This window comes from Myotis yumanensis, unplaced genomic scaffold (assembly GCF_028538775.1).
Source record: "Myotis yumanensis isolate MYYU_CA2020_CCGP unplaced genomic scaffold, mMyoYum1.0.hap1 SCAF_1, whole genome shotgun sequence".
NCBI lineage: Eukaryota > Metazoa > Chordata > Mammalia > Chiroptera > Vespertilionidae > Myotis > Myotis yumanensis.
Window position 1 is genome coordinate 27852300 of NW_027223752.1, and position 70101 is coordinate 27922400.

A 70101-nucleotide genomic window follows, 5' to 3' on the forward strand; every position below is an offset into this window, starting at 1 on the left:
CAGGAGGCCAGATGGATGACTGTGCCATTCCTAAAGAAAAGGACAGAGGAGCCAGAGCAGCGGTTTTTTGGGGGATGGTGGGGGAAGGCCATGAGTACTACTTTGGGTGTGTTGAATCTTGGATGTGTCCCTGGGAAGTCCTATGGGAGATCCATAGGCAAGAAGATTCATGGTCAGTAGCTCAGGAAAAGGTTACAAATGTGGATGTGTGAGTTGTCAGTATGCGAATGGTACTTGAAGCCATTGGAGTGGTGAAAATTTCTCCAGGAAGAACTTTAAAGTAAGAAGAGGAGAGAGGCCACAGATAAAATCCTAGGAACACCATCATTGAAAGGAGGAGGGCGGGGTTCGGAGGAACAGAAATAAAAGACAGTAGGACAAAATGTCCAGAGAATTAGAAGGAAAACAATGTCACAGAAACGAAGGGAAGAGAATCTTACAAAAAGGAGGTGTGTGTGTGGGGGGGGGGGGGGGGGGGGAGATGCAAAATTACAGAATATTCAAGAAATAATAAAGCCCGGAGAATGTCCACAGAATTTAGCAACAAGGAAGGCACTGGGACATTTTAGCGGAGTGGTGAGAGTGGAAGCTGTATTTAATGGAATGAAGGTGATGAGAGGTGAGGAAGTATGGACAGCAGGAACAGAAAACTCTTCGAAGAAGCTTGGCTGTGGAGGAGAAGTGAGGAGATGGGGGGGGGGTGGCTGGAGGGGGACAGGGGCTGAAGGAGGGTTTCATAATATAGGAGCAATTTGAGCAAGTTTAAATGTTGATGGAAAGAAGTCAGGGAAGAACAGGAGAGGGGTAAACAGAAGGAGCACAACCTCTGAGAAGGCAGGAAGGAGGGGACTCCCAGCCTGGTGGGGGTTTCAGTCACTGTGTTGGGAGGGAAGGAAGAAAAGTTGGCTGTGCCTGCTAGTCAGTGTGTTGGTGTGGCAACCGGGAGTAGAGGGACTTCACTTGGTGGGTCTACTTTTTCTCTAAAGTTGGTAGGGAGATGATCTTCAGAGAGCAAGAAGGGAGGCAATATGACAGCGAGTTTGTGGAAATGGGAGAGAAAACGAATTAAGAACACAGGATTGCTGGGGAGGGTTGAGGGCTGAAGTGAGGTTGGAGACCAGCCCACTAATAGCTGCAATCTGTTGGTAATTTTACACACCAGTGCCCAGCAGCCCAGATGTAAGAGCCAAGGAGAAGAATGGCTTTATTGAACCTGGGCAGGTGTAATCAAGGAATGGTGGGCAAGAAAATTGATAATGGGATGAGAGCTATTTAAAGGATGCCTGAGGGGGATTGAAAGGTGACTAAGGGGAAGCTTGAGGGCAGAACAGAGAACTCAAGGGTTTGGTGGAGTTAAAGAACAGTGTGCAGAAGTGAAACTGGGAAAGGCAGAAAGCCAAGGGGTGACCCATCAGAGGGGGTTTGTGAATTTATGATTTCAGAGGTGGAGCAGTACCCAGTAATGACACATCATGGGTGTCTAAAGTACACTGGGAATGAGGTCAGTGAGGAGGGGTGACAATGAGCTTCTAGGATTTGAGATGGCTCATCCGCATTAGTAATGGAGGGGGGACTGGAGGCAGGGAATACTGTGAGTCTAATAGTAGTGTCTATAATGAGAGAGGAGGAATGAGGTCAAGAAAAGACAAGGCTGAGGTAAACATTGATGAGTACTTGAGAAATCTCTAACGAACACATGACACATGAATCAGTGAGTAAGGGAGTGAATGAATGCATCAGCGTAGACCGATCTGATATATTCTGGGAATATCTAGACATAAATCCTGAGATGCCAGAGGAAACACTGGGCTCAGAGAAGGCAAGTTACTGGGAGTGTATGGGTCTCAAGTTATCATAGAGTTAAACATAGACAATTCTTTTCTACCTATCCTATTTAAGAGGCTGTTTGAGTCCTCTACACCTGCACAGGTTCAATATGATAATCACTTAGTGTAGCTACTTGAAATATGGCTAGTCTGAATTAAGATGTGCTGTTCACCTGAAACACACGTTAGATTTCAAAAACTTAGCACAAAGAACTTTTTAAAAAAACTACTTTTAATATGTTTTTACTAGAGGCCCAGTGCACAAAATTTGTGCACTCAGGGGTGGGGGTCCTGGGGAGAGGGTCCCTCAACCCAGCCTGCACCCTCTTGCAGTCTGGGAGCCCTTGGGGGAGGTCTGGCTGATGGCTTAGGCCCACTCCCTGCCAGCAGTCAGACATCCTTAGCGCTGCCACAGAGGCAGGAGAGGCTCCCACCACCACTGCTGCGCTCACCAGCCATGAGCCCAGCTTCTGGCTGAGCGGCGCTCCCCCTGTGGAAGCGCACTGACCACCAGGGGGCAGCTCCTGCATTGACTGTCTGCTCCCTGGTGGTCAGTGTGTGTCATAGTGACCAGTCTTTCTGCTGTTTGGTCGATTTGCATATTAGGGTTTTATTATATAGGATTGATTTCAGACAGAGGAAGGGAGAGGGAGAGATAGATAGAAACATCAATGATGAGAGAGAACCATTGATTGCTTGTCTCCTGCACATCTCCCCATTGGGGTTCAAGCCTGCAACCTGGGCATATGTCCTGACTGGGAATTGAAATGTGACCTCCTGGTTCCTATGTTGATTCTCAACCACTGAGCCACACCACTTGTGCCAAAAAAATATTTTCAGAACATAAAATATCTCATTTAAAAATGTTGATGACATGAGCTTCATGTTAATTTTTTTGGATATATGGGGTTACATATATTAAAATTAATGTCACCTACTTTTTTTTTTATGTGAGGCTACTAGAAAATTTTAAATTACATATCTGCTTCACATTATATTTCTCTTGGACAACACTACTCTAGGCCTTGGTCAGTAGACTCTGAAATTCCTAGGGAAGCATTATGCCACCTTGTGTAGTCAACCAATGGATTAATAAAGGCAGCTCTCTTATCAAATTTCCACACGTACCTGTTGGCAGAGTAAAATTTGAAAGCTCAAAGCTTAAATTTCTTATATAAAGGAAATTTGCCTCTGAAAGAACATTTTAAATTCCTCAAAGTATTGCAAAACCTTCCACTTGCCCCATTAGATAGGTCTGCACCCTTGAAACAACTCAGTGGTGGACACAGATGGTTATCATTGCTTCCACTGATATCACAGCGGGGTGAGGGGCTCATCGGTCTCTCTTAGAATATTTCTGACATCATGAGGCTGCAGATGGTGTAGGTTACACTTGTAATTTTCCTTTGATAGGGAAGCCTGTGTCTGCACTTCTCTAGGCCAAGTCTCCTTGGAATCTGTAGTCATGGCTTGCTTAGCAATGCCATATTGCAGTCTGAAGGGCCCTTATTTCTGCCAGGGATTATAGAACATGACCCTCCATTATCAGTAGCCAGAGGTGTTTTTGGCTTAAATTTAAAAAATATAATAGTAAACATTGAGAGCTTACCCTGGGCTGAGCACAGTGAGGTAACTAAGGCTCCAAGAGGTTAGGGTAACCTGAGAAGTTCCAAGGGTAGAAAGTGGCAGAGACAGGATCTGCGTGCAGATGGTCCAACTCCAAAGCTTGTGATCCTTACATCATCCTACTCTTCCCAACAGATCGGATTTTGGATCAGGAAACAAAAGGAGGCCAGCCGTTCTTCATTGGCCTCAGGAAAAGCCTTTGAAAGAACATGGCATCAATTAGCCTGACACCCTTTACCCATACCTGCAATGAATAGCCCAGCTGAGGCTAGATCAGCCGTTGGCAAACTACGGCCCTCGGGATCCGGCCCATTTGAAATGAATAAAACTAAAAAAAAAAAGACCTTACCCTTTTATGTAATGATGTTTACTTTGAATTTATATTAGTTCACACAAACACTCCATCCATGCTTTTGTTCCAGCCTTCCGGTCCAGTTTAAGAACCCATTGTGGCCCTCGAGTCAAAAAGTTTGCCCACCCCTGGGCTAGATCCTTCTGCAGAGGTACCCAAAATGTAACCAGAATAACTTGGTCAGTTTTTAAGAGCTCCACCTCAGACCTGAGTAGGACCTAGGAGTTTTTATTTTTAAGACATTTTCCAAGTGGATAAGGAAACCCTAATTTCACAAAATGATAAAAATAGTCTCTAGATAAATACTTTGATTTAGGGCCTGGTTTGGAACTTGGATTTCTGGGTAACTATTGGGGCAAAATGGCAGGAAGGTACAAGGAAGGGCTATTTAAGCCACATCAAAGGTGTGGGCCTGACTTTGGGGGACTCTTAGGTAACATTTGTACTAGTTTCTAAACCTTCAGATTGCTCCTGGGGCTTCTGCTTCATGGGAGGCCAGGGCAGGCGTGCTGTTGCCTGAAGGCACACTTCTCGGGAGCTAAGGGAAAACAGCCAGAAAGCCACAATACTGACTCTTTCCTGCTTCCTCCTTCTAGCCTTTCAGTGTTATGATGTATCCAGCTGGTCCTGGATCTGGTGACTCCCCAGAGGGCTTCCCAGAACAACCGAGGCTGCAGCCACAAATTGGAAACTGCACAGCTCAGGCACTGGGTACTGAAATTGGTAGTATGTATAGTCCTTCCTTCTTCAGTTGGTTGGGGCAGAAGTCGGAGGTTGCAGAATGGGGAAGAGAGACGCACAGAGGTCTTTGGGTAGCATAGACTTGCTAGGGGACCTGGCCTTCCTTTCATGACTTTGTTCAGTCAACAAAGACGTATTTAGCCCTACTATGTGCCTGACACTGTTGTACACACTAGAGAAATACCTCAATGAAAACCAGCCAACCAACCAACCAACCAGACTTGGTCCCTGCCTGCCCTTTGGAAGCCCCCCTCTCCCCCTTCCTTGACTCCCTTATCAATGGGACGCCCCCTTTTATCTAGATCAGGTATAAAGAGGATCCATTTGAAACAGGATGAGGAAGGAGACAAAGGTGTGGACTCGGCTTGTGACCTAGAATCTGAGCTGGAGAAGACGGTAGGGTCAGGAAAAAGAGAAACATGGAGAACTCGCTCTTTCCTCTCTCTGGGCTGAGAAGGGTGAGATTACAGAAACCAGGGCTGGGTGCGGCCTTCGGGAAGCCCAGCCCCTCCCTCGGTTTACAGATGAGAAAACTGAAGGGTGGAGAGGTTACAGGGTGGACCCCAAGTTAGGGGGCGGGAGTGGGAATAAAATCGTGTCCTCTGGGTAATACTAGGGAGCCTCCAGCGTGGCGCTCATCTGAAACTCCTGAGCTTCCCGGGCCTCCCGGAGCCAGGTCGCGTCCATTGCCATGGGAACAGGCCCCGCCCCGGCCTCCGCGTGTTCCACGGCCCCAATAAAGTTGTTGTTGAAGCTCAGCGGGACCACGTGAGCCGCCCGGGGCGGAGCTGGGGGCGGAGCCTGAGGCGGGGGCGGGGCCGAGCTGAGGCGACCGGCGGCTGCAGGAGGAGGGAGGCGGACGCCGCGGGGCGGCCGGCCATGATAGCGTCGTGCCTGTGCTACCTGCTGCTGCCGGCCGCGCGCCTCTGCCGCGCCCTCTCCCGCGCCCTCTCAGGTACTGGCCCCGCGTCCTTGCAGGCGGGAGCCGGGCCGGGCAGGCCCCGCGGGCCGAGGGGCTTGCGGCGAGTCGGGCCTCACGGCCACCTTCTCAGGCAGCGGCCAGGTGTGGGGCGGCCCTCCCCCCGGAGCCGGTCCCGGACTCCAGGCGGCGCAGGCCGGCCAGCGACCCTCGCGGGCGGCCCCTACTCACGCTGGTTGCGTTGGGCCTCAGTTAACCCGGAGGCGGGCCGGGGAAGGGCAGAACCACCCCTCCCGGGCCGCGGGGTGCAGGAGGTTCCGGGGCCCGCCGATCACTGCTCTGGGGGGTCCGAAAGGGTTGGCAACTCTGGGCCTGGGCGAATGCCCGAGTTCTCTGGGTGGGAGCCTGTCGGCCCTGGGTCAGCGGCTGGAGACCTGGACGCACCTGTGGTCCCAGGTTCAGGCCGCACTCACTTTCCGCAGCTCCTCTCAGCTCTGCTCCCCGCGGAGGCTCCGGGTGAAAGACGAGCTCAGAACCCAGAGCGGCATTTGCACCCGAGCTCTGGGCAGCGCGTAGGGAGGTAGTGAGATGGACGAAGGCCATGCCCCGCGGACACGCAGGAGGGAGTCTCACTTTCCACGACCCGCCCGCCCCTTTTCATTCCTGGACTTTAAATGCCCGCAGATTTCTCTGCCAGTTGGGGGGCGGGACAGGCTAGCAAGCATGTTCTTAGAAATAAGGGTCGGACTGTGCATCCTGTGCCTCCCCTTCCGCAGTGTGTGTGTGTGTGTGTGTGTGATTTATATTACGTAACACATGTGTATTTCGTATGAGATGTTTGTTTCTGTCTGCTTTTAGAATGCAAGCACCAGGAAGGAGGGTGGGCTCACACCTGTTTGGCTAGCTGTGTCCCTAGTGCCTCCTGCACTCCTCAGAATATACACTGAGTGGCCAGATTATTATGACCACCCCATCAGTATAATGAAGTGAATTAGTTATGCAAACAATAATAATAAAACCTTGAGAGGATTTGCTTAGGAAGTTTTCAATATTCAGTATTTTTGGAAGTGTCAATGAAGTACTGACAGGGTGGTCATAATAATCTGGCCACTCAGTGTAGTGGGCACACTAAATTCATTTAGGGATGTTCCCAGGTGTAGGCACTTCTGAGGAATGAGACTCTCCACAGAAGTAATTGTTTTCAGGGAGCCAGAGAATATTCCTTCAACCATGCTCTGTCATTCTAGCCCAGGGGTGGGCAAACTTTTTGACTAGAGGGCCACAATGGGTTCTTAAACTGGACCGGAGGAACAAAAGCATGGATGGAGTGTTTGTGTGAACTAATATAAATTCAAAGTAAACATCATTACATAAAAGGGTACGGTCTTTTTTTTTTTTTTTAGTTTTATTCATTTCAAACGGGCCGGATCCGGCCCTCGGGCTGTAGTTTGCCCACGGCTGTTCTAGACCAGTGGTTCTCAACCTTGGGCTGCACATTAGAATCACCTGGGAATCTTTTTAAAATCCTGATTTCTGGGCTCCATCCTCCAGAAATTCTGTTTCTTTGTTACTAATGTTGTGGCCCCACCCCATAACAAAGAAACAGAATTTCCGGAGGATGGGGCCCAGAAATCAGGATTTAAAAAAGATTCCCAGGTGATTCTAATGTGCAGCCAAGGTTGAGAACCACTGGTCGAGACACACGTTTGAAGGGATCTCAGAGGAGGGTCCACCCCTCCCACCCCCACTAAAGTAGTCCCAATGGGTTTAACTTTGTTATATGGTTTCTACATATTTTTTAAAATTTTTAAATAAAAGGATTCTGCTGCGGAAACACAAACCCCCACCATCAACAAAAAAAACTGCTAAATTTGGAAACTAGTAACAGCACACAGGTAAATCAAAGAACCCCGCCATCTGTTATGCATGGGGGATGTTTCAACAGACGGGGAATGATCAGGTCCCTGAGACTAAAGCCAGCAACTCAGCCCATGGGTTTGAAGCAGCATTTTCCAGTCTCAGCACTCTTGACATTTGGGCCTGGATCATTTGCTGTAGGGCTGTCCTCTGTGCTGTATGACGTTCAGCAGTATCCTTCGTCTCTAACCACTAGATGCCAGTAGCATCCCCACACCTGTGACAACCACAGTGTCTCCAGACAAGGCCAAAAGTCCCCCAAGAGCAAAATCATCACTGGTTGAAAACCACTGTTATATTCACATGGGCCATAAGATAGTGTCAACGTTTGAACCACTCTGATGTTTTTCTTGCCTTAAAAAAACAACAACACAGAGCTGATAAAACGAATCTAGTGATTGAGAGTCAGCATCATGCATGCCGCTTGTCCTGTGCCACACATAAGGGACTTAGTGTGTAAGGAGTGTTTGTTTGGATCAAAGTACTGAGCCTGGAGTTTGGGAGCCCTAATTTTAGAGTTTTTCCCACTTGCTTTCTTGCCTGTTGGCCGTCATTTGTGGCTGCTGTAGCAGAAAGGTGACAGCTGTCTCTTGCTGTCACTTGTTGGCACCTGATTTACAGCCTCTGTTGTGTTATGGAATGGGGAAGCTAATGAAGTTTGTGAAAATTTGTGAGTAGAATAACTAACTTTGACAAGAGACCAAGGGTCTTTGTTAAGTAAATTCTAGCCCTTCTGGTGTTGTTCAGTGGTTAGAGTGTTGGCCCATGTACCGAAGGGTCTCGGATTCAATTCCTGGTCAAGGGCACTACCTGGGTTTCAGGTTCTGAGTGGGGCATGTGTCTCTCATATCGAAGTTTCTCTCCCCTTCCCTTCCTCTTCCCCTCCCTCCCTCCCACTCGCTCTAAAAACAATGGAAAAAATGTCCTCCGGTGAGGATTCACAACAGTAAAAAAGAAGTAAATAGTATAGATTAAGTGGCTCTTAGAACCAGAGAGTTGATGTTTCATAGGAGTCTCAATCTCGAGATAAAGAGGTGTGTTTATATGTGACCATCTCTGTCCTAGATTATGTGGGTCAACCATTCTTTATTCCAGCGGTTCTCAACCTGTGGGTCGTGACCCCTGAAAATACATCCTGCATATCAGATATGCCTGCATATCAGATATTTACATTACGATTCATAACAGTAGCAAAATTACAGTTATGAAGTAGCAACAAAAATAGTTTTATAGCAACATGAGGAACTGTATTAAAGGGTCACGGCATTAGGAAGGTTGAGAACCACTGCGTTTGTTCCCACACTGAATGTTTATCAGATCCCTACCATATAGATTAGTCAGTACTTGCAAAGCACTTAGAATAGTGCCCGGCACATGGTAAGCACTTCGCTCTGATGATGATGAAGTTCCAGGCACTAAGATGGGTAGGCTCAGTGATGGAACAATGATGAGCAAAGTGAATATGATTCTTCTTTTTTTTAATATATATTTTATTGATTTTTTACAGAAAGGAAGGGAGAGGGATAGAGAGCTAGAAACATCGATGAGAGAGAAACATCGATCAGCTCCCTCCTGCACACTCCCCACTGGGCATGTGCCCGCAACCAAGGTACATGCCCTTGACCGGAATTGAACCCGGGACCCTTGAGTCTGCAGGCTGATGCTCTATCCACTGAGCCAAACCGGTTAGGGCTTTTTTGTGGAAATTTATTAAAGAACAAGTACAGACTCCCATGTGGGGAGGGGGAAAGAGTCCCCCAGAACGGACTCCCACTTCGTGGGGGTGGGGGGAGGGTCTCCGTGAATATGATTCTTACTTGTATGGGATTCACATTCTAGTTGGAAAAAGTGTGGGTGGAGTGATGCTGCCATCTTATAACGTGGTATTTTGGCTTTCTTCTTAGATGCTTTCTTCACGTGTCGAAAAAATGCCCTCCTGGCGAAGAGCTCGTCCCCCCAGGTAGAGGGTGACTTTGCCATGGCCCCTCAGGGCCTGGACCAGGAAGAGTGTGAGGGCCTGCTGCAGCAGTGGCGAGAAGAAGGGTCGAGCCAGGTGTTCTCGACCGTGAGCGAGGGTCCCCTAGTAGATAAGGGACTAGCCCAGAGCAGCTTGGCACTCCTGATGGATTATCCTGGAGAACAGGATGCTGCTTCCGAGGACAAGTGGTGCAGCAGGCAGCTGAGTGACCTGCAGGCAGCAGAGAACCTAGAGGAGCCTTCCCCCGCGGTCCTAGGAGAGGAATCACTGCCAGAGGGCGAGGGCCCAATGTGGGCAGCTGTCCCCATGCAGGCAGGCCCTCAGTATGCAGACTGCACCATTCTCCCAATGGGTGCACTGGCTGCAGAGGAGTGGGAAGAGGACCCCGCAGTGGTCGCCTGGAGCCTAGCGCCTGAGCCCATGCCCCAGGAAGAGGCTCCCATCTGGTCCTTTGAGGGCCTGGGGCAGTTGCAGCCTCCCTCCATAGAAATTCCTTACCATGGTGAGTCTGACAGCTGGCTGAGAGAGCCAGGGTAGCAGGTTGCCAGGTTGTCGTGGGTGTGGGCAGAGCCATTGCTAAAGAAGATTCTCGGTGGGGAGCTCTGTCAACTCTGCCACTGCATTCTTTTCTCTAAGACTCTTGCAGTGTCAGATCTAGGTGGGCCTTAGAAATCATCTCACGTAGGCCCCTGGTCACTCGGAGGAAATAACGCCGGTGCAGAGAAGTAGCGGGACATGCCTAGAGTTACATAGCTCGGTGATGGCAGAACACAGCAGATCCTAGTTCTGATTCTCCCTGCGACTGTTTCTCTGGAGGTGATCCAAGGGCTTCCTGGGAGGAGGCAGAGAGCCCTCGGGGCCTCCACTCTGTGCCTCAACAGAATGACGCCAGTTTTATCTGTGGCACATATTGGGCTTCCATTAAAATGTGAAGACTGAGTTCTGTGGCTCAGATAGGTTTGAAATCCACTCTGCAGCTCCATGCTTTAAGGGAGATGGGGGACAAGCGGTGTCTAGCCCTACAAACTTTTCCAGATTTAGAGGTTAGAAAACAACCAAGGCTGAGATGACTTGAGAAGAGTCTTTAACCTCAGGTGACCATTAAGCACATTCATCTGAGTGATTCCCCAGAGACCAATGGATTTGTCAAAAGTGTGAGCCTGTATTTATTGAGCATGCACTAGGTGCTAGGCATTATGCCAGGTACTGGGAATACAGTAGTGAACAGCCCAAGGTTGTCTCTGGCTTTATGGAGCTTACTGTCTAATGTGAGAATGTCCTTAGAGTTCTGCTCAGATGACCACAGAGGGGGATGGGTGACATGGAAGGTGAAAAAATTTGAGACACAGTATCACTGAGTCAAGGGTGGAGATGGTGGGGCCTGCGGGTAACATGTACTTGTCATGACCTCTTCTTCCCAACCCCTTTGCAGAAATCCTGTGGCGAGAATGGGAGGATTTCTCCACTCAGCTGGATGCGCAGGGCCTGGAGGCAGGGGATGGCCCGCAGTTCCAGTTCACTCTGATGTCCTATAACATCCTGGCCCAGGACCTGATGCAGCAGAGCTCCGAGCTCTATCTGCATTGCCACCCGGACATCCTCAATTGGAACTATCGCTTTGCAAATCTCATGCAGGAATTCCAGCACTGGGACCCTGATGTGAGTGAAGAGCCGGGCGGGCAGTGCCACTTGCATTTGTTTTGGGCCTGGGCTGTTTCCCAGTGCTCTTAGAAAATGAGTTATTCCCATGGTTGTTCACATGATTAGAGCCCTTCCTGGGGCTGGAGCTTGCCTGCCTGAAGTCAGTGAGTTTTGGCAGATACTGAGAAGACTTTCCCTGGGTGCACTTTCTGGCACCTTTGTGCAGGGAGGGAGACTTGAGGGAAAATGCAGTGTATGTGTCTGGTCTCCTCGGCTTCACGCTGGCCTGTTCTTGCTGGGGTTGGCTGTCAGCACTGTGGGAAGGTTCAGTGCCTGAGACCCACAGCAGCTTCCCACCTGGCCACTGCCTGCTCCTGGGGTGGGAGTCCTGTTCATCACTCTGGGCATTCTGGAGTGATTGGTTTCCTTGTACATTTCCCAGATCCTGTGTCTTCAGGAAGTCCAGGAAGATCATTACTGGGAGCAGCTGGAGCCCTCGCTGCGAATGATGGGTAATGCAGCTCCCTGGCATGTGTGCCAGTCTTAGTTCCTGCAGCCCTGTCTGCTCTCTCTGAAGACACCATGGTTTCCTTTGTCTCAGTAAACCTTCAGTCTCACCTGCGAGCTAGCTCCTCCTCTATGTGGGTGAAAAAGAAAGTAGAGTTCGAAGTTTTAAAGTAACTGTGACATGTTGCCCTTTAATTCTTGAAGTAACCAAACCTGTGAGGCCGAGTATTATCCCCAGTTTACAAAGAGGAAACTGAGTTTCTCAAAATTTCTGTGACTTGCTCAGGGTCACAAAACTACAAAGCTAGTAGGTTGTGGAGCTAGAACTCCAGCTTGTGTGACTTTATTTATTTTATTATTATTATTATTTGTTAATCCTCACCCAAGGATATTTTTTTCCATTTATTTTTAGTTTTTGACATGTTTTCATTCTTTTTTTTTTAAAAAAAATATTTTTTATTGATTTCAGAGAGGAAGGGAGAGGGAGAGAGAGATAGAAACATCAATGATGACAGAGAATCATTGATTGGCTGCCTCCTGCACTCCCCCTACTGGGGACCAAGCCCGAAACCCAAGCATGGGCCCTTGACTGGGATTGAACCTGGGACCCTTCAGTCCGTAGGCCAATGCTCTATCCACTGAGCCAAACCAGCTAGGGCTCCATTGATTTTTAGAGAGTGGAAGGGAGGGAGGAGTGGGATAGGGAGATAGAGATAGAAATAGAGATAGAGATAGAGATAGGGATAGAGATAGAAAGAAAGAAAGACAGAAAGAAAGAAAGAAAGAAAGCAAGGAAGAAAGAAAGAAAAGAAAGAAAGAAGAAAAAAGAAAGAAAGAGAAGGAAAGAAAGAAAAAGAGAGAAAGAAAGAAAGAGGAAGAGAGAGGGAGGGAGAGAGAGGAAGAAAGAGAGAAAGAGTGAGTGAGAGAGGGATAGGGAGAGAGAGAAACATCAATGTGAGAGAGACACATCAATTGGTTGTCTCCCACACATGCCCTGGGGATTGAGCCTGCAATCCAGGTACGTGCCCTTGACTGGGAATGGAACCCAAGACCCTTTGGTGCATAGGCCGACGCTCTCCACTGAGTCATGCTGGCCAGGGCCAACTTGTCTGACTTTAGATTCCATGCTGTCCCTGTCAACTTATATTGCTTCAACCCTTCTCTCCTCCTTTCCCGTTAGAGCCTCTCTCGTCTGGTTAAAACTGTCAGGGAACCTCTGCAGGGCCAGGGGATTGGCAAGGGCAAGGACTCCCATTATAGAGCAGCAGGAGCAATGCCTGTGCACACCCACCAGGGTTACTGCCACTGGTTGGAGGGACTCAGGGTTCAAGGACTCTGATCCATCTCCTTGGTGGGGTGTTCCTGCAGGCTTTACCTGTTTCTACAAGAGGAGGACCGGGTGTAAGACGGACGGCTGTGCTGTCTGCTACAAGCCCACGAGATTCCGTCTGCTTTGCGCCAGCCCTGTGGAGTACTTCCGGCCTGGCTTGGAGCTCCTCAATCGGGATAACGTGGGCTTAGTGTTGCTGCTGCAGCCACTGGTCCCAGAAGGCCTGGGGCAAGTCTCGGTGGCCCCATTATGTGTGGCTAATACCCACATCCTGTACAACCCACGCCGGGGTGATGTCAAGTTGGCCCAGATGGCCATTCTTTTGGCTGAAGTGGACAAGGTGGCTAGGTTGTCAGATGGCAGCCACTGCCCCATCATCTTGTGTGGGGACCTGAATTCCGTCCCTGAGTCACCTCTCTACAACTTCATCAGGGACGGAGAGCTGCAATACGATGGGATGCCGGCCTGGAAGGTGAAAGGGGCAGACCACTGCGGGTGGGAACGGCCTCGGGAGAGGCTCGGGTGTGGCACCAGCACTGCTTCTGTGGCAGGGACTTCAGTTGCCCCGGTTCTGGCTCCTTCCTGCTTTCTTGTACCCAAAGCCTGGAAGTTAGGAACTCTCGAGTGCCTTTGGCATATTGGAATCCTTTCAGTTTTTATCATTAATTTATTTTGAGTCTATAAGTAATACATAAGTACATCCTTGAAAGAATTAAAATGTCATAAAATCAGGCCAAAGCCCCTTTTATTACCTACAATCCCTGCCTCTCCCCTTAGAGTCAAATAATAGCTGAAGTTTGGTGGCATTTTTCCAGATCATTTTTATGCATTTATAGTGATATCGATGTTCCCGTGATAATATTATCCTAATTTACATTTATTAAGCAATTACTATGTGCCAGGTGCTATTTTAAGCTCTTTATATGCATTAATTTTCATAACTTCTGTCATTGCCTCCATTTTATAAATAAGGAAACTTAAGGCACAGAGAAATTAGTAATTTGCTTACTCTAGATTATGCAGGTCATTCATGGCGGAGCCAGGATTTGTAGCTGGGTGGTCTGGCCCCAGAGCTCTCACCCTACAGTACTATCTGTGATTGCTTCTAACAGCTGGTATATAATCTATCGTGTGTGTTTATAAACATGATATGTTACTGTATATTTTATAGCTTTTTTTTCACTTAATGCATATATGGATCTGTCTTATTCCTCTTAATGGCTGAATGTTGATAGCACAGATATCTCATAGTTTATTATAGTTTATTTAGCTGTGCTCATGGGCATTCAGCTTGTGCTAATTTTTTAGCTAATTTTTAATGTCACTTCATCTCCCTGTTCCTCTGTTTTGCTTCGACTGGTCCATCCAACTTATTAGCTTCTGGTAAGGCACAGTGGAGAAAGGACACAAAATGACTGAATTATTATTGAGCATTTTGGGCTTTTATTTTATTTTATTTTTTAAATTTTTTAAAAAAATATATTTTATTGATTTTTTACAGAGAGGAAAGGAGAGGGATAGTTAGAAACACCGATGAGAGAGAAACATTGATCAGCTGCCTCCTACACACCTCCCCCTGGGGAAGTGCCCGCAACCAAGGCACATGCCCCTGACCGGAATTGAACCTGGGACCTTTCAGTCCGCAGGCCAACACTCTATCCACTGAGCCAAACCGGTTAGGGTTGGGCTTTTATTTTAATGAGGTTACTCAGATGCCAGCGATGTCTTGGTTGCCATGTGTGAAAGGCATTATCCTGCCAGAAGGTTGCTGTGATCAAGGAGCTCAGGAAACAGGCGAAGAATTTACTAAGTGCCTCCTTGTGTGGCATGGTTAGGTGTGGTGATTCAGAGCCCTCACTTTGAATCCCCGCTCTCCCACCTTGGGAGAGGTTACTTAACTTCCGAAAGCCCCATTTGCCTGATCCAGACATTGGGGATGTAATGGGACCTACTCCAGAGGTGTTTGTTCGTTTGTTTGTTTGATGGGTTAAATAAAATAATGCATGTGAAGTGTTTTCCAGTGCCTACTTCCAAGGAAGCAGCCAGACTGTGGTAGTGATTATTATTATCAACTCTTAATCACGTGTGGTATCATTATCCCGTTTTATAGGATAGCATATTGAACCCAGGAGAGTTGGCTAACTTGCCCAAAGTCACACAGCCATTAAATTCCAGGCCTGTTTTACTTCAGGCGGCATATCGGAAATGAATGTCCTTGAAGGGCAGAGAGAGTGTGCCTATCACTGCTTCCCTCCTAGCACTTGGCTCGTGTCCTGCACGTAGTTGGCATTCACATATTTGTTGTTAAATGAAATAAAGGGAATTTTGCTACACCCGTTGGAGACACGCAAATGGCTGATGTTGCCGAGTGTTTCCCCTGCTACCTTCTGCCCGTCCCCAGGCTTTGACTGAGGATGGTGACGGAAGTAAAGCGCTTTGGTGCATGTATCACTTGGCTCAACCCTGTGGTTTCCCAATAATAGGCTTACGATGCTAGACCTTGATCCAGAAGATCCAAAGATCAGGATAAACCTTTTCCCCTTGCACAGTAAAGCCGCCGAAAGTTGATACTCTCTGTGGAGAATTGTGAAGATTTTTCTGAGGTGAAAGTTAGGGGATCACATGTTCATACAGTTCTATTCTCTTTCACTAACACAGCTCATTCTCTTAGCCCTCATTCCTATCTCATGGACATTTCAGTGTTTCTAGTAAAAAAAAAAGGTTTTAATTAGCTCCTTAGTTTTAACCTTTCCCTAAGACTTATGTTTTGCTTATGTTGTGTATGTAGCATATGAATGTGTGTGTGTATGTTTGTCTGCATGTCCCCCAAATGGGCTGTTTCCTTTTTCCATCTTGGTTTCCTCATTCCCACCTGCTATTTCCTTGTAGGTGTCTGGACAGGAAGACTTCTCCCATCAGCTTTACCAGAGGAAGCTGCAGGCCCCACTATGGCCCAGTGCCCTGGGCATCACTGATGGCTGTCAGTATGTCACCTCCTGTCATCCCAAGAGATCAGGTGAGCATGCACCATGTTCTTGGTGGCTGTGCCTTCATGCCCGTTTTGAGAGAGAGCAGGCACCTCCATGACGAGAAAGCCTAATCCCCTCAGTTCCCTTAGCAAGGTCTTTGTTTTTCTCACTGTCCTCATGGTCACCCAGTGATTCTACAACTTCAAGTCGTAGCTGTTGGAACATCTCCTTGTCTTCTGAGCCAGATTTCCCCTGTCCCGTTGCTAGGAGCTTCTTGATATAAAGGAGGGCTCAGCATGTGCCTCCTCTTCTTTTCTTTTACCATGTGGCTTTTCCTGGTTTACAGAGAGACGTAAATATAGCCGAGACTTCCTGCTACGTTTCCGCTTCTGCAGTATTGCCTGTCAGCGACCAGTAGGGCTGGTTCTTATGGAGGGAGTGACAGATACTAAGCCAGGTAATGGGAACTAAGTTGTTTTATTTTTAAAACCTCTTTACCCCTGATATTTGTCAATTATATGATTTCTCAGTCTTTCCTCGGCATAATTCTTAGAGGTCAGCTTCTGATTATAAGCATGCTTAGCAGGAAGGTCAGTGGAGTTTAGTGGCCAGACACATGCATTGATGTGCAGTGTCATGAGAACATGGACCAGGAATCAAGACCTGGGTTCTAACCAGCTCTGAGACCTTAAGGAAGCCACTTACCCTTTTTAGGCTAAAGTGCTACTAACTAGCACATAGACAGCATATATGGGAGAGAAGATTCACATGCTAGGGCTTTGAGAATCAAAAGGTGGCGGTAGCCTTGGCTGTAAATAAAAAGTTAGTCCTACTGAGAACTTCCAGACTGAACGTAGCAGAGCATACTTAACATTCTACTCTTCTCGACTCTGAAACCACTTTGAAGCAACAAGGAAAATGGAATAAAGAAACGTAAACTCCATCTTTAAGAAAAGATCTAAGGTATCTGAAACCATAAACCACACACAGTGGAGTGGCTGTGAGAAGCACTGGAGATCATGCAAGGGTGTTGGAGGAAGTGTGGAGAGACTTATCTGTGAGGCGTATGGATTCCAAAAGAACCAGCACAGTGCCTTCCTTCAAGGTGAGTAGCGTACCTGAGGCACCAGACCAAAATCCTTGTTTCGTCAATAAGGAAAGGATGCCCAGGCGGTGATAGGACATTATCTCAACCTGTTTTAGTCCTAAGAGGCAGTGGATGGAAGACTGATTAAAGAATCAAGCATATTTGCATCGAGCCGTCTAAATGGCGGGGGGTGGTATTCAGGGCTACATATCTTTTGCCTAGGGGGAAGCAAAGATTAAAAGGACTCATACACACCCTGTGTCATAAGGAAAATTCTTTTACTTGGGATGCATATTTAATTCTCTTATATAAACTTTGTATAAATAACTGGTAGTGAAACCTCAGCTAATTCAAAGCTGGGCTGCCCAGAAGAAACCAGCATGAGATCTGCACTAAAATACTAAAAGAAAAAAAGGTGGAAGGAACAGGAAAAATGAAAGGCAGATAAAGAATCCTTACTTCAAAGATAAAAATTCTTGCATGGAGCATATGGAAATTATAATTATTTTTCCATGAATAAAAATATGAAGCAATTGCCTTTATAAATTAGGAGCACAAAAATAAAACCATTGCCTTTTAGACATAAGTTCAGGCACATGGCAAGACATCAGAAGATGAAATGTAAGCTGCAGAGCTGAGGAAAGAAATGGAATAAAGGATTTAAAAATCACATAAAATGAAGACAAAATTGGATGCAGCATAAGAAAGAATAGATATTGCTGAAAACAAGATGAGACAGGCAAAGAGGAGTGGCGGGGGGTGGGGGAGCAAAATAACAAGAAAGTAAAAGGATAAAAAGGACTAGAGAGAAATGGCAGTAGTGAAAGATAAGGCAAGGCAACATATAATTGGAGTTAACAAAGAAGAAAACCAATATAATGGCACAAAAGGAATATTTAAAGGTGTGATTCAGGGAAGATTTTCCAAAGATGAAAAGATCTGAATCTTCAGATTGAGAGGATATGCCATGTCTCAGTAAAAAAAATGATATAGGAGAAGCAACACTAACTTCCTAGTGAAGTTACCAGAAGTCAAAGAAAAAAGAATCCTTTGGACAGTTGCACCAAAAAGATCGGGCTACTTCTAAGAATAAAAATAATGAGGTTGGCGTCTGATTTCTTAACACTAACATTCACCTCTAGAAGATGGGAGCAAAGCTTCAAGGAAAGAAGCTAAGGCTCATGAATTTTATACTCCCCCAAAAGCCTTTCTTGAAGAGATGCCAGAAGACTAACTATGACAACCAAGCAGTGACTGGAAAAAAACTAGTGAAAGGACTGGTGGTAAGCAATGAATTTATTTTTTTCTTGTTGGGATTTAATTTAAATTGGCATTTTGCACAGAGCAGCAAACATTTAAATGGCTCAGTTATTTTAATTGCAAAGGTAAATGTATTATTACAACTGTAGCAACATATAATAATGATGATGGCGTGTGTTGGAACTGGGATAGGGCTTGTATCAGTTGAGCTCAGGCAGGGAAGCAGGGGCTCAGTGTTTTAAGATTATAAAATCCTAAGGTTAAACAGTAGTAGGATCCCACATAGGCAATTTTATGTTAAGAATAGGCTATTTAAAAAAAAAAAATCCATGCTATACTTGAAGCATAACATAAATACTTCAGTTTTAACAAAATTAAAACCAAGAATCTTTTCAAATACATACTGACAATCACTTTGTAAGTAGAATCATTATATAGGGGGGAACTACCCAGTTCACTAACAATGCAAAATAATAGCAGTATTTTCAAAATTGAGATTAGCCCTGGCTGGTGTGTTCAGTGGTTAGAACATGGGTCTGCACACTGAGGGGTTGTGGGTTTGATTCCCAGTCAAGGGCAGGTACCTGGGTTGTGATTCCCTCCCCACTTCTGGTTGGGCATGTGCAGGAGGCAACTAATTGATGTATCTCTCTCACATTGATGTTTTTCTCCTCCCCCTCTTCCCTCCCTTTCACTCTCTCTAAAATTTAGTCTAAATGGAGAAATATCCTCAGGTGAGGATTAAAAAATGTTGAGATCAAATTTGGGTAAACACACCCATTCACCACATACTGTGAACATGCCCCCACCTAGGGCTGAACAGGCTTCTGCTGAATCTCTTTTAAAGACTCCAAATCTGAATAGCTACCACCATTTTTAGACCATGAATAGAAAGACTGAAGTGCAGTACAATGAGATCATAGTGTGTGATCTTTTTTTAGAGGATATGTTTAAATCAGCGGTCGCCAACTGGTGGTCCGTGAGGCCCAAAAGGTTGGTGACCGCTGGTTTAAATATCCTACTGAATAATGTTTCCAGTCCAATACCAGAGTCATCCAACCCACTGTGCACATCAAAACTTGTCAACTTGACTCTGACACTGACTTTAATGAGAAGCATCTGAGTTGCAAAAGGAACTGCAGTGCTAGGTAGTGATGCTGTAACTTACCCACAAGTTGACATTGCGTCGCGTCGCACTTCCAAAAGTGGCTCTGTTGGTTGAACGTCGTCAACCTGTGCCCTGAAGGGTCCGATTTCCGGTCAGGGCACATGCCTGGGTTGTGGGCTTCATCCCTGGTCAGGGTGCATGCAGGAGGCAGCTGATTCATATTTCTCACATCAATGTTTCTCTCTTCCTCTCTCTCTAAGATAAATAAAAACATATTTAAAACAAAAAAACATTGTGATTCCCTTTGTGAGGGAATAATTAATAAGAAGGGAATGTAAATTTTAAGTTCCCCTTTTATTTATTTTTTGAATTATTATTTATCTTCCCAATGTGGTTCATAAAGACGCTGAAAGGGGTTACTATGTTTTCTTTCTAATGAGTGCTTGCATTAAATTAACTCTGGAGCTTTGAACTTACATTGAACCCTTCAGGTCTTTTATCACTTAACCACAAACTATGTGCCCAATTAAGTGCATTATATGAAAAAACAATTATTAATAGGTGATATTCATAAACCACTATTTACAAACTGACCAGAGGGCCATAGAGCAAAAGCTGTCTGATCAGTTTCTAAGCAGGAAAGTTCTGAATCCAGCTTCTCCTCTAGCCCATGCATGGCACAGTTTTTTATCCCCTTCCCTGGTACTTGCAGAAGAACTTACTTGCTTGGCTTCCACTTGCTTGCTTGGTGCTGAATGGGCCCAGAAGATGTTGCAGCACAGGTAGAGGCTGGCCCATGTGCTAATGCTGCCTGTGCACAGTGCTGTCTGTACACAGTGCTGCATGGACAGAGCCTGGGGTTGAGGGAAACCATTTTGAATGTCCTGCTGGTCAGTGATTTTTCTGGCATATCATAATGGGAAAGGATGTGACTCAAAATGAAGATATTAGTGTTGTGAATATTTATGCTCCAAATAACATTACATCCACAATCACAACGTGAAACTTCAGGGTTTAACAAGGAATAATAGTCAGAAGATAACTAATGGAAAAGGTTTTAACTCATCTTTCTTACTCTGTAACAGACGAAGTAGATAAAAGATAACTAAAAATATAGAAGACTTAAGTAACATGTTATAAGGTAAATCTGATTGGTACATATCAAACTCTGCACACTGAAAGCAGAGCAAAGACATCTTTTTGAGTATCCATAGGAGATTCTTAAGAGTTAACCATATGCCCTGACTGGTTTGGCTCAGTGGATAGAGCGTTGGCCTGCGGACTGAAGGGTCCCAGGTTTGATTCCGGTCAAGGGCATGTACCTGGGTTGCGGGTGCATCCCCGGTGCGGGGTGTGCAGGAGGCTGCTGATCGATGTTTCTGTCTCATCGATGTTTCTGATTCTCTATCCCTCTCCCTTCCTCTGTAAAAAATCAATAAAATACATATAAAAAAAAAGAGTTAACCATATATTAGACCAGTGGTCGCCAACTGGTGGTCTGTGGACCACTGGTGGTCCATGAGGCCCGAAAGATTGGTGACTGCTGTATTAGACCACCTAAAAAACCTTAATCAATTTTAAACAGTAAAATAGTATTGTCAACTTCCTCTGATCACACATGCAATAAAAATAGAAATGAAAAAAAAATACTGCTTGAACATTTAAAAAATTTAAAAAAACTTTTAAGTCAAAAGTAAAATTTAAACTGAAACTGCAGAATATCTAAAAATAATAATAAAAATACCATATATTTTTAGGATTATAGCTGGAACCATTCAATGAAAAAAAACATAGAACAATATAGAATATTTAGAATCACAGAATTATATTAATAAAAAAGATGGAAGTAAGTACATTAAGCATCCAACTTAAGAAGTTAGAAAAAAGAACAAACTGAATGAAAGCAGAAGGAAAGAAGGTAAAAATGAAAATAATTTAGAAAACAGAAAAATAGAACTAGTAAACGCTAAGAGTTGATGGTTTGGGTGAAAAACAACTGTCAATTAGATAAGCCCATTTGCTGACCTATTTAAGGAGTAGGCAAAAGTGTCCAGATGCACAGGAATTAATCCTATATAATAAAAGCCTAATATGCTAAGTGTCCGGTGTTCATCATTCAACCAATCAAAGCATAATATGCTAATGGCATGCTAAGGCCACTCAACAGCTCCCTATGATGTGCACTGACCACCAGGGGGAAGACGCTCTGACCAGTAGATTAGCTTGCTGCTGGGGTCTGGCCAATAGGGACAGAGCGAGACTGGCTGGACACACCCTGGAGCCCTCCCACAGTCCCTCCCAAGCTGGCCAACCTCCAGCGTCCTTCCCCGGCCCCAATCACACACTGGTTGGGTCCCTCGACCTGGCCTGCACCCTCTCGCAATCTGGGACCCCTCGGGAGATGTCGGAGAGCTGGTTTTTGGCCTGATCCCGCAGGCCAGGCCGAGGGACCTCTAGTAGGATTATAAGGGGGTTCTTTGCTCAACTAAGTGCAAAGAAATTGAAAACTTAGCTGCAAATACTAATTTTTAGAAAGTAATTTACTAAAAAGAGATTGCAGGAGAGTGATAATCTAAATAAATTACCACAGAAGGAAAAAAGTTTAAAAAGTTTTCTGAGTTGCAGTCCCAGAAAAACATCAGGCTCAGATTGATAGGAGAATGTCATCAAACCTTTTAAAGAACTTATAATTCACTACTACTTAAATTGTTACAGAATACAGAGGAAGAATGGGGCCAAGTTATTTTATGAAGCAAGTATTTTGACACCAACACCTGACAATTACACAAAAGAGGAAAACTACAGACTAATATTCTCCCTTATGAATATTGATACAAAAAATTTAAATAGAAGATCAGGAAACAGAATCTAGCAGCACATTTAAAGAGCAATAGATCATGACCAAATGGAGTCGATCAGAAATATAGTTAGATATTCAAAGTCTCTTAATATAATTACACACACACACACACACCATCCTAGTCAGCTGGTGCGACTCAGTGGTTGAGTGTCAACATATAAACTAGCATGGATCCATTCCCAGTCAGGACACATGCCCAGTTTGCAGGCTCGATCCCCAGTAGAGGGCGTGCAGGAGGCAGCCAATCAATGATTCTCTCTCATCATTGTTGTTTCTATCTCTCCCTCTCCCTTCCTTTCTGAAATCAATAAAAATATATTTTAAAAAAGAAAAGCATCCTATAGATGTCAGAGACATTTTGTTAAAATTCAGTATCTATTCTGTATTCTTGTAAAAAGAGCCCTCTTAAATTAAGGAAAAAGTAGATAGTCCTTACACCATTCAAATACATTTATTTTAGTCGGAACATGTTGTGGCAGTGAGGAACTAGGCTCTGAGGCTGTGAGGAGTGGGAGGAGGGCATAGATTTGCCATGGGCCTGAAAAAGAAGTTTATCTCAGCTCCAAAAATTAGGATCTTGCTTAAAGAAAACTCTAGTAGCAAAGTCAGGAACAAGACAAGGATGATCGCTATTATTCAACTGAGTTCAGAGATACTATAATTAGAAGTAGGAAATAGAAATACAGGTAAGAAAATAGAAGTGAAAAATGGAAAGGAGGGGGTAAATTATTACTTGCTGTTAATATCTTATATAACTGATGACCTAAGAGAATCAACTAACAACTGTCATAAGCATTGAGATAATTCTGGAAAGTAGCTGGGTACAATGTTAATATATAGAAAGCCATAGTAGTCATATATAAAAATAATGACATATTTGTTAAGAAATATAATGAAGCCCTGGTTGGTGTTGCTTAGTGGTTAGAGTACTGGCTCATGCACCAAAGGGTCGAGGTTTGATTCCTAGTCAAGGGCATGCACCTGGGTTGCAGGTTCGATCCCCGGGCCCAGTTGGGGCATGTATAGGAGGCAACCAGGCAATGTGTGTCTCTCACATCAATGTTTCTCTCTCTCTCTCCCTCTCTCCCTCTCTTTTCTCCTCCTTTTACTCTCTCTCAAATCAATGGAAAAAATATTTTCAGGTGAGGATTAACAAAAGAGGTATAATGAAAAAACTCTTTATAATAGCAACAAAAATAAAAAAATTAACATGGAAATGTAAGATATATAAAGGAATATTTCATTTCATCTAAATTATCAAATTTATTGGTATGAAATTGTAACATTTCCTTATCCTTTTTTAAAAAGACCTTTATTGAGATTAAATACACATACCATAAAATCCACCCACTTAAAGTATACAATTCAGTGACTTTTAGTATATTCAGAGTTGTGTAATCAACACCAAAATCATCACCCCCAAAAGGAACCCTATATCCATTAGCAGTCACTTTCCATTCACCCTTCTCAGGAAAAAATCAATTGACCATGGACATATGGGTTTTTGGACTCTAAATGATATTCCATTCACCTATATGTCTATCTTTAGGCCAGTACCACACTGTCTTGATTATCTTAACTCTGTATAAGTTTGAAATAGAGAACTGTAAGACCTGTAACTTAGTTATTGTTTTCACTATTAAGTATGATATTTGCTCTCTGGGATCTCTTCACAGGGCATTAATTCCATTCATAAGGTCTCCACCCTCATGACCTAATTACTCCCAAAGGCCCCAGCTCCCAATGCCATCCCATTGGGGTCTTAGGATTTCAACATATTTTGGAGTGACACAAACATTCAGTCCATAACACCCATTAATGTCAGTAGGATCTGTAATAATATCCCCTCTTTCTTTCCTGATATTGATAATGTGCCTTTTTCTTTGTGTGTCTGTGTATATAAACGTGTGTAAAAAAGCATGTATATGTATACATGTGTATATGCACATATATGTGTGTACACACACACACACACACACACTAGATGATGTGTGATAGAAAATCTCTGGAGGAATATACCAAAAATTTGGTACCATTTGTTGCCTCTGGAGAGAATTGTGTGGCAAGGGACCTAAAATGGGAAGGAGATTTTTCACTGATTTTTTTCTCAACATTTTGGTTTTTTCACCATGTGACTATATTACCTTCTTAAAATTCTTTGTTGTTGTTAATCCTCATTTGAGGATATTTTTTCCATTGATTATTTAGAGAGAGTGGAAGGGGGTGAGGGGAAAAGAGAGAGACATCGATGTGAGAGAGACACATTGCCGGTTGCTTCCCCCACCTACTCCAATGGGCTGGGAATGGAACCTGCAGTGAGGTGCATGCCCTTGACTGGGAATCGAACCCAAGACCCTTTGGTGTGTGGGCCAACGCTCTAACCATTGAGCACACCAGCCTGAGCTGACTATATCACCTTTTAAAAATAAATTTAAATTTTAAGAAAAGTTGCTGAGTCAAGGAAGATAAATGTCTATGCTAGAGGCCTCTGTCTGCCTTCCTGCGGTTCCTGACTTTGGTCCATTGTTTTTCCCACTCTTCACTATTTTTCCTTTTTCCCTTTGGGAGCAGTCCCGTCATGGATCTGAGAAGGATTCCAGGGTGCAAGGTTCTGACCCTGTTCGCTGTCTGCGAATGACAGAACATCTTTCTCTCCCGTCTTCTACAGAACGACCTGCTGGCTGGGCCGAGTCCGTTCTTGAGGAAGACATGTCTGAGCCTGAGCCCGAGCCCGAGCCCGTCTCCCCCAGGTAATCCTCCTGCTAGTTCCCTTCAGCTTGCATCCCAGTACAGGAGAGAGATTCCTGTTGGCCTTCCTAAGGCTAATTTGGGGGAGCCTTTTTTGTTGAGCTCTCCCTCCCCCCAATACCTGCTAAACTTATGGAGGGGCATACAAGTGAATGGAGGCCAGAGGTGACCCACCCAGGTGCCTGCAGAGGAAAAGCCCACACACTTTTCCTCAATGGAGGGAGGCCTCCCAGAAGAGCTTGCTGACGCATGGACAGGGTATGCTTCGTCAGGGGGCAAGGGAGGGGTGGGGGTGAGGAACGTCAGGGGGAATGAGAATGCATGTGCTGTTTCTAGGCTAATTTTAGTTAAGACTGTCAGCCTCTTATTAGCATGGGGAGGAATTTTTGTTGAGACTGTTATTTGGGATCATTCATTAAAAACACTTCATAAAACCCACAGAGAAAGTAACCTTGAGAAAAGTTCAATAATGTTTGCTGACTGAAATTGTCCTCTCCATCCCTGTAGGACCGTAGGCACCATCCAGCACTGCCTCCACCTGACCTCGGTATATACTCACTTCCTGCCCCAGCATTGCCGCCCAGAGGTCACCACAATGCCCTTGGGTATTGGAACGACGGTGGATTACATCTTCTTCTCAGCTGAGTCCTGCGAGAATGGGAACAGGACTGGTAAGCCTGTTGGGTCCTGGGTTCCTAGGAGCCATCCACGTGAGTCCCTGGGACAGCTGATGGTAGATCAGGCATTTGGTGGCATGGCTGGGGCTGCTGGGACTTGACCAGCAAAAGAGCAGGTTTCGTACCTACCTAGCACTGGTCACCCTCATCATCCTCCTCTTAGGCCACTTGTCTGACTTCTCTTTTGATCCTTGTAGCATTAGAGAGAGGTGGGCAGAACAAGCACTCTCCATCCCTGGTTTGGAGGGAAAAAGTAGAGCACCACAAGATTACTGCATCTGTTCAGTGGGTCTGGTTAGTGAGGAACTCGGTTGGGTTAGAGACCCCGTGTCCTATCTCCTCACCCACACTGGTGGTCACAGTATAGCAGTCTATAAGCCCCGGGTCTGTTTGTTTAAAGCATGTCTTTTAAAATGTTTAAATTGATTGCCTATGTTTAAAAATCAGATTTTTGTATAGAAAATCTGGATTTCCAGTTTCTCTTGGAAAACAAGATCTTGTAATGTTGGGCCTGGGCATACACTCTCCATTTTGCCACAGTTCCCTGGAACCCACCCTGCTCATTCATTGATATATCATGGAGTATCTGAGAAAAACGAGGCCTCTCCTAGAGGCAGCAGGAGGTGGAGGAGGGTGGGCAGCCAAGGGGATGGAGCCTCCGTAAGGCATAGCTTCCATAGGCCCCGCTCTCTCCATGAGTGTGACTGACTCTCGTCCCCTCTGCCCTCTGGCTTCCGCTTTGTGCCCCAGATCACAGGCTCTATCAAGATGGAACTCTCAAGCTCCTGGGCCGTCTCTCCCTCCTCTCTGAAGAGATTCTCTGGGCTGCCAATGGCTTACCCAACCCCTTCTGCTCTTCAGACCACCTCTGCCTGCTGGCCAGCTTCGGGATGGAAGTGACCGCCCCATGATGGGCTCCCAAGGGAAGAGAGCCGCTCTTCTAGAAGAGCCCACTGGGTCAGAGACTGGAAATATCCCATGCTTCTGGAAACTTAGATCCAAGAAACTTACAGCCCCTCCCCTCCCCTCCTGTTCCCTTTTCCCATGGTTAGATTTTCTGTGGGCCTGTCCAGGCTCTCTGCCTGTGGTCCCTTCCCTGCCCCAACCTCTTCCTAATCCTCTTGTGCCACATGCTTGGTGGCCCTGGGAGAGGCGGAAGGGGGGCTTCCCCCTTCCTTCCATGTATCCAGCGCTCCTCTTGATTTTTAATTACCAGGGTTGTGGGAGCTATTGATCTCATTTGTTATTTGCTTTCAGGCCGTTTCTTGGTGGTACTTTCTGATCCGACCTTCTCCCCGTCCTCACAACCTCTGTGCCCAGCCCTCTTGCCCGGCACACACGTGTGAAATGTGTATAGTGTGTGTGCATCCTCTCAAGGTGGGACTGCTCTGTGCGGCCATACCTGCCTCGATCAGCCTGCTGTCCACACTGGGGCTGTCGGCCTAGGGGCAGGTTGAGAGCACCACCTGGTGCCTGTGTGCTGCCAGGCAGCAGCAGGGGCACGGGCCTTTCTCCTTTTATCCTGTTTCATTAGGCGTTCATCATGCCAGCCAGGGCATACTCATCACTGAGCTCTGGGAATGAAAGGGTCCCCAGCCTGGAGCAGCACAACTGGGGACGCAGTACCTGCCCCAGAGGCCTCTGGGCCTCCACCCCCGAGCCCCCCAAGGCCTGGCTTTCCCTAGGCTTGTCCCCGAGGAGGGTGAAAGTTTGTGTGGGGTCTGTGGGCTGAGATAGTGACTTGAGATTTAAAACTCCTTAAGGGTGAGGAGAAAGAACCTTCAAGAAACAATGGGCTCACTGGACTCCGTAGCCCAGCGGTCGCCAACCTTTTGGACCTCATGGACCACCGGTTGGCGACCGCTGCTGTAGCCCACAGAGCTAGGGCGAAATGGGCGTGTCCCGTAGGGAAAGAGCAGGCGGGCTCTGCAGCTGCCTCGGCTGGGACTCAGGACCTCAGGGACCTGTTCTCTTCCCTCCACCACTTTTACTGTTTGCTGCCTCCCTCATCCCCTTCCGTTTTCTCCCTAGAAAAGCCTGCTATTTAGCTCAGGCCAAACCTTCTCAGTGAAAAGGTGGCCTTGGGCACAAGTGCTTGAGGAGTTGTTCAGGCCAGCAAGGCCTTGCTGCTCATTGGCTCTGCTTTCCCTCCTCGCACAGGGTACCTGGCCCATCCAGGGGGCTTCCGTGCCCACACGTGTCACCTGCCTGCCTTAATCTTCTGTTGCTGGGGGTGGCCCCGGGGGTTCTGGGTCAGCTGTTCCTCATATCCCTTAACTCAGACGGCTGCTGGCCCTGGTGGATTTGACTTGCTGTTGCCCACTTGCCCTCCAGCACAGGACTGAAGGGATGGCGAGAAGCCGGAGACGGGCGGTTAGCCAGAGGTGAATTTAATGATCTCTCCTTCTTCTGAAAGCCAAAGACCCAGCTTGAATTCTGCTGCTGTGTTCGTGGTTATAACCTTTCCACACCTAGTTCTCGGAAATTTAAATATGCGTGTATTCTTAAACAGTGTTTCCTGGGTAGTGGGCATGTGCCTGTCTGAGCCCCAGGTCTGCCTGTCCATCCCCACCGTACACTCTGTTTGTCTCCCTGGGCACCTCCGGAGATAACAGGGCCCTGTTGTTCTCTAAGACGATTGCCCTTCCCTGTTCTCTGCCAGGAAATGCAGTTTAAAAATGGCTGAAGATGGCAGAGGGCAGGTAGCCTGATAATCATTTTTGTTTTGTTTTCTTATTTGTTTCTGTTTTTGAAACAAAATGGGGCTTTAAATTCTCTTATCCAAATAAAGGTTTACTTTTCCCCCCTCCGGTTGGTCATTTTATTAGGATCTTGCAGGGCACGGGGGAGAGAAGGCCTGGAGAATGAGGTGGGCCGAGAGGAGGAGACTGGCTTTGTGATGGGGTCTCAAGTCCTAAATCTACACGGGAGAAAAGTGAGGGAGTCTCCCTCTGATCACTGAGGCCGTGGGGGAACAGGGTGTGGGCGAAGCCTCTGCCCTGACTTTTCTTGGGCAGCTCTCTTCTCCATCCTTGCCCAGCTAGAGAGAAGAGCTCTCTCAGCCACTGTTGTTCTGTTCCATCTGCTGCTCCCCACCCCCCTCCCATCCAGATAGCATTTCAGGAGGGTCTGTGTGGAAAGTGGGACGAGAAATGTTTCCTATGGCAGCTGCATGAGGCCTGGTGTGTGTGGCGGATGCCTCTTGCTGAGCTGCTATTTCCGATAATCTCTTTTGCGTTCTGCAGCCAGAGCTGAGCTGTGGGCCATCTGTTGCTGGAAAGGTTTTTCTTCTCCCTGGGCCTCACTCTGCTGGTGCTTTTGTCTCCAGCCTCCTTCAGCCGCAAGCCCACCAAGCCCGCATGCGCGTAGGAAGCTCTGAAACGGGGGGGGGGGGTGGGGGGGGGTGGTTTTCTGCCTTACCTACCAGAGTCCCAGACCCCACACCTGTGAGTCAGCCGCTGAGAATCTGAGTTACTTAAAGCTACCAGGGTGCTTCTGTTGCACCACCTGGGTTGGGAGTCCGTGGAGAGGGCACGAGGGATTAGGACCGCCACTGGTCATCTTGGCCTGGCGACTGTGGGTAAGTTAACGCTTGTGTTTCAGTCACATATCTTGGTGAAATGGAAATTAAAGCAATAATCTTTTCCACTTGTGAGGAATTTTCAGATCTGAAATTGTATTGTTTGGGCGTTGACAAGCAAGGGCTGCTAAGGATTCCCGAGTATTGGTGGGAGGTGCGGGTGGGTAGTTCTCCCCAGCCAGGCTGGACGATTGGCCTATGGGCTGGCATTGTTTCATACCTCCTAAGCTTTGGGGTGTACCCCAGAGACCCCTTTCCTGGCCTAGAGGGTTCCCTATCGCACTTTATCAACCAGTACTCCATGCCCGCTCTGCATAGGTCACAGCACTGTGACGGGCAGTTCAGGTGTTCATGTATTACCTTTACACCCGAGGAAATAGAAATCCCAAAGAGGTAAATTGCGAGTCTCCTTTGCTTTATTTCTTGCCACCCCATGCTCCTCAGCACACAGCCTTTGCAGGAGTAGGAGAGAAGCTATCTTTCAGAGGAGACCCGCTGGTGGGGGGAGAAGGGAAACCACCCACCAGGCTGCAACTGGTGTGCTTTTATTTTTAAACTCAAGTTTTGTTTTTCTCCCCAGTTCTTGCCCCGGTGTAGCTACTAACAGATTGTTTTTTGATTGGCTACATAATGCAAAGTGTGGCTTCTCTCCTCCCAGGTGTAGGAGGGAGCCAGGGCAGAGAGCTGACCTACAGCCCTGCACTTCTATACTCATCCTGGTACACCTCCTGTCTCCTTCCCCTCCTGAGCAAATGTGCACAAGGTCAGCCTGATGAGAGCTTGGGGTGCCGGTCTCGCCTGGGTTAGGAGAATGTAAACTTAGTGTTTTGAAGGGAACTCTGCCTCTGCCCCAACCCTAACCAGTTTCTTGCTCCTCAGGCCTGAGGCCTCACCCAGCGGTGGAGAGGAAGGAGCCTGTACACTTAATTCTTGGAGGTTTTGTCTCTCCTACGACTAAGTCCTTTCTGGCTGCAGGTTCGAGAGGACACGTTCCCAAGTGGGCTGGCCTCAGAGAGCTGTCCCTTCCGCTGACCTGAGGTGGCCCATCTCTACCAGCTGCCAGGCCCCAGCAGCATGTCCCCTCACCCCCTTGGCAAACACTAAGGATTGCCAGGCAGCCTGCACCTGGCCACTCTGTGGTCTGACTACCACTGCCTATCATCATCCCTGCCCTCGACACATCGGTCGAGATGTCAGGTCCTGGTAGATAGGGTGGCAGAGCTTCAGCCTCCTCATGTTTGGGCTCTGAGAAGTGCTACCTCCATCCAAAGGCCCACCCCAAATCATGTGCCGAAAGTCGGCAGGCACCTGCTGGGAGCCTGACAGCAGCAGGGTGGCAGGCCATGCGGAGCCCCCGGCAAGCTGGGTTCTGACCCTCCTGGAGCCACAGCATTTACCTCTGCAGCAGCTCTAAGAAGCCTGTCCAGCACGAGCCTCGACTCAACATGCTCGTCCCAGCCCCTACCCAGCTTTGGTTTGCAAGAGAGCAGCCCAGGGCCCACTGTGAGTCCATCTCGCTGAAGCCCACCCACAAGGCCCTTACTCAAAGGTATTTTAGCTGGATTGAATGTGTAAATGACATTGCCTTTGGGTAACGGTGTATGGTCCTAGTTAGTCCCAAGTTCTGTTACCTTTATTGAAAGGTGCTTTTTGGTATTAACCTGATTTATCTGAGCCTGTAAGTAACAAAACTGCGCCTATTTAATGCTGTGGTGTCTGAGACATTTGTGGGTTCTAATGGACGGCCTCTCCTCTTCCCAGCTGCCATGCCTCACCAGCAAGGGAGGGAGCTTGCTGTGGGACTTTGTGGGGATTGGTTGGGATCAGAAGTAGGAAGCATTCCACCTCTTATAAGTCTAGGTTTTACTCTCAAGCTGAATGAAAGGAGAGCAGGAAGGGTTAACAGTAAAAATGCTTCCGGGTCTGAAAGATATTTCTGTGCAAGTTGCTTGCGACTGTTTGGGCTTATCTTAAAGCGTGGGAAGAGGCCCAGAGCCGAGGGATGATGCAGCGGCATGGGTGACGGATGGACCCAGGCGTGTGTTCCAAAGCTGTGGCTTTAACTGCCATAGATTCTGCACTGGTAACTGTGATGAGAAGGACTTCAGGCCCCTGTTGCTATAGTTTCCTGAAATAACCTCATCTCCCAGGAGGACATTCACCCTTCCTCTGTTCTGGAGGGACTGACTGCTGGGGATGAGGAGAGGAAGAGCAGGGCTCGAATGGAGCGTATTCTCCCTGCGGGGGCCAGGCTGGCTGTGCCAAGGACAAGGGGTTCACTTACAGCCAGCAGGAAAGGTCTCCCCAGTTAGGATTGACAAGAGCTCTGAGGCTTCAGCAGGCTGAGGGGGCAGACTAGGAACCCTGAAGTTTCATCCTGGCTGCAGGGGCTGTGGGGCTCCCCTCACCTCTGTTCAGGTTCTTCCCAGAGACGCCGAGGCCGACAGTGGTGGCGGGTGGGCTCCAGCCCCGGCTCCCAGAGGAAAGGAGACAAGGCTTGCAGGTCCCGGTTCCCGCCCAGCCCATGCAGCCAGAGCTGGGGAGACTTTATTCATTCAGTGGGAGGGTGAGAACAGGAATGAGACAAAGCGTAAAAGTGGACGGGTAGGCGCAATACTGATATGAGAAGAGGAAGGACAAAACTAGTACAACACGCAGTGCAACACAAACTCAAGGGAAAAGGTCGGCCGCCATCTCCGGGCCTGGGCCACGCACACCCGGTTTCCTCTCGTCAGATCTGATGGAAGAGTGCAACCGGGGCACTGGAGCACCAAGATGGGTGAGAAGGTCAATACTGACGGGCCTGCAGCTAGCACCATGGCGGCCCGGCCGGCCTGGGCAGCCCTTCCCGCTCCAGGCCCACATTCCTCCCCATACTCCTCGAGGACCTCCCTGTTTCTCACTGGGAGCAAGGGAAGTGGGGCTGTGACCACCACGGAGCTGACCACACAATCTATAGGCCGGCCCAGCTCCCACCTCCCTGCGCTCTGGGGCCAGAGGGTGGGCCGGGGATGCTCTGTGGCTAAGCCAGAAAACCACCCAGACAAGAGGCCCAGGAGCACACAGGCCTCTGGGAAGGCTACTGACCTGGATCAGACCCATCCCCGAGCCAGGAAATCAGTCCCAGCTGGGAGGGGTGGGGTGTGAGATGACAGGGTCAAAAGCAGACACGGCTCCTCTGGGCTCTGCTCCTCAGCCCCCTGGCCCTAGGCTTCACCACTGTCCCGGGGCTGGGGCTACTGCGCTCCCCACTTAGCCAGGCCTGGGAAGGATGGGGTGGCTGGTGTGATGGGTGAGGGTGACTATGTGTTGAGGCCATGGGAGGGAGAGGACTGGCAGTTAGGGGGGTGGGCAGGCTCTCTAAACCCAGTTTCCTGGCACCAAGCACAAGGAGCCAGGCCTGGGGAGCAATCACCCCCCCACCCCACCTGACCCACCTTCATCCAGCAGCTCTTTCTGACCTCACCTTGACCCCTCAGCCAGCAGCCCACACCTCAGGGGCAGAGGAGCCCACTCTGAGAGCTGGAAGGCAGTCCTGAGTCAGGGGGAGCCAGGCTGCTGGTCCTCACAGGAAGTGAGATGAGGTGATACTGAGGATGGTGACTAAGGCCTCAAAGTCCCTGCCTCTGCCTCCCCAGAAACTGCAGCCAGGCCAGCCCCAGGAAGCAGAGCCTGTGTAAACACGCCCGGAGGGGAGGAGGGGTTGCTACATATGAGAAAGTTAAAAATAAATTAAAAGCACCACTGTATCCACATCCCCTGTATCCCTGGTGGTCTCCACAGGCCCCAGGTCTCAGCCAGAAGGGGGCGTGCTGGGGATTGTCAGCTAGAATGATCAGACAGCAGTTGGGGTAGGGACTTCATTCTGCTTCCTTCTTCCCAGAGGGCTCTGTAGTGGAACCTGTGGGTTGGAGCATCCTTCTAGGCTTCTGTGCTGGAAGCAGCTTCCCTGTTTTCCTGACCCAAGCTTCCAGCTCCCAGCTCCCTCTCGTGTGTCCCTGTGGTCCACTGGGGCAGGTGGGGCCACTTCTCTGCTGAGCGGCCTGCACGAGGCACTCACACCCAGACCCGGAAATGGCCTCGTTTTCAGCCTCATGCCTCCCAAGTGAGCCATCTCCGTCTCAGGTGAACATGGCGACATTAGGACCACCACCCCACTCCCTGAGAGCTGGGATGGGATGGTGAGCCAGGGGTCACAGTGGCCCTCGACTTGCTCTGGCTGAGGTGTAACCAGGGGGCAGGGGGCAGGTTAAGTACCTCGCCAGGGACCAGTGATCCACAAGGAACCCCAGGGACTGACCAGCTGGCCTCCCTGCTGGGCCTGGCTCTGGGCTAAGAGCTGCTGGTTCGAAGAGCTGCCAGCCCCTGGTGCCACTCCTGATGGACGCTCCTATTAGCAAAGAAGACCCGTCTCCCTCCCTCCTTCTTTCTTTGCTTCCGGAGCAGGTTGAGAACTGCACTCCCGCTACTCCCCTCCACCCCCTCTGGTGACACAGCAGCCATGGAGTCTCTGGTGAGTGTCTGGTCTGCAGGGAGAGTGAGGAACATGGGACACTGCCCACTCCGGAGCCTCAGCAGCGAGGCCCCTGCCCTGGCCTGGCCAGCCCTGGGGAGCCTAGGACTTTCACATTTCCCTCCTCAAAGCACATCCATGCACTCCTTCCCAGCACAAGCTCTCCACTTCAGAGATTACAACTAGGCATTCTCCTTCATGTTGGCTTTTAAAATTCCCCGAACTGTTTGCCAACATTTAACAATCAGAATATTTCACATAAAAATTCAGAGTTCTGGCCTCTGAAAATCTCAGAAAATCTGGCAATGCAGGGCCTGCACTCTGAGAACAACTGAGCAGCAGTGGCTGCTTTAATGGGGCTTATGCCCCTTTAGTTTGCCACAGTCCCCACCCAGCCCTGCAGTCCTCCTTTTCATCACCTGCCTGGCCCTGTGAGGTTGTCTGAGTTTACAACTCTAGTTCTGGTCCTCCCTTTTCCAGGCTCCCAGCTCCTCTGCAGCCTTATGACAGCTGCCCCTGGCTGAATCAGAGCCTCTCAGTTAAAAGTAACCTTAATGGTCCTCCCATCCAGCTACCCTTCCATATCCTGAATCCTCTCAACCGCTTTCAGACAGGTAGCCATCTAGTCATTGCCTAAATCCCTCTAGCAATAGGGAACTCAGTGCTCCCTAAGGCAGCCTGACTCTAAATTCTCCCCCAAATCCTTTTCTCACTTACACCCCCCCGTTCTGACTCTGCCCCTCCTCAGGGGCCACAATGCACCCTTGCCCTCCACCTCCTGGTTGCTTAAAACTCTAGAACCTTCCCCCAACCCTACCAACCTCTTTCTACTACCTCTCACCTGCCTGCCAGTTCTCTCATGCCAGATGGGAGGGCTGTGCAAACTCCAGCTGTTCAGGTTCTTCCCTGACAACAGGCCTGATCATCACTGGGACCCGCCCCCCCCCCCCCCCCACCCTAAACAGGCTGCTAGATGAGGGGAGGTGGACCTGGGCACAAGCATTCTGACCAGGTCTTCATTTCCCCAGCAAGGGCTGAGGTAATGGAAGAGGGGAGGGAAGGGGACAGACCCAGGCCTGAGTGTACCACCCTGTCCCCAGCCACAGCTCCTGGGCCCGCCAGCTCTGTTCAGTCCCCACAATCATGCTGAACCCAGTGCAAATCTGGGCCCTGGCACAGCCCAGCCCTCTGCAGGGAGCCCAGCTTCAGCAAGAGGCAGATCTGTGCTGAGCAAGAGTGGGTAGGGGCTGGGGAACTCTTCCCCCGGCCCCCGTGGTTCTCTCCTGGGCTCTCCCTCAGCCCCCCAGCAGGGGGCGTGCCAGTGGTCAGTGTCAGTCCTCAGAGCACCATCTGTCTATGGGGCTGCAAGGTCACGAAGGCTCTCCTGGGCCGTGGACTCGCGCCCTTGGGGAGATGTCACCTGTGTCAAGCTCCTGAGATGGGCCACAGACCTCTCCCAGGATGCTTCCTACCCTGCTTCCTTTTCCCTGTGTCAAGATGCTGCCAGGGCAGGCGGGCGTGGAGAAACACCTCCACCCTCTGCCGTCCTGCCACAGGCCTTGTGGGCTGGGAGATTTCCCATACGTGGGATGGACCCACCTCCCAGAGTCGCCAGGGGCAGGGGAACCAGCAGAGCCAGCACCCCCACCCCCCCTCACTCAGCCGCATGGCGGTTAGTTCTCCCAAGCACAGGCCTGCCAGCCAGTGGCAGGTCCATCACATTTTTCGTTTTCCCCAAATACCGTAAACTGTAGTTGTCAAGTTAAAAACTCCAAGTAGAACACTGCCTCTCGCCCAAAGTTAGGAGCTTGGCCCCGTGCGAGGGGCAGCAGCCTGGGTGGCTGAGCTGGAACACACTCATCCTGCCGCTGCTCACCTGCCCCATCACCAGCCCTGCCTTCCCCAGGAGCCAGGCTGGTTCCAGCAGGCGATCCTGGCCCCCCGGAGTGCGCAAGGCCGGGTGCTGACACCCGCTTCACACCCGGATCTGGTACCCATTGAGGTCTGGCATGGCTTTGGGCTCGGAAGGCTTCTTCTCACCCGAAGGCCTGCAGGGAGGAGAGAGCAGAGGAAGGAGAAGGGTGAGTGGTCCATCAGGGATGTGGGGGAGTGGGGAGCAAGTGGAGGCTGTCCCTGGGACCTCCCTGCTCCATTCTTCACGGTGCCCAAATGCAGCAGCAGAGTCCACGTGGGAGTTGCTTCTGGAATCCCGGGCGGCCAGTGCTGTCCAGAGTGTGGTCCCTGAGATCCCTTACACGCTGCTGGCCTTTGCTGGAGGTCAGCTAATCCGGCCACAGTTGGCTGTAAGAGCTTCATGTGTAAACCCAGTTCTTTAGATGGAAGTGAAAGATGCTGGATATCAGAAGCCTGCTTGGTGCCCCTAAATCCTACCAGACAGGTGGCTCCTGACTGACAAGGGTATTGAAAGCAAGAACCAGTCTGACAGGTAGGAGACAAATCAGAGGTGGTGGCCTGGCATTTTACTGGGACATTTCTGCCATCTAGAGAGAGGTAAAAACCACAGACTCGCAGGGACAAAGGTTATGTCCAAAGCCGCTGCTGTCTGGTGTTCACACCTTTCCCAGCAATATTCTGGGAGAACCTCTGTCTGGCAGGGCCCATCCCTCCTCTTCTCCCTCCCACAGACGCTGGCCTCAGGCCTCTCGCCAGGGGCCAGGGTGACCAGTGGGCCAGTGAGTGCTGCTTTCTCTGGGGAAATGGGACTGCATCGCTGCTGGGAGGTGTCAACACATAAACACACACACCCACCACCTCAAATCCTCTCTCTTCGGCGGGGGCGAAAGAGAACAGTGGGAATGAGAAAAGTGGGGTGAAAAGAAGTGGGATCCAGAAGATGAAAGGAAAGGAGAGAGCCTTTTTCCGGCCCCCATCACTCACCGCCTTTCGCTGCGGCTGTTCCTGCGGAGGGGGCTGGACTGGCCCCGCTGTGGGGACGACACATCCTTCTTCCGGTCCTTGGTCGGGGAGGGAGGGCCGGTCCCTTTGCCAATCTTGGTGGGGAGGAAGCAACACTTGTTCCAGGGCTGCTGCAGAGCCTGGCCTGGCCTGCTCTGTGGAGCCACATGCCCCGAGGCTGCACTGGGTGGACCCTGGAAGCTCAAGCCACCACTCTGCCCAGTCTCCCCAAACCTGTTCTCTGGGCACTAAAGCTGCCAGGGCAGGGGGTCCTCAGCAGGCTGCTCAATCCCAGTTACCCCTAAGATAGTGTGGATGTGGGGGAATGTCACTGAGCTTTCGTGGTAAGAGACCCCCGAGAAAAGGGCCATTTACCCATGCCAGGCAGACGTGCCAGCTGGGGAAGCAGCCCATGTCTGAGCTTTGGGCTGGGATCCTACTGCTCCCTTGAAGGTGTGAAGAACTCCAGCAGCAGGAGCCAGGGAGCTGGGCAACCAGCGCTACAGAGGGAGGCAGCCCAGGCAGCGGAAGCCGCAGGCTGGCTGCGGGCCTGGTCCTGCCCTGGGGGAAGGTCTGTCACCCATAAGGTCATGGCCTTGGGCTGACAGGGCAGGCTGTGGGGAGCATCCGTGGATATGAAAATACTGAGGTCATGGTTTTGGCACCAGGCTGCCGGGAGGGGCAGATCACAGCACAGCAGTGACTGAGCAATGGGGAGGGGCTGAACCCCAGGAAGGGCCTGGCAGGCCCCAGGGGAGGCACCCTCAGTCCAGGGGGACTGAGGGAGAGGCCACGATTCTGTCCACTGTCAAGCTCGGGGGGCAAACTCCGCAGCAGCTCAGCCCCTCTGCTCAGGGGGCAGCAGCCCCTCCCACTCCTGCTCACTGAGGGGAGAGCAGGAGGAACTACTATCTCATTATCTTCCCATGGTCTGACTTCCTTCTTTTTCTGACTTCCTCCTAGTCCTTTTCTGGAGGGCGGGTGTGTGAGAGGGGTCAAGAATCAGGATGGCTCGGTGGTTGAGTGTCAACCTATGAACCAGGAGGTCATGGTTTGATTCCTGGTCAGGGCACATGCCCGGGTTGAGGGCTCAATCCCCAGTAGGGAGCATGCAGGAGGCAGCTAATCAATGATTCTCATCATTGATACTTCTGTCCCTCTCCATTCCTCTCTGAAATCAATAAAAAAATATATTTTTTAAAATGTAGGGAAAAAAAAAAAAGGATGCACAGGGGTGATGGAGGCCACTTGTACCCAACCCACCAGTCCCTCCAGACAGGCCCTGACTTCGCACCAGTGGATCTTTACTCAGAGGTCTTTATCTTCCTTCTGGAGTGCAACCCACACCCGCCAAGTGTCAAGGCCTGCCTCTCCCCAAAGCCAGCTCACTGCCGCCTCCTCCTGGAGCCTTCCCCGGCCTGCCCGCCTGAGGGACTGTCTCAAACAACAGTGACCTCTGAGCTGAGCGAAGACACTGTTGAAACTTCCCACCCACCAGCTCCTCCCACCTCCGCTGGGGTGGCAGTGGGGTGGGTGAGGGGTGATGGCATTCCCTGGAGGAGTGTCCCTCTAGGCAGCTGCGGCCCCTGTATCTCCACCCTGGGGAAGAGGGCCTTTTGTGCGCGGGCAGGGCGGGGCCACACTGACCTTGAGCCGCATGTCGCGGGCGTGCCGCTCCAGCTCCTTGCGCAAGTCCTCGCGGCCCAGCCTGTCCACGTCCAGCACCGAGTGCTTCCACTCGATCTGCTCCACGCTGTGCGGGTCGTGGGACACGCACTGGCCCAGCTTCACCTTCTTCAGCACGTGCCAGCAGCGGCCGTAGGCGGCCTCGTAGTCCAGCACGAGGTCGCTGAGCGTGCGGAAGGAGGGGGGCTTGTACATCAGGTCCTCGCGCCGGCTCATGCCCAGGGCCCCGTAGCGGCCCCCGAAGTTCACCCCCAGCACAATGTGGCGGAAGTAGTTCCCTGAGAAGTAGCTCTTGAAGCTGATGGGGAAGCGTTCCAGGGTGGGCATGCTGTTGGTGAGGTAACTGGCCATGTCAGCTCAGCTAAGGAACCGGCCGGGTGAGGCACAGGGCCAACACGTGGGTGCAGGACTGGGGCTGCACGCCCCTCACCCCAGGGGCGGTCTGGGTGAGCCTCCCCCCGCCCCTTCCTGACACCATGCCTTGCTCACCTCCATATCCTGTTGTCCAGCCTTGCGCCTGGCATACAGTAGGTGCTCACTAAACTGAATCTCTAAGGGGCAGGGCTCTCAGTGACTAGTGGCTGCTGCTATGATGTCAAGCACCGTTCACAGAATAACAGCTAATAGCGAGTCCTTCACTCCAAACCTCAGGGCTCTCTAATGAGTCTGGGCACATGGGATTTATCATATTGTTCTATGTTCACACCAGCTTAAATTTTTCTATAATAAAAGAAAACGACAAAAAAGGGCAAGGCTCCTGCATGAACCAATCAGGTCAGAGAACTGGCCATATGCACCTGCCTCCCCACCCTGCCCTAACTGGAGGCTTATCTGCCCACCGTGGGGCCCAGCCATAGGTCCCAGCTCTGGCCTTTGGGAGGAATGACTGAGAACCCCTATTTGCTTTCCTTTATAAAGGCAGGAAGTTCCGTTCCAAAGATCCCACCCATCAACCTCACAAATCACCATGCCCTGGAAATGCCAACATGCTGGCATTCAGCCTGCTTTCCCAGGCTGTTTGGTCCTTGGAAATGGCACAGTAGCCTCTGCGAGACAATGTGCCCTGATCTAGGGGTCAGAGGACAGGGTCACAGTACCCACGTGACTCTAAAGAGAGCTTCCCAGGAAGCCTGGGAAGTGAGCCGCTGAGGCATGGGGGACCGAGACCCCTCAAGCCTCTTCACTTTGGAGTCAAGTTCATGAGTGCTGGGCGAGCGAGCTGGGAGGGCCTGGAGCCCATGCAGCCCTCCCCTTCCAGAGTGTGCCCACCCCCTCCCAGGGCTGAGGAAGGATACATTCCCAGGATCACGGCTTCCAGGCATTTGATTGGCAGAGCCTCTTTGGTCATTTCCTTGGCCAGGTCCATCAGCCTGGGGGCAGGGAGGCAGAGCCATGAGGACAGAGCCTCTAGTCCTTCCCATGGGGGCATGTCAGGAGCGGGCAGGGGACCAGAAGTGCTAGAACAGAGACCTTCTCCCATCCAAGGTGCCTCAGCTCAGGCCCAAGCACCTCCCTTCCCTCCCCCAGGTCCACCCTGAGCCAGAGAGGGTATAAGAAGAGGCAGCCAACTAAGATAAGGAAGGAGGTCCCTTCCCTTCCCTCCTTTCACTTCCTCCTCCCACCCCAGGCTCCTGACCTCTGGGGGCGGGAACATGAATGGAGCACGCAGTCATAGGCACTCTTTGACAGCCACTGGAAGGTGGGGGTGGGAGGTGGGGGAGGCCTTCTGCAGTGGGGTTTGGGGCCAGTGGGAAAGCGTGCCATGGATGCTGGGAACCTTGGCATTGATCCTGTCCCTTCTGGAGCACAGTGGACGCTCCTGACCCAACCCTGGTGTCTCCAAAGAGCTTGTAATTGATTGCAACTGCTCCCCCACGGCTGGCCAGCTGCCCGGGTCCTGGACATGCATCTCAGGCGGGTAGCCTGGTGACTCCCCAGCCTGTCCTGAACTTGGAATTCAGGCCATTTAAGACAGCCTGTTCCTGAGGCCTGGCTCCTCCTTCCGTCCTGAATGCTGCCTCCAGGTCTAAGAATGCAGCCTGGCCGCTGGCTTTTCCGCCCAGGACGGTGCTGGACTCTTCCACCCACTGAGGCTGGAGCTAGGCCCGTCACTCCGCAGTCACAGGACAAGAGCAAAGCTTTTAGGGTGAAGGAGGCTGGATTCCACTGGGGGTCATTAAGGAATTTAGCTAATAAGCCACTTAAAGCATTCTTCACTGGAAAGCGAACCTGGACAGGCTATGGGTGGAACAAGATGTAAAATCCACATTAATTTTTAAAACACAGGGTTTTAAGTCCATGGACAGCTTTGGGTGGAGCTCCCAGGCCCCCCAGGCCCAGTGAGGAAGTGGCACTCACTCCTCTCTCCTCTGTCCTGGGGCTTCCACAGGGCCAAGCCAGCCAGGGGTCTGCACGCTGGGTGGTGAGTTAGGAAGTGAGAGATGAGGAGGGGGCCCTGTGGCTCAGACACGGGGCCTTGTACTAAATGACCAGAAGAGTCCAATGAGGCAAATGGGGTGACCACAGGTTCCCTGCAATAGGGGGAGCTCTCTCCTGCTAGGCTCACCTCATTAAAAAGAAAACAATAAGGCTTATACACAGGCTTCTACCTGCGGCCACCCTCTGTCATTCCCAAGGCAAGCAGGGGGGCTGCCCATCCCCCCCAGCTCAGCATGGGAGCCCGGTGTTCATCTCGGCCCCAGTTCCTCTTTGTGGCATCCTGGGACCCTTGCGGTGTGCGGTGAAGGAGATGGGGCGGTGCAGGGGGACACACCCCCGTGGCCTGCTCCCTGGGAGAGGCCCTGCCTGCCTCACAAGCTTCCACCCAAGGCCCCGAGGTGCTCCAACCCGCCGAGGAGCACTGTCCGCTGTGGTGCGGAGGGACAGCTCGCGCCCACACTTACCCTGTGAGGGGTCTGCTCTTCTTGATTTCAAAGAACTGGGTCCCTGTGTGATTGTACCTGCGGCGCTGGTTAAGGCTTCCCAGCTTGGTCTGGCAGAAGCATGTCCCACCTCCCCACCCATCCGTCAGACCCTGGGGCCCAGCACTTTCAGGGGTGCAGGCTGGGTCAGGACCCCATAAAGTATTTCTTGAGAGGAACCTGGGGGGGGGGGGGCGGGGAGGGGGGCGGACGGGCGCTGATCATCTGGAGGGGAGAGAAGGGCACAGCACATGTGCCCCTCCTTCCCCACACGGCCCCTCTCTGTCCTCTCTCCTCTGTGGTTTCCACCTTGCTCTCCCGTGGCCTCTCCTCCTGGGAAGGGAGCCGTGGAGCAGGCAGCCAGGCCAGCCAGGGCTGGGAAAGTGGCTGGGCTTAGACAGCCAGGGAGCAGCATGAACCTACAGGAAAAGGCTTGTGTGTGTGTGTGTGTGGGGGGGGGGGGGGGGCGTGGGGGGGGGGAGGGGGCGGTCCAGCGTGGCTACATTGCTGGTTGCTGCTCCTGGGCCATCCTCCTGTTTCAAGGCCCGAATTGCCCCACTGACAAAGGAAGAGCTGGATCCGATTCTCAGTAACCAGCCTGGCTTTCTCCTGCTTAGGGCCCGGCCCTTCCATTTCTTCCTTCTCTGCTGCCAGAGGCGCTGGGGGAGAGAATCCAGGGCATACAGGGCAGAGAGCAAGAGGGGCCCAGAGCAGGGAACCCGTGGGGTCTGGGCTCGGGGTCCAGCTCTTCATTGCTGGGCAACTGGCCCCCTGCCAGGGAAGAAAGAGGCAAAGAACTGGGAGAACATGCCAAGATGTGGATGTCACCTCCTGGAGCATAAAATCCTGTTCCTCTTCTACCTGTCCGTCCACCCCTGATCCCACTGCCTTTAAAACTACTAGTTTTTAAAGTGCCCCTCCCTCCTTCTGCTGGGCTGGATGGACAGCAGAGGAGGTCTGGGCTAGTGGACCTAGATGGGGCCACGGCCAGCAGGTAGTGCAGGAGACATTTGCCCCATCACACGGAGAAGGAAGAGGGTGGCCAGAGTGGGTCTGGGACTCATCACAGTCCCTGGGCTTGCTTGCACGGGCTGGGCTTGTCCAACTGCAGGGGCTTGAGATGCCCTGTGAGCTGCGGCCTGGGCTACGGCTGACGCTGCCCTGCGGATACCTCTCCAGCCCAGTCTGCAAACAAGCCCCGCTCAGCCTCTGGACCAGCAGGCCAGCAGGACGGCGGTCGCCCCTGCACTGGGAGGATACTGCAGCTCCCTGATGTAGCGCTGCACGGCTTCCAGGCGCTCAGGGACTGGCGTGGAGGGCGGGAACGTAGGCACAGTCGGTATGGGAATCTGGGGACAGAGAAAGAGCCCTGGTCACAGAGGAAGGCTCCCCAAAGCTTCCAGCCCCCGGAAACCCAGACTGTCCCCCACAGAAGCCAATGCCGAGGGGGGCCTCCCTGCTTCCATCCTACCCTGAGCCTCTCTCCTTGGCAACCCTTTATGGAGGCTCCGGCCAGACCTCCCCCGTGGCCGTTCCTCTCCCTCCCGGCACTTAATAGCATTCCTCATGTGGAGCTTCTATTGATGCTCCGATTTTGTTTTCTTTAATAGTTTTAGAAAAACACAGGTTGACTCACCGACTGTTTTGGATTTTAAATAGTCATCGACTCTAAGGCATAACAAGAACGTCAATATTGCGGTGAAGTTCATTTGGATATGGGGCTCGTTCTGGTTCAAGTGCTGGATCAAAGCTGGTTTACTTGGTGTCCCATCCCCTCAGGGCCTGCCCTGGGCTGGGGGAGCCCTCCAGCGAGGGATGAACACCCACAAGCACCGGCAGAAGGTGCTACCCACCCCTGTCATGGCACATTGACCAGGCCTCCAGCTGCTTCCGGGACTGGACTGAGTCCGTGGTGGCAGGCAGAGGGACATGGGGCGACAGGGCTTGCTGTGACTCTTGTTGCCACGGTCTAGCCACTTTGGAGGAGTTTCATGGAGGCACAGGAGCCCTGGTTCCCCTTCAAAACCTCCCCTCCTGCTGGCTCCAACCTGGCAGCAGCACGGTGACCAGGCCACCAGGCAGTCCTCCCACCAGGAGGGACTCTCCAGTGCGCAGCCTAGAAGGGGAGAGACAGGGGGGCATCGGCAGGCGCCTCCTCATGGCTGGATACTGCAAGGCTGGGGCTGCGAGGAGTTAGGCCAGAGCTGCAGATCCCTGAGGCCGTCCCCTCAGCAACCAGGCGGTCTCGAGGGAAAGGGACCACCATGCGGGTGTGGGTCCTCAGAGCCCAAATCCTGGCAGTTTGGCTGCAACAAGTCAGCAAGGCTGAGGAGGCTGAGGAGCCCCTGCTGGGTCCTCTGAGGCCTCAGAAGAGATTTATTTGGGCAGAAGAACCAGGTTTCTAGGAGCAAGTCCCACTCCTCTGGGCTCCCCCTTGGCTACTGCCAGCTGTGGGGTGGCCTGCGGCTTCCTCACATAGAGAGGCCCCGCCCTCATGGCCCAGGTCCCCACCAGCTTCTCTTCAGAGAGCCAGCGGGCTGGGCTGTTGGGAGTCAGTCTGGCGGGCAGGGGTGTGTGAAGGGGAGGGGTGAAGCAGGGCTGGGGTGGGGGAGGCTCTCCCTGTAGTGAGGTGCTGAGCCCACAGGCACAGCCTTTTAAATAGGGAAGTGACACACAATGGTCACTGCACCCCAGATGGCCAGGGGTCCCAGGACAGCCTGTGGTGGACACCCGCTCACTCCAAAGGGCCCGGATGCAGGAGGGAAGGCCGGCGGTGACAGCCCTGCATGAACTTCCTCTCCCCAGCTCCTGGGCCCTTCCTCCCAGGCTGGGCGGCCGCCAGGCTGACACCTCTGTCTGGAAGAAGCTGTTTCCCCTTTCATATCACACAGCTGCCTGAACCTGCGCCACCACTTACAGTTGCCAGGGGAGTGGGGGGTTCCCTCTTCCTGCCTGACCCCCTGTGCCAATGTTCCCCTGGGTCAGGATACAGGGTGCAGGTGGGAGAGGAATCACTTTGCACTTTACTATACAGCACAGCACCCAGCCTCCTCGGGTGGAAGGTCCCTGAGAGGCCACCTACATGTCTCAAATGAGGGCACCCCGTGATTTCCAGGAACTGTGGCTGCAGACTGTAAGTGCACTCCCCTGAGACACTCCAACCAAGGAGGGAGCTGCAGTCCGAGGGTCCTGTGCCCAAGGTCACCCAGGCCTGGGCCAGGGTTGGCAGCACCCAGGAAGACATCCGGGCCATCCAGACAGAGCACCAGGCACTGGCTGCTCCGGGAGAAGGAAATGACTCTGAACGAGCAAAGGACCTGGACTCCCAGCAGGGCCTCGGAGGCCACACCACTGAGGCTCGCTGCAGCCAGCTCCGTGACCCAGGCTGACTCAGGCAACCACTGCAGACAGCGCCACACCTTTCTTCCGAATGGTCACACCAGCATACACTCACCCGCTCAGAAACAAGTGAGCACGTTTCTGTACGTCCAATCGACCAGGCCCACTTTGGGACTGGTAGCCTGGATCTGCCCCATACCCCTCCCCCCTCCCAAATCAGGAGCCAGGAAATGCTTCTCACTGTTGAGGGTCGGGGTGCGGTGGGGGTGAGTGAGCTTGGCTTTCCAGACAACTCCTCCTCCACTACCAAGGCCAAGGGTTAGCCTTGCTGTAGGAACCCCTAACGTCCTGAGCTCTGTTCAGTCACTCCCCTGGTGAAGACCATTTCAGTCCAGCACAATAGGGAGGCTCGGGGAGGGAGGACAGCTGAGTGTGCGGGCCAGAAGCAGGAGAAGCCTAGAGGGTGACAGAGTGGTTCCAGAACCAGACTGTCACTGTCTAATCCCAGCCCTGCCATTCGCTGTCTGGCATCAAGCTCCCTAATGAGTCTGTGCCTCAGATGCCTCGTTTGTGAAAGGGGCACCATAATTAATAGAACCATTGGCACCATAATAGAACCATGGGCACCATAATAGAACCATGGGCACCATAATAGAAACATGGGCACCATTATAGAACCATGGGCACCATTATAGAACCATGGGCACCATAATAGAAACATGGGCACCATAATTAATAGAACCATTGGCACCATAATAGAAACATGGGCACCATAATTAATAGAACCATTGGCACCATAATAGAAACATGGGCACCATAATAGAAACATGGGCACCATTATAGAACCATGGGCACCATAATAGAAACATGGGCACCATAATAGAAACATGGGCACCATTATAGAACCATGGGCACCATAATAGAAACATGACGCCAAATTAGGATGCCCATGTCAAGGCCTTAGAACAGGCTCAGGCACGCAGCAAAGCTCAGTTCCTGCTGACTGTCACTGTTACTCCAGTGTGTGCCAACCACTGGTCAGCACATGCTGGCTTGACGTCCAAACTTGTATTCTGTAGGAGCCCCGTGGCCAGAGCCACATCAGCAGGCATCCAGCAGCTGGCTCGGGGAGGAGTGGCCCCTGAGCTTTTAGAGGCAGTGGCAGCCTAGAACATCAAGGGGAGAGTCTTATGAAGGAGCACAAACTGTCCCTGGACCTGGGATCCTTTTAGAGATGGCTGCCTTTTAACATACCGGTACCATCCTTGTAAAGGATGTTTCTCTGCAGCGCCTGTAGGGTGGCTGCACCCTCAGTCCTTGCTCCATTTGCTGGGTATGAGTGAGGTGTTCGCCTGTTTCACATGCTTTTACTTCATCAGTTCCTCCTGACATCCTCGGAAACGGATATTGCTATTGTCCCCATTTTATAGCTGGGAAAACGGAGGCACAAGGAGCCTGCAGACCTTCCTCACAGAAGGCATCGTGGGGGAGCCAGGATTTTAACCTGGTGCTGCCTCTGGGAGCAGAGCTCTCTCTCTTGGTCACACTACACGGCAGGGATGGCAGGAATCCCAGACTCAACAACCTGCAGGGACCACGTGGGTAACAAATGGGGCAGGCAGGCTGGGAGTGAGTGGCAGAGACTGTGGCCAATGGAGGGAGGGGGACCACTCCTCAGCTCCAGCTGCCGCTGCCATTGTGACTGCAGAGTCTCTGTGCCCAGATCTTCTTCTGAAATGATGCCCGAAATCTGGATCTTCATGTGAAATTTCCCAATTTTAAATTTTAGCTCAAGGGTCTTCTAAAACATTGTGCTGTCCCAACAAAACATCTCTTGGGCCCACCATGGTGTGACCTCTGCAGAGAATGCCAGCTCCAAGGACATGACCAGTCAGGAGGGGCCAGTCCAGTGGTCAGTCCACTCGGCTGCTGGCACTGCGGGATCCAACCACTGATGCCTCCCAGACTCCGGGGCTGCTTTCTACTCTGGGCCAAGGCCAAGGCCAAGGAGGAACCCCACACAGACTTGGGTGGGTTTTCTACCTGCAACGCTTTTTCCTGTGGTTTGAGGAGGGGAAGTTTTGGATTTTCCCAATCTTCTCACAAAATTCCCGTGACACTACCATACTCCTATTGGCCATGACACACACTCCCCCACCGACAACTTCAGTCCTTCATTGGTATCTTTCCTATACATGAAGGTTGAGGATGACATTATAGACCAGTCCCTGATAAACTCATTGATTCTTCTTCTTCTTTTTTTAGTCTCCAGAACCATTCACATTCTTCTATAACATGGCTTAGACATAAACAAGATGGCTGGAGAGCTGTCTGCTAAACACCAACTTGTTCATGTGGGAGAAGCTCTTGGGACAGAGGTCAGAACCCAGAGGTTTGCCCTGATGGTTCAGGTGAGAAGGAAGGGGCTGGGCAGAGTGGCAGTTCAAGTGGATTAGACAGAGACAAGTGTCCTGTTTAGCTCATATGTTCTGAGTGAGGAAGGACATGGAAAAGGAAATGAATACCCAATAACCAGTACTGGTTTGAGGCTTCAGTTTGGCAGATGTTTTAATACAGCCTCTCATTTAATCTTCACCACCATCAACCCCAGGTGACAGATGAGAAAGCTGTGCCTCAGATAGGGTAAAGGGACCTGCTTAAGGTCAGATAGATAGGTGAGCAATCTGGACCCAACGGTCGTATTGTTTGACGCAATACTTTCTCTTCTAGGAATTTATCTCAAGGAGATAACCAGAGATGGACCCCCAAATTTACATTTTAAAATGTTTGCCAGTGTTCATTTTAAGAATACTTATAGGACAAAATGTCTATCCATAGTGGATTAGCTAAATAAACTCTGAGTTAGTAAGAGGGCAACTGTGTAGCCCTTCAAAATCAACCCACATTTTATTTACCCAGGAAACATCAGGCAGTTGCTCAAACTCCGACCTCTGAATTCCCTTTTCCCAGAAGGCAATTCCTCACGGCTCCACCAGTAACTTGGTAAAAACAAAACAGGACACTTGTCTCTGTCTAATCCACTTGAACTGCCACTCTGCCCAGCCCCTTCCTTCTCACCTGAACCATCAGGGCTAACCTCTGGGTTCTGACCTCTGTCCCAAGAGCTTTTCTTTGGGGATTTCAAGCCTCTGATTCTTTAATTAACTTGGCCACAGATGTTAGAGAGAAAATCAGGCATGTGTTTCCACTGTACAGCACGCAAAGTCTCAAGCACCCTTTCACTGAGCAAACACATAAATGCCTGTCTGTGCCAGGCACACAGGAAACCTTGGAGAGACAAAGAGGAATGAGACACAGCCTCAGCCTTCGTGGGTGACACAACTGAAGACAGCCGTCATGCAGGACTTCCAGCCGTGCACAGAAAATTTATTTAACTTTACTCCTCTCCATAGGCCCTCTTAAAAAAAAAAAAATATATATATATATATACACACACACACACACACACACACACATATATATATATATATATATTTTATTGCTTTCAGAGAGGAAGGGAGAGGGAGAGAGATATAAACATCAATAATGAGAGAGAATCATTGATTGGCTGCCTCCTGCTTGGCCCCCACTGGGGATTGAGCCAGCAACTGGGCATGTGCCCTGACTGGGAATTGAACTGTGACCTCCTGGTTCATAGGTCAACACTCAACCACTGAGCCACTCCAGCTGGTTCTTTTTTTTTTTAATTGCTTTGTATAGAGAGAAGAAGGAGAGGGAGAAAAACATTGATGTGAGAGTGAAACATCAATCGGATGCCTCCTCACAACCCCCACCAGGGATCAAGCCCACAACCCCAGTATATGCCCTGACTTGGAATCGAACTGGCAACCTATTGGTGCATGGAATGACATCCAACCAAGCCACACCAGCCAGGACACGACTAACTGTCCCCATCTAGTGTCCAGCAGAGTAGATCACCTGGAACCCCAAGGCCCAGTTCTACCACTTACTGGCTATGGGGCCCTGAGTGCCGACTTGAGTTTTCACATTTCCCATCTGGAAAATGGGCCTCAATCTGCACTTACTTCACAAGATTGTTGGGGATTCAGTGAGATAACACATGAAAACGTTTTTTCAATATGTGAAACCCTGTATCCTCCTTAGTCATTCATTCTCTCTCTGCCCACAGTTCTTGGTTTAGCAAATAAGATGTCAGTCCACATTAGTGTACTTGTTAATCTGCTGCCCTGCCCGTAAAGCGTGGGCATTTAAAAAAAGACGGAGGAGGGCCTCCAGGAAATGGGGTGGGGCCTCACAGAACCACCTCAACTGCAGCCGGGAGAAAGTGCAGCCGGGAGAAAGTTCTTCTGCAAGGCACAACCTGCCTGTATTTTTAATCTTACCATGACAGCCCCCTACCCCACCAAGGAAAGTGTGGCTTTGCTCTCTCAACCTCAAGGTCATGAAAACCCGGAACCCCCACCCTGCCCGCAACACACACAAACCCCTCACCTTGGGCAGGTCCATGGCCCCACGGATCCGCTGGGCCACCTTTTCTCCATCGGGGTGGATCTTGGCCACGTGCTTCCACATCCTTTCCCAGGTGGCCTCGTCCACAGGCAGTCCGCCCCGGTTGACATAGAAGGGGACACCTCCATCTCGCAGGTCCTCTTCCCCTTCCTCCTCTGGCTCATCGTCTCTCTGGGCGGATGCCCCTTCGCTGGTCTCTAAACGCCTGGCCCCAGGGGAGGCAGCAGAGGCAGCGGCGGGGGCAGCACCGCCCCCGATCACCTTCTTCCCTCCTGGCATCCCCAAATCCTTGACAGGGGCCGGAAGGACGTTTCGGAAGGCAGGGAAAAATTGGTGGCTCACAGGAGGCCTCCCACACACCGGCTGCAGAGATAACACATGGCCAAACAGTGTACAGGCGCCTTTAAGAAACCAGGGCGTGGCTCCGGTACAATAAAATACTACTCAATAAGAAAATTAAAAAAAATCAGTGCCTCAACGTGCAGTGGGGGACGGAAGGGTTAGTGGTCCGGGGTCATCCTTAGAGGCCTGGTACTCTTTGAAAAAACGGGGTAAAGAGGGAACACCCCAACTTGGCAGCCTTCAGAAAGCACCCCCATTTGACAGCGAGAACAATGACTGGCAGCAGTCTGGGCTTGCAGAGAGAACAGTCGAGGGGAAACTGAGGCCCGACAGCTCAGACCTGCGGCCGCCGAGACGGTGAAGGCACGGATGCCCACGCTGACTGGGCCCCCCAGGTGCTAGTTTTGGAGAGCACAAAGTCCTCCGCAGAATATCGCACGCTCACACCTGCGCGCGCTCCTGGGCTGGGCGGTACCGAGGCGACTTCAGGCCGCATCAGCTCCGAGCCCGGACCCCCAAACCCCCGACCCGGGGCGGCGAGGGGGCGCGATTTCTTCACCGTGATCAGTCCGGGAGCCAAGACTCGCAGCTGGCGGGGTGCGGGGAGGGGGCACGCGCCGACGCGCACATTCCACGCCCGCAGCCAACTCCCCGCACAAAGTGGGCTTTGTCTCTGCCCTGTCCCCCCACTCCCCGGACGCTGCAGCGGAGCCCCCAGAAGGGGGAAGGGCGGGGCGGGGCACGCCGAGGCTCCGCGGATCCGCAGCCGGGCACGTCTCAGCAGGCGGCAAGCCGGCCCCCTGCGCGGCGCGGCGCCAGCCCAGCCATCGCGGGGCGCGGGTCCCTCTCCGGGGCCCGGGGTTCCGCGGCTTTGCCCCGTGCGGCGCGCAGGGGCCAAGCTGAAGTCACCGCGCTGCAGGCTCCGGCTGCTGGGTCGCCGCCCCGGACTGGCTGCAGCATGGGCGGTGGCGCGGCCAGGGCGGGCCAAGGATGCTTCGGGGCGGTTCGCTCGCTCGGGCTCCTGCGGCCCCGGCTAAGGAGGTGGAGAAAGGATCAGCGGGGCGGGGAGGGCAGGTCCGCAGGCTCGCGCAGCCCCGGCCGGCGAGTGGAGCTGGACGCGAGTGACCAAGCCTGGGCGAGGGCGAGCTGCGCTAGTCCCCGGAGAGCAGTCCGCAGAGCGCGGGGTGCATGCACAGGTCGCGGCTCAGCAACAAGGCAAAGCCGGGCCCGCTGTGGTCCCCACCGCCCCGGGGCCCAGCTGTCGCCCGCCTCATCCCCCACCCTCCCACCGCCCACCCGGCTGGGCTCCGGCCCGCGCCGCGCATGCGCCCTGTCCCCCCCTTAAAGGGCCAGTGCGTTCCGCGGGTTCTGTGCCTCCGGCTCCAAGTTGCCTCTAGGACGGGGGTGAGCGTTGGCTCCCCTCGGACCGCTCTCTCCCGGCGCCGCGAAGCTGGTGCGGAGCTGCGGAGGAAGTTTACAATATGCCAAACTATGCACACTCCCGGGCGACTCCGGGCTCGGAAGGTCCGCGGTCCGGAGTTTCCTAAGGGGAGCACCTCGCGGGGACCCTCAGTTGGTGTAGAAGCCAGAGCATGGCCTGGAAGACCGGGGTTCTAGACCGGACTCAGCGTCTGTTTTCCTGCGGGACATCTAACAGGTCACTTCCCTCTGGCGGCCTCAGTTTCTCCGGCAGCCGAGGTCGTCACACTGGGCGAGCGTGGAGCCCTACTGGCGCGCGCGTTCCTAAAAGGTGGGGGATATCTGGGGTGAGGGTCACTCTTGGGGAGCGAAAGGGTTAAAATCACTGTTCCTCCCCAAGACCTGCACCTGCGGAACGTGGTGCCGAAGGTTCGCATTTAGCCCATCTCCCTGGACAGGGCTCTGGGTACTCCCCAACCCCCACCTCCCACCCTCCAGGAAGCGAGGTGCGCCCTAGGGTCCTGGGACCGCAACCCATGGGAAGGGTTAGGGATGGACCCAGAAGAAGGTGAAGGAGCGCCCATTTGTTGATTGGGTTCAGGAATGCAGAGACCCAATGCCCCCACTCCTTCTTCACAGCTGTAACTCAGAAAAGGCACAGGCACTTCACTAAATTGAAGCAGCCAGACTGCTTTCAAACTCCTCCCTGCTCTCCCATCAGGAGTAAATGTGTGTCACAGGCTCGTGGGGCTTCTGGGCTCCTCGGCTTCCTCCATCTGCGTCTGCGATGGTGGCATTTCTCACCACCCCCTCCTCTGATAAGCAGAAGTTTCCACACTTGGGCTGGGACAGGCAAGGCCTTGGAGAATCTGAGTCCTCGGTGGTTCCCCATCTGTTTCTTAAAGTTGTTCCTGGTGTTCGAACTTCATAGGTCCAGGGAGCTCCAGAAGCAACCTCTTGCTGCCTCCAGGGTCAGAAATCAAGGGTGAGCAGTGAAGGGTCACAGGACTTCAAGAAACCTAGTTAAGGGGGGGATCCTCTTTAAAAAAAAATTTTTTTAAATTGATTTTAGAGAGGAATGGAGAAGGAGAGAGAAATAGAAACATCAATGATGAGAGAGAATTCCTGAACGCCCCCTACTGGGGGTCTAGCCCACAACCTGGACATGTGCCCTGACCAGGAACCAAACTGTGACCTCCTGGTTCATAGCATAGGTCCACATCAACCCCTGGGCCGCACCAACCAGGCAAGGCAGGGTGTCCTCTTAAGCTCATTGAGGCAAGAAGACTCCAAGCGTGTAAAAACCACTAGGAACCACTGACTGCAACATGCTGATTGTATAGATGGGGAAACTGGGTCTCAGAGAGTGATGTTCCCTAGATCACACAACTAATCATTTGAACTGACGTCTTAACTTCTTCAGACACTGGCTCTGTACTAGCCCTGGGGACACAGTGGTGAACAAGAGGGATATGGTCTTTGACCTACTAGGGCTTATGGTCTGCTAGTGGAGGAGATGGTTAAACATGATTCCAATAAAGTGCTTTGACAGAGACTTAGTACATGAAGCTACGGGAGTACTTGCTCAAGGCAACTCCCTGGTCAGGTGGTTTGCTGGGGAAAGAGGAAATGAGTTGCATACAAGGCTAGCGTGGTCTAAGCTAGAAAGCTGTCTTCATAGAGATGGGAATGGATAAGTGTCAGACAAGGTGAAACTGGGAAAGGATGTGTCTAACTCAATCTCATTTATGCCAAAAGCCCAGAGAAGACTAGTGTCTTGCCTGGTGTCACACAGCTTGTGAATTGAGTCCAGATACTAGGTACTGTTTCTCCCACCATTATACCCAGAACAACACCTTTAACAGATACTTGGGTAACTCCTTGTTGGCTCAGAGCTCTTATGATCATTGCCTGTCTTCACAAGGACCCTGGAAGAAATGAGGAGAAGTTAATTCCCATCTTACAGGTGAAGAAATGAGGCACAGGAAGCTAGGCAACTTAAGCACCTAGTTCAGGGGCTAGCACGTCAGAGCTGCTGGGTACAAGTGCCTTTGACGACGACAGGGATGGTGATGCTAATGATGCCTGGCTCCTCATCTGTCATGGTTGTTATCTTCAACTCTGGACTGAGACTAATGTTCTGGGAACTCACACAGAGTCTCAGGGCATCAACATTGGTATTAATCTGCTCCAGCTCATTGTCTAGTCTTACAAGACAGAAGCTAGAACCAAGTTCCCAGGGAGGAGAGTCTGGTTGACTTAGCTTGGGTCCTGGGCCCACCCTTTGGCTGGAGAAGGGCAAAGCAACTTCATAAGCTGCCCTCCAAAGACTACCCTCCAGTGGGGGCAAAGGGCTCTCTTAGATGCAAATGGGCACAGTTAGTAAAAGGGGGACATGGGGGCACACAGATAGAGATGTGTTTATAAAAGGCAGACACTGTGTCGGCACTGTCCAACGGGGCAGCCAGAGTCATAGGTGGCTCCTTAACTTGAATCAACATGAAATAAAATGAAAATTTCACACTGGCCACATTTCAAATACTCAAGGGCCACACACGGCTGTGGCTACTGTGTTGACAGCATAGATTATAGAACATTTCCATCATTGCAGGAATTTCTATCGGTCAGCACTGCTCTGGGATTCTTACTTAGAGTTCAATTCTTTCTTCTCTTACCTCAGACACTGCGAAGGTGGAAATAGCAAAAGAGGTGAGTCAGAATCTGTATTCATTTATTTAGCACATATAATAAGTATACACTCTGAACCATATACACTGTGGTAGGTGGAGGGATGTTGGAGAGCTCTGTCCAGTGCCTCTCCCAGTAGAATCATCTTAAAAGTACTGATACCCGGGCCCCACCCAGCAGAGATTCCGCTGAGATTGGTTTGGGGTGGGGCTTGCACACCCATGGGTTGGAAAGCTCCCAGGTGATGCTAATATGTAGCCAGGCTTGAAAACCACCACAATCTGGTCGGACCAGTGAAGTGATTTGCCTCCGATAACCTGCAAATCCGAATCCATGTGGGCCTAACCTCTGCTTTGGGTTCTTATGACATAATCGGTGTTCTCCATGGACTCGGCACCTGTGTGAATGGAAGCATGATTCTTAGGGGAGAACACATCTGTTCTTCCTTAATCCAAAGGGAATCCAATCCACTAAGAACAAAGTGCCAAAGGAACTGCTGGTTGAAGTCGCTTCTTTCTCAAACGGTGTGTCTCAGGCCTGACAATGCACTCTCCAGCCCAGTGGGTGAAATGCCTATAAAAATATACCCTTTCTGCGCAGGCCAGGCACTTCACACACAGTTTTGTTTGAGGGCCACAACACTCTTAGAAGATGAGTTTGGCTGACACCAGTTTGCAGATGAACACACCAGATTGTCAAAGGGTTAAGGACTCTGATTGCCCAAGTTGGCACAGCTGGGGTTCCAACTGCAGCATCTGTGTTCTTTCCTCTTCACCACCCTGTGCCTAGCCCTTAGCAGAGAGTGCAGGGCAGCTGGCAGGCAGCGGGGTTGTGCTCTGGATGGCGTAGGAGAGAAAGCTCCGTGAAGGTAAGTGTCAGGGAAAGCACCGGAGTGGATATGACCCCAATACTATGCTCAGTGATAGCGCTGGGGGCCAGGAGGAAAGGGGGTCTCGGGGGTCAGAAAGGTGAGGGGTTTGGGAGCAGAGTTTCTCCTTTTAGTTAGTGGTTGTGCCTGGATTCCTTTTACCAAGGATTTGGGGGAAGCAGCTCACAGCAGTGTTGTGCCTGGAGAAGTTAGCTCTTAGACACCTAGCAATTACGGTGCATGCTCAGTATAAGCATTGTCTATTCTTGGCTGGATTCCTGTGGGCTGGCAGGATGTCTGTGTCGCCATGTATCTTTGCAATCTGAGTCCCCACCTGATACTTCCTGGGCAGCCTGGCCTGGCCTGGGCGGGCTGAGAAGGGGCAGGACTCATTGTGTCCATTCCAGAGAACTTTAACAGTCAGGGAGCGATCTCTCGCCTGCCATTCTCAGGGGGCCACCTCGCACAGTAATAGGAGATCCAGCCTCGGAGAGCAGTAATGGAGTTGGAATGGATCAGGGCTTGTCTGTTTGACATTCAGCAGGTCTGTGTCCCTCCTATCAGGAAGCTGGCCTTTCCATTGACTGTTTTCTCCATACACAGTAGCAGGTGTTTGGCTAGTAGTGGATTATCAAGTCGGTCAGTGAGAAATGGCCAGGCTGCTTTAGTGGCTCCCAGGCAGTGGCCAATGCTCTGGCAGGCCCAGAAGTAACCAAAAGGCACATCTCAACCTCCCTACTCACCAGAAGGGCCCGAGACATGGAGATAGGGAGAAACAGAGGCTGTTGTGAGATGTCAGTTCATCCTGAGGACGAGATCAAAACCATTTAAAGTTGCAGGACTATAGATCATGCAATGGGCTGGGCTTATTTCTCAAGCCCTGGCCTCCAGGGAAGACTTCACTTTAGTTCAACAACAACTTCTGAGTGCCTACTATGTGCAGGGCATAGCCTAAGATGCTGCAGGTGCTGCAAAGATATGCAAGGCATTATGGCCTTCCGGGCTGCCTCTAGTGATATGCCCCGATAACTTATTGAGCACTCACCATGTGCCAGGTGTTCCATATAGATTATTTTATGCAATCCTTACCATAACCTTGTAAATAGGGACTCTAATTTCCCTTTTTCAGATGAGGGAAAGGTCTCAGAGAAGCTAAATGACTGTTTCTGGGTCCTAGACAGTGAGGGGCTGAGCCAGGATTCAGAGCCTGCACCCTTTCTGCTGGGCCAGGAGGCCACCGGCTAACTGCAACACCTGCAGGGTCAGGCCAGTGCCCCAACACTGGCTCAGACAAGGTGTCTGAAGAGCGTTCAGGAGGTCGGGATTATTGTAATCCAGGCAACAATGTTTGGCTTTAGGCACCGTCGCTATTCGGGGTCGCACCATGCTTTGGTGAGGGGGCCTGTCCTGTGCACTGTAGGATGTTCAGCAGCATCCAGGGCCTCTACCCACTAGACGCCAGTAGTAAGTCCCCCCCTGGGAGAATCACTCTCAATTGGGAACCACTGGTTTTAGGTGAGAAGCAGTCTTCCACCCGGGGAAGATCTCTAAGGATCTTAGAGACAAGACAAGGATTTTGGTAACTGAAGAAAGGAGGAAGGCATTCATTTGTTTCGTGTGTTTCCACTTGACAAAGAGCTTCCACTTAGAGTTTTCCCATCTGGTCTTTCCACTGGCGCAGAGGCTAGCTCGTGTCCCCGTACAAGGTCAATGACAGCCCAGGATTGCGGTGCCGGGGGGGCGGGGGGGGGGGGAAGGGGGGGTGGTGCTACTCATGGGTTGTACGGTTCCTCTGTGACCAGCTCCTTCCTGGCCTCTTAGCTCAGCCTGCACTTGATACCTGTTTTCATCCTCCTGGTGCTTTTAGGGAATCTGCTTCATCATCAGCCGCCACCACCAAGTACAAACGCCCGCCCAGTACTTACTGGGGGAGTGGCTCTGTGTTAAGGGCTGTAGTTATGATCATCAACTCATTTAGTCCTCACAGCACCCCTAGAGGAAGGTGTTGTCACCCCAATTCTACTGGGGGGATGGGGGCTGGAAGAAGGGAGGCAACACACCCGAGTTCACTCCTCTGCTAAGTGGTAGAGGCAAGATTTGCTGAATCTCCTCTCTTAAGCAGTGTGCTCTGCTGTCTCCCAAGGGTGCCCTTCCCCCATTGTGCTGCCCACTGGGCTTTAGGTATCCCTGTGATGAGGCCCAGGAGAGCGATGGGCAGCAGCCCCCTGGCAGGGATGTTAGGCTGTGGGAGAGAGGAGCGGCTACCATGGCCTGCCCATCCTATCAGTTGTGCGAGGAAGGGAAGACTTCCTGCTGGTCCTCCCTGGTGAAGGGCAGTTATGAGGCTGTGTGGCTGTCAGGGGGTGGCTTCCTGTGAACAGGGCAGAGCTCCCAGCCAGGCTGCGGGACAAATGGGTGGCATGTGTGCTCCAGATCAGCACACAATGGGCTTGTTCGTTTGCATCTGCCAGCAACGGAATAACACTCTATTATTGCAAGAGGCAGAGAATAAATAAACACAACATTCAGAGCTGGGTGCTGAGATAGGCTTTTCTCTGTCCTCACTTCTCTCTGGGGTTGTGACCCCTTTGGGACCAGTAGTTCTGAAGCTTGGGGGTTCTGGTTGCCACGGAGCCAGGCCAGCAGGTGCAAACAGGCCCGAACCCCCTCAAGGGTGTCTTGACATTCATGTTCTGTCTGACTCACAAAGAACCCTTGTTCCATCCTTTCACGCTGCAGGGAGAGACGGGGAGTGGGTGATGGGACAGCCGAGGTGTCTCTGGCGATGAGAGAGGGTGGCCTGGCTTGTTCTCTTCCGTCACAGACAGGCTGTGACAGAGACCACATAGATCAGTGGTTCTCAATCTTGGCTGCACATTAGAATCACCTGGGAATCTTTTTAAAATCCTGATTTCTGGGCCTCATTCTCCGGAAATTCTGTTTCTTTCTTATGGGGTGGGGCCACAACATTAGTAACAAAGAAACAGAATTTCCAGAGGATGAGGCCCAGAAATCAGGATTTAAAAAAGATTCCCAGGTGATTCTAATGTGCAGCCAAGGTTGAGAACCACTGACATAGATGGTCAGGTTCCAAGTTTCAACCCAAGTCAGGAATAATCACCTGTGATGGATATGCTAACCCAGTGCTTCTCAAACTCCGGCGTGCAGCAGAAGCTGGGGGCTCCCCACAGTGAAGGGCTGGGCCCCACCCCCAGAGATGCTGATTCTGCTGGTCTGGGCGGGGTCTGAGGATTTGCATCTCTAACATGTCCCCAGGTGATGCTGCCACTGGTGGAGGACTTGATTGTGAGAATCACTGTGCTAAACTATACTTTTCTAAAAGGTAAAGTATGGCTTTCATTCATACAGATCTGTGGTTCCCAAACTTATTTGGCCTACCGCCCCCTTTCCAGAAAAAATATTACTCAGCGCCCCCTGGAAATTAATTTTTTTAAAATTTTAATAGCAATTAAACAGAAAGATATATGTATTAATGTTTCTACCTTTTTCGTAAAATATAGTAAAGAAAGGTGTAAATTAGAAACATTGAAGTTTGAAATTATGAAACTATTTATTGAACTCAGAATAGAAAGGTAATACAAAAAAAGTTAAAACAAATGCACCTGTGGCCATCACCGCCTCCCCCTGGATCGCTGCAGCGCCCACCAGGGGGCGGTAGTGCCCACTTTGGGAATCACTGCTATAGATAAATGGATTTGTATTAAAGATTGCATTTATTTAGCTTCTTAATTACTGAGGGGAACAGGAAGTTGTTAACACCAGTTAAGGGGAAAATCTGAATAGCCATATATCATCGGTCATACTGGAATGAATTTGCCAGTGGATGTAAACCTGGTTAATATCCTATAGGACAACGAACTGGAATGAGGTTTTCTTTCCTGAAAAACCAATGCATCTCTACTGGGCAAAATTCACTTGCATTTCTATGGACAATAAAAAATTGCATTACTACCAGTTTTTCTACAACTAAACTTGTAACCTTACAAGGATGTAAAATAGCCGAGTCCATAGAAAGACAACCATCGTGTGCATGTGCAAGCCAGAGGAATCAGATAAATCCCAGAGAGTCCCTCGGGCATGTGGAGGGCTTGTAAAATCCAGATTCCAGGGCCCTGCCCCAGAGTTTCTGCTATGGGGTGGGGTGGGGGTGGGCGAGGATTTAGGACTTTAATCTCATAAAAGGACTTACAGGCAATCTTCCTGTTCTTTGCCCCACCTTCACCCTCACTTCTAGAGGTGTCTGTCTGGTGGCTAATATTTGGGGCAAGCTCCACTTCTTGGCTGTTTTCATATTTAACTTTCTCTTCTAACTAAGCCATGTATTCATCGGCCATCTGTTTTCTGGCTTCCAACATGTTGCTGCTCTCATTTCCTCTCCTGTTGCTTTGTCATCGTGGGTTTAGGATCCCCCTTTAAAAACCCACATCCCTTCGTTGCCATTTTGATAGAGTTCCAGAAGGACCAGCATACGCGACGTGCATCCTCTTGCCTCTTGAGCCCCGGAATAGCAACCTGAGACATGCTGTGGCCTGATTGTCATTGTGTCTGTTCTACAAGTGAGGAAACAGACTCAGGGAATTTACTTAACCAAGAATCTGCTTTTTCAGATCTCACTTCATATTCCAGGCTCTTTCTACAAGGAAGTAGCCTGGCATGTCCTGGTGTCCCGGAGCACTCTCCCTGCGTGTCTCTCACTAACTCCCCATCACAACCCACGAGGCTGGCAGGGCAGTTGTGCGAGTCCCTGTTCTGTGACTGTGAAGACAGAGATGGGGAAGGAGGAGAGAATTTCCCTAGTCACCCAGCCTAGTGTGCCTTGAACCCTCTATGTCTAAGTCTCCTGCTGACTCTGAAATAGCTGTAAAGACATCTCCAGATGAGAAAACACCTAATCATTCAGCAAATATTATCGAGTGCCTGCTATGCACCTGAAACCCCATGAGGTGCTGGGCATATAACAGGGGACAAGATGATTGGGAGTGGCAGATGCTGCCAGTGGCACCCACATCCCCATAATCCATCCCCGAGGGCACCTGCAGACAGTTCCTGTACATGCTCATGGGTACAGCCTGAGGTGCCAGGGAGTGCAGACCCTAGGAGCGACCCTCCACAGGTGAGGATGGGGGTTGGTGGGGGAACCCCTGAGCTTCCTTGCCCTTCAGTGGGATACTGTTGAGGCACACTGGGTGCTGTTGCTTGAGGGTCCTCCAAGGACTGAACCTCACTCAGTTGCCCATCGTGGTAACCCTCTCACTAACCCTCAATAAGCAACTGACGCTCAAATCCTCCTAGCATCTACTTTTGGGGGGATCCCAAACTAAGACCCCGGGCTTTTTAAAATATATTTTTATTGATTTCAGAGAGGAAGAGAGAGGGAGCGAGAGAAAGAAACATCAATGATGAGGGAGAATCATGGATCAGCTACCTCCTGCACACCCCCTACTGGGGATCAAGCCCGCAATCTGGGCATGTGCCCTGACGGAGGATTGGACCGTGACCTGCTGGTTCATAGGTCAGTGCTCAACCACGGAGCCACAGCAGCCAGGCCCTGAAATCCTTTTGGTTTGCAACTGATGGTCCTGTTCCCTGCCCCTGTCGGCTTTCCCCAGGGGCCCGCTCACCCCTCCTCCCAACAGTGTAGCTACAGGAAGGAAGGGAATTTACTGTGCGGTTCATTCCTGTATCTCAGGGGCCTAAAATAGTTGTTGATTCATGGTAGGTGCTCAGTAAATATTTGTTGATTCAATGAATAATGATCATTCCTGGCCATTTTCTCATCCAGCCTGGTGGGAAGAGGAAGGAGGTGAGACCCAGAGCTGGGTCTGTGGCAGGCAGGGCTTGGCAGGTGGAGGAGGCTGCCTGTGAGGCTGGGCTCAGAGAAGGTGGTGTGAGTCACTGGGTCAGCCTCGCATCAGTATTGCCAGGGACTGTTCCCGGGAGGAAGCCAGGTCTGGCCTTACTTGGTCTGTTCTGCAGATGAGAATTCCCCGTGAAGGTGGGAGGAGGGCAGAGAACGGAGGCAGGGCCTCAGCTCCCCCTGAGGGCTGGTTTAGGCTAATTTTCAGCAACAGTTTCAGGAACTCATGGATTGAATGAAACCTTGTATCAAGCATAGCAAGTCCCTGAGTTTTGATTGCATGGTGTCCTTTTTGAGATCCGCCCCTTCCTCCCCGCCCGGCCATCTGGTGCTGTTGGGTAAAATCCAAACTCAGAGTGAGAACTTGCTTTTCCTTAGGGTTTATTCCAGGTCAGCAATTCTCTTCTTGACCCCTGATGTCACTTTTTGGCTGTCCTGGTTGTATAGCTTCAGCATCTTGGTTCATTAATAGCTACTGGGAAAAATGCCTTAAGAATGTGCAGACTGGCTTTCCAAAATGATGTGTTCAGTGGTGTTTGAGGAAAAGAATGTCTCAAATTTGTGTCAAGTTTTACATGTTGTAAAATACTTTCTCAAGGTGTTATTTCATTTAATTAATATCTTTAGTATTTGCCTATTATAATCACCTAAAACATCACATATCTTGGAATAAATTTAACAAGACATGTGCAAGACTTCTTTACAGAAAACAGTGTATCATCATTGAAAGAAACGAAAGAAAACCTACATAAATGGAGGGCTAGCCCACATTCATAGATTTGAACCTTCCATACTGCAAAGGTGTCATTTTTCCTCGAATTAATCTTTGGGTTCAGTGCAATCCAAGTCAAAATACTAGCAGATTTTATTTTGTGGAAATTGACAAGCTGATTCTAAACTTCATATGGAAGTTCAAAGAGCCAGGAAGAGTGACGATAATCTGGAAGAAGAAAAAGAAAGCTGGGAGATGTATGCCAGAAGAATCAAGACGCGTTCTAAACCTGCAGACGGAGGACGGCACGGCACTCCTTCCTTCGCCCCACTTGAGTTTCAGTTTTACTTGTCTGTATGGTTCTGAAGCCTGGGACGGAGGGTCTAGGAAGCATAGAGATCCCCTGCACATCTCTGCTACGCATCCTTTGTTCAGTTGTCTAAACCAGGCCGTGGGGCTTGTGCTGCACAACAGCCATCACCAGTGATTAAAGGGCCACGACTGGAATTCAAGGCAATCCATTCTTCACCCAGGAGTAAAGCACCCCTTTGCTTAAGACTCTGTGAAGGCTTCCCACGGGAGTAAGGGCAGCAGTCCCAGCTCCTTAAATGGATGAACAACCCTTCACGTTCTGGCTCCTCTCTGCCTTCCCAGTCGTTCCTTACACCCAGCCCTTTGGGACGTCTTCAGTTCTCAGTGATTCACAAACTCCAGGCACAGATTCTGGGCATTCTCACATTCTTCTGCCTGGTGCCTTCCTCTTCCTCCCCTTCCTGCTTGGCCCATTCCTACTTACCTTCCAGTCTGGGTGTAGACTTTCATTGCTTGGGGAGACCGGTCCTTGAGTTCTTCAAATGGGTGCAGTCCCCTTGCCCCACACACTCCGGGCACCCATTGCTTCTCCCTTTTCAAAGCACCCTGCACCTTGTTCTGTGTCTCTCCTTCCAGTGACATGGGAACAGGGTCTGTGTCTGTCTTGTTCACCACTGTGTCTCCTGCTCCTAGAACAGTGCCTGGCATAGAGTAGATACTTTACCGATATTTATTAAACACACCGATAAATAAGGGAAGGTACACATTACAAATCCGTACTGGAAAGGCTGAGTTTGTAAAAATCAAACCTATTAAGTCTTGACAAATGTCACAGGGTGGCAAAGATGACCAGCTACGGTGCATAGGTGCCATGAGTGACCCTGGAAGGGCTGGTAGTGCCGTTCCATAATGAAGAAGCCGCCCTTCCTGTTTAAATGCCTGTCGGACTGGGTCCGAAAGTGTGTTGGCATCTGGCAAACCATCTCCACCCTGGAGAAATAAGGCCAGTGTGGGTGGGTGGTAAAGGACAGGGCATGGGACCATTCTCTTTGGTCAGCCAGAGAGCTACTTTGTTCTGAAAACCAGAGGTTTTGTCTTGTTGGTTGGTTAAAGCAGGGAGTCACCTGGTGGGCCAGGTCAGCAGCACCATGTGGGTGCCAAGCTGTACCCAATGGGGTGCTTTAAAGTCCCCGAGGGTGTTGCCCCAGAGTCTGCCTTGGCTGTCAGTTGTGTGTGGTGGCATTGCATACAATGGGCCATTAGTTTATGTTCACCATTTTATTTGTTCAAATAGTTTTTCATTATAATAATAAAAAAAAAATCTTTGGTATCGAAAATGTAGAAAATGCAGATGGGCAAAAAGAAGGAAATAAAGATCAAATAATCTCACTACTTAGAAATCAGGGCTGACTTTCCTAATAGGCCCAGGAGGTACTGAGCCTAGGGCCCACAATGTTTTAATTTTAATTCATCTTCAAATAAGAAGGGGAAAATGACTATCATAGTAATGAACATATAATAGTGCATCTAGCCTGGCTTGTATCCATCTTTATACCAACGACTGTTCCCGGGAGGAAGCCAGGTCTGGCCTTACTTGGTCTGTTCTGCAGATGAGAATTCCCGTGAAGGTGGGAGGAGGGCAGAGAATGGAGACAGGGCCTCAGCTCCCCCTGAGGGCTGGTTTTCAACTATTTTTCTTTTTCATGGAGGAAAGGATCCATGAAGGCAAAGTGCCTATTGCCTACAAAAGTCATAATGCAACCCTGGCAGAAATAACCACTTTTAATATTTTGTTGTGAATCCTCCTGTTCCCCCTATATCCTGTGTACACAACACACATGCATATAGTTTTTAGAAAAATATCATATTTTCTCTGAGGTGTTTTTTTAAAATTACTCCTCAACTGAGGAGAAAGGACATTTTTTTCCATTGAACTTTAGAGAGAGTGGAAGGGAAGAGAGGGGAGAGAGAGAGAGAGAGAGAGAGAGAGAGAGAAGAAGAAGAAGAAGAAGAAGAAGAAGAAGAAGAAGAAGAGAAAAGAAAAGAAAAGAGAGAAGAGAGAAACATTGATATGAGAGACACATCAATGTCCCACAAGTGCCCCAACTTGGGGCAAGGGTCAAACCTGCAACCCAGGTAGGTGCCCTTGACCAGGAATTGAACCCTAGACCCTCCGGTGCTCAGACTAATGCTCTAAGCACTGAGCCATTCCATCCGGGGCTTTGCTCAGAGTTTTACAGTTTTTTTGTGTGTGGGTGGATTTTCTTCTTTGATAGTAAAAGGTTCTTTCTTTCTTTCTTTCTTTCTTTCTTTCTTTCTTTCTTTCTTCCTTTCTTTCATCTTTATTGTTGAGATTATTACAGATGTCCCTCTTTTTTCCCCCCATTGCCCTCCTCTACCTGGTTCCCATCCAGCCTCAGGCCTTCACCGTCCTATTGTCTGTGTCCATAGGTAATGGATATCCATTTGTTTAATCTCTTCCTTCCCCCCACCCCTTCCCTCTGAGAATCGTCAGTCTGTTCCATTTCCATGTTTCTGATTCTATTTTACTCACCAATTTATTCTGTTCATTAGATTTCTTATTCATTTATTTTGATTTTTAGATTCAATTGTTGATAGGTATGGATTTGTTGCCATTTTGTTGTTCATATTTTTTATCTTTTTCTTTTTCTTCTTCTTCTTTCTCTTCTTAAAGAATACCCTTCAGTACTTCATATAATACTGGTTTGGTGGTGATGAACTCCTTTAGCTTTTTTTTGTCTGTGAAGCTCTTTATCTGACCTTCAATTCTAAATGATAGTAATCTTGATTGTAGGTCCTTACTATTCATCACTTTGAATATTTCTTGCCACTCCCTTCTGGCCTGCATAGTTTCTGTTGAAAAATCAGCTGACAGACTTATGGGCATTCCCTTATAGGTGACTAATTGCTTTTCTCTTGCTGCTTTTAAGATTCTCTCTTTGTCTTTAGCCCTTGGCATTTTAGTTATGATATGTCTTGGAGTGGTCCTCTTTGGGTTCCTTTTGTTTAGGACTCTCTGTGCTTCCTGGATTTATAAATCTATTTCTTTCACAAGGTAGGGGAAGTTTTCTGTCATTATTTCTTCAAATAGGTTTTCAATATCTTGCTCTCTCTCTTCTTCTAGCACCCCCATAATGTGAAGGTTGGCATACTTGAAGTTGTCCCAGAGGCTCCTTACACTATCTTCATATTTTAAAATTCTTTTTGCTTTTTGCTCTTCTGGTTGGGTGTTTTTTGCTTCTTCATATTTCAAATGGTTGATTTGATTCTCAGAATCCTCTACTCTACTGTTGAATCCCTGTATATTATTCTTTATTTCAGTCAGTGTATGCTTAATTTCTGACAGGTCTTTTTCCATTTTTTTTGGAGGTTTCTAGAAGATTCTTAAGTAACCTTATAACCATGGTTATGAACTCTATATCCAGTAGTTCGCTTTCTTCCATTTCTTTCATTTGTGACATGTTTCTTTGTCTCTGCATTTTGGCTGCTTCCCTGTGTTTGTTTCTATGTATTGGGTAGAGCTGCTATGTCTCCTTGACTTGGTAGAGTAGCCTTGTGTAGTAGGTGTTCTACAGGGCCCAGTGGCTCAGTCTCCCCAGTCACCTGAGCTGGGAGCTCTAGGTGCACCCCTTTGTGGGCAGTAAGCACAGCCTTGTTGTAGTTGAGACTTGATTGCTGTTGGTGTCACTGGGAGGAATTGACTTCCAGGCCAACTGGCTGCGACTACAATGGGAAAGCTGCTGTGCAATAGACACCCCTGTGGAGCAGTTCTTGCTTCAGTGGGGCTTTGGTGCTCACTGAGTCTGCCCCTTGAGTGTGTCACTTATGGATGTGTAGACTTGTAATCTGGTATGGTCTCACACTGACCACTGGGTACACTGGCTCTTGGGTCTCCAGGGAGGTACAAAGTCAACCACTGTCTGGGGCCAACCAGCAGGAACTACAGAGAGATCTGCAGATTCCTCTTCTTTGTATTGGGTTTGGAAGTGCCTAGACAAGGCCCAGCTGTGAAGGAAGGCAGGCTGGTGCTGGTGCCAGGTCTTGGTCCTTTTATTAATGGGTTTGGGGCTCCCTGACCCAGCTGCAGCTTGTTTGAGAGATTCTAGCCTGAGCAAGGACAGGCCATTCATATGTAAAAGCTGCTGCACACAGCTTGGGTGGCTTGTAAATTGGAGGAGGTGGGGTCTTAAGAAATCACAAGGGTGGAGCAAATAGAAATGGCTGCCAGTCAGCCCTGCGACCAGGGAAGTCCCAGCATAGGAACAATGATTCCTGCAAACACCTCCATCTGGGAGAAAGCTGACCCTGAGTTCCTGCTCTGATGCCAGACAATCCAGTTCCTCATATGTGTCTGTGTTCCCCAGAGCCTTGCCCTGATGCTGGAGCTCAGAGGAAGTGGGACCTTGTAAATTCATTTTGTGGTGCCGGCCTTTTAAGAGGAACAGCTGGGTCTCCAGCAGCCTCTGTGTTGCTGAGCCCCAATCCAACAGGTGTTTACAGCCTGTAGTTCTCACTACCAGCAGGGACTTCTTTTCCCAGCTCTGGGACCCTGGGCTAGGTATCTGGTGTGGTGCTGGTACCCCTTGCTCCTCCTGGCAGCCTCCACAGAGGCGATCTCCTCCCAATTAATAAAGTGGCACGCATGGTGCCAGGCCAGCCCGTTCTGTGCCTCTGCCCCTCCTACCAGTCTCAGTGTGCTTTCTTCTTTACTTCTCTGATTATAGGACTTCCATTCAGCCAGCTTTCCAGCAGTTCTGGATGATAGTTCTTGTGTATTTTAGTTGTAATTTTGATGTGGTTGTGGGAGGTGGCGAGTACAGGTGTTTATCTACACTGCCATCTTTCGTTGGTGTCCTATAAATTTTGCACAACAGTATATTGTGCATGCCTTTCCATGTTACCCAATGTTCTTCTAAAGTATTTTCTTTAATGTTTTATTTCTTTATTATAAATGTAACATATACAGCCTCATTCTTAATGCCTGCATTGTGTTCCAATGAGTGGCTATATGGTAGTATATTTAACTAACCTGTTTTTGCTGTTTCCGGGATTTTGCTATTATAAATGACAGTAAGATGAACTTTCTCCCAGTTAAATCATTGCAGTTTATCCTCTGCATCTGCTGCATAAGTTCCTGGGTGTAAAACTTTGAAACTTGATATATTATGCACAATTTAACCTTGAAGAGTTTGAGTGCAACATGGGTCCTATATGATGATATCTGTGAGGTGTCCTGGGGCCTCGTCCTTCCATCGGCTACTCTGCAGCAGCCTGTCCTTGGTTTAGGGTGGACATCTCTGTGTGTGACCACTGGGAGCCTGGGGAACCGCTGTGTCCTCAGGTCCTGTCCCAGGGTCTGGCTCATGATGGAGGCTCAGTAACTATTCCTGAAATGAACAAATGGATGAATATGTAATCGTTGTGAATGTTGGTACACAAACTCAGATGTTCAAGAATAATCACACTTCTTAGATTCTTTAAATCAACTTGGGTTTACTCCTCCTGTTGGATTGGTGGAAAGTTACATTTCAGTGATTATTGGGTCTCCCCGTTAGCACCCCACCTTAAAATCCTAAAAGCTTAATCACCAAAGCCTCCTCCGAAAGACTCTGCCAGTCCGAGTCCCACTGGCCACTCTGAGACCCCTGAGTCTCAGCTGCAGGTTCCCGTTAGGCCCCGGCTGCATCAATGCCACATTTGGGGGCAAAGGTCTCTGAGAAGACTTGAAGCCTTGGTGTCTGGGACTCAGCGGCCCTGTGTGCACCAGAGAGCCATTGGTCCCTTCATATCTTTCCAGAAAGAGATGCATGGTTCCCCACTGCAGGCGAGGGATTCGCTCCTCTGCCCTTTGCAGCTCTTACTCCCCTATGAGGACACATCTCATTAGTTCTTGCCTGTCTCCCACCCCCACCCCACCCCCTACAAAAAGCAAAGGAGGCACTGACTTGAAGCTCTTTTGCTTTCTGCTTTTCAAAACCCAGAAGGTAAGCAATTCCAAAGGGCCTGGCTACCTGCTCAAAATCACAGGAAGGATGACCATAGCAGAGAATAAACCCAAATTGTAATCTCAAATGATTCTGCTGTAGATGAAGTCATAGAAAAAAAAAGAGAGTGAGAATCCCCATGGAAGTCATCAAGCTACGTTTGGGACATGCTCCGTTGTGCTGCATCAGAGTGGGGCTCCGCCATCATTTAAGTAATTTCTGCATTTTGGTAAAAAGTACACATGCCACAGAGGCATAATTGGGCAAAATATGTGTTTTTCCTTGTTTAGTTTTTTTCTATTTGTCTCCAACTGACCTGGGGGTTGATATTCTCCAACACAAAGCAGATCAAACCACATATGTATTCTTGCAGATTTCATTTGGCTTGAGTTATGTGGGAATGAGACGGTGGGAAACAGGGTATGACTTTGAGAGGAAGCCAGTGTTTTCTGAAACTTTTGTTTTGGGTGTGCCTTAACTGCACCTGCATTTCTTGCAGTTTCTTACAAAGCAACTTCCTTTTGAGAGTCAACATGTTTCAGCTAAAGTTGTTTTCAATGAGAGGGAAATGTCTGAAAGCTCAGCCCAAAGAGCATTGTTTCATCAACAGTGATTTAAAGAGCAACTTCCTTTGGGAGCCTCTGCCGCTGAAACAAACTTTGATTCTGGAAGAAAATGCACTGGCTGTAAAGATGGTATCCAAATGTTACAAGTTCTTCTAATAGTTATCCAGCCATTGATTGTTCTGCTATGACAGTAAGGTTTTTTTTGGTTCAACAAGAAAACCAGCTCTGGCAGTGCAGCTAATGTGTGGAGGCAGTATGTTCAGCGGTGAGGCCAGGTGCCTTATGGCCAGGGTTCAAAGTCCTCACTCTGCAACTTGCAAGCTGTAATCTTTGGCACATTATGTAACTGGTCCGAATCTCAGTTTCTGCATCTATAACATAAGGGTGATAGATGTTATAATTACTAAAGAATTAGTGTGATAAAAAGCACTTAGAGAAGTCTAATAAGAGTCCTTAGTTAATAGTATGGTATCCATGTAAATTTTCTGGTTTCGATAACTGTACTGTGATTATGTAGGATATTATCATTGAAGGAAGTTGGGCAAAGGGTACATGGGAATTTTGTACTATTTCTATGTAAGTCTGAAGTTATTTTAAAGTAAGAAGTTAAGAGCATTTAGAGGAACTATTTGTGTGATTCTTTGAATCATTCTTGTCTTTTAAAAAATATATTAATATATATATATATATACATATATATATTAATATATTTTTATTGATTTCAGAAAGGAAGGGAGAAGGAGAGAGAGATAGAAACATCAATGATGAGAGACAATCATTGATCGGCTGCCTCCTGCATGCTCCCTACTAGCGATCGAGCTTGCAAACCAGGCATGTGTCCTGACCAGAAATCGAACCTTGACCTCCTGGTTCATAGGGTGATGCTCAGCCACTGAGCTACACCTGCCAGGTATGAACCATGCTTGTCTTTGACATGAGACTGTAGGATCTCTGAAGTTAGGGATCATGACTATTTCCCCCCAGCACCTAGCACAATGCCTGGCACAGAGTAGGCCTTCAATAAATATTTGTTGACTGAATGAATAAAGAAGTTGAGATACTGAAGGCACTGGCCAGCAGGTGCCTAAGCAACAAAAGAGACAAACCAGTTCTTGCATTTGGGGGTGGGCGGGAAGAAAGAGGTGAGAGGACTGTGCACTGATTTTTAGTGGAGCCTTCAACAAACACATGCACGCACACACACACACTCACACACACACACACACACACACGCATGCACGCACACATGCACAATTGGGGAAGTGACTTGAGCCCAATGCCTGGGTCCATGGTATGTAGACAAATGGCTACATGAAGGGATGGCAAGGTGATTCCTAACGTTAAATAATTTAGCGGAAGCAGCTCAGAACTGGAAGGGACCATGAGAATGTGAGATGAATGGATATAATCCAAATCTTGGGTGGTTCAATAAGCCCAGACAATAGTTTTAGTAAATCGACATAGACCGTTGTAAGAGAGGCAAAACATTACTTCTATCCTCTGAGGGTCTCTGGCTGGTCCTGAGAATGAAATTGACATAAGACATTAACAGGAGAAAAGCATACAGACTTTCATATGTGCTTGGGAGCCACCATGGGAAAATGAAGACTCCAAAAGCAGATAGGACCAAGTGCTCATATACTAGGTTGAACAAAGTGTAGCAATTGTGGTAAAGTAACTAAGATATATGGGGAAGTAGAGTAAGGTAGGAGTTATCTTAACAAGGTCTGTTTGTACAGATTTCTCTCTCGGCCTTGACTCCATCTTGGTGATAATGATGTTTCTTTCCTCTTGGTGTAGGGAGGGCATCATTAACTTCTGCTTTCAGGAAATAAAAGATAGGTCAGAATGACATCTTTGCATCTGCTTCTTCAAGTGTCTTTAGCTCAACATAGTCCTTATGCCAAGAACATATTTTGGGGTGATGCATTCAGTCCCCCTCCCCTGTCGAGTATATTTTCCTGTACTCAAGTGTTAACGTACTAGTAATCACAGTTGTCTTAATCCTGTTCTAGTGTAAGGAATGTTGGGATGCTACTGATTTTGCTAGAATATACTGGGAAACAGAGTCAGACTCAGGAATTGAGCTGTGCTGGTGGCAGCATCCAGGTCACACCCAGTAAGTTTATCACAGAATTTAAGCTGAAAACACTATTTATGATTTGGAAGTATTCTAAAAATTGGGAGATCCTGCCTCTAAGAAATACAAAGGGCTTTGGTATGAATTAGGTTTCTGGATTATAAATAGGGTGTCAAATCAGAATTTTTAAACAATTCTTAGGCACACTTACAAAGCCTGAAGACATTTCCTAAAAGCCA

At 49.8% G+C, this 70101-nt stretch overlaps 2 protein-coding genes across 3 annotated transcripts; one reads left to right on the forward strand and one right to left on the reverse strand.

The window, feature by feature from the left end:
* Window positions 1-5395: 5395 nt before the first annotated feature.
* Window positions 5396-28352, forward strand: ANGEL1 (angel homolog 1). Of its 2 annotated transcripts, XM_070416160.1 has the most exons (10): window positions 5396-5500; window positions 9286-9861; window positions 10792-11018; window positions 11443-11512; window positions 12876-13309; window positions 15727-15853; window positions 16153-16263; window positions 24790-24871; window positions 25377-25540; window positions 26297-28352. In XM_070416160.1, the coding sequence occupies exons 1-10, from the start codon at window positions 5425-5427 to the stop codon at window positions 26455-26457; spliced, it is 2028 nt and encodes a 675-aa protein (XP_070272261.1). In that variant the 5' UTR covers window positions 5396-5424; the 3' UTR covers window positions 26458-28352. The 2 variants fall into 2 exon arrangements, with proteins under 2 accessions (XP_070272261.1, XP_070272269.1); XM_070416168.1 differs by lacking the exon at window positions 16153-16263.
* A 6232-nt stretch (window positions 28353-34584) lies between these two features.
* Window positions 34585-50089, reverse strand: VASH1 (vasohibin 1). Its single transcript, XM_070416181.1, has 7 exons — window positions 48975-50089; window positions 42423-42511; window positions 41145-41201; window positions 39537-39611; window positions 38203-38584; window positions 36538-36650; window positions 34585-35687 (listed from the first exon to the last, which is right to left on the reverse strand). The coding sequence occupies exons 1-7, from the start codon at window positions 49269-49271 to the stop codon at window positions 35615-35617; spliced, it is 1086 nt and encodes a 361-aa protein (XP_070272282.1). The 5' UTR covers window positions 49272-50089; the 3' UTR covers window positions 34585-35614.
* Between the last annotated feature and the right edge of the window lie 20012 nt (window positions 50090-70101).

What these genes read in the sequence shown, in the direction of transcription:
- ANGEL1 (XM_070416160.1), top strand. Translation starts at nt 5,425, where the DNA reads ATGATAGCGTCGTGCCTGTGCTACCTGCTGCTGCCGGCCGCGCGCCTC. An exon ending in ATGGGATGCCGGCCTGGAAG is followed by an intron (nt 13,310 to 15,726) that starts GTGAAAGGGGCA and finishes ATTTCCTTGTAG; the next exon opens with GTGTCTGGACAGGAAGACTT. An exon ending in AGTGACAGATACTAAGCCAG is followed by an intron (nt 16,264 to 24,789) that starts GTAATGGGAACT and finishes CGTCTTCTACAG; the next exon opens with AACGACCTGCTGGCTGGGCC.
- VASH1 (XM_070416181.1), bottom strand. Translation starts at nt 49,271, where the DNA reads ATGCCAGGAGGGAAGAAGGTGATCGGGGGCGGTGCTGCCCCCGCCGCT. An exon ending in GGGCCATGGACCTGCCCAAG is followed by an intron (nt 42,512 to 48,974) that starts GTGAGGGGTTTG and finishes CTCTGTCCCCAG; the next exon opens with ATTCCCATACCGACTGTGCC. An exon ending in GAAGCCGTGATCCTGGGAAT is followed by an intron (nt 38,585 to 39,536) that starts GTATCCTTCCTC and finishes TGACATGGCCAG; the next exon opens with TTACCTCACCAACAGCATGC.